The sequence below is a fragment of the Scomber scombrus genome, chromosome 20 (assembly GCF_963691925.1).
Source record: "Scomber scombrus chromosome 20, fScoSco1.1, whole genome shotgun sequence".
NCBI lineage: Eukaryota > Metazoa > Chordata > Actinopteri > Scombriformes > Scombridae > Scomber > Scomber scombrus.
Genome location: NC_084989.1, coordinates 14,876,591 through 14,948,111, shown reverse-complemented (window position 1 = coordinate 14,948,111; position 71,521 = coordinate 14,876,591). Strand labels below are relative to the sequence as shown.

At 40.3% G+C, this 71,521-nt stretch overlaps 5 protein-coding genes across 10 annotated transcripts; 4 read left to right on the top strand and 1 right to left on the bottom strand.

Annotated features, from left to right (window-relative positions):
• The first annotated feature begins 12,960 nt into the window (after window positions 1-12,960).
• agtr1b (angiotensin II receptor, type 1b) lies at window positions 12,961-14,055 on the top strand. The gene has a single exon (XM_062441772.1). The coding sequence runs from the start codon at window positions 12,961-12,963 to the stop codon at window positions 14,053-14,055; it is 1,095 nt and encodes a 364-aa protein (XP_062297756.1).
• A 1,349-nt stretch (window positions 14,056-15,404) lies between these two features.
• Window positions 15,405-20,480, top strand: cpb1 (carboxypeptidase B1 (tissue)). Its single transcript, XM_062441524.1, has 11 exons — window positions 15,405-15,469; window positions 16,141-16,216; window positions 16,423-16,547; window positions 16,783-16,882; window positions 16,971-17,069; window positions 17,198-17,302; window positions 17,392-17,502; window positions 17,615-17,705; window positions 18,170-18,372; window positions 19,906-19,990; window positions 20,293-20,480. Exons 1-11 carry the CDS (start codon window positions 15,405-15,407, stop codon window positions 20,478-20,480), a joined length of 1,248 nt encoding a protein of 415 aa, XP_062297508.1.
• Window positions 20,481-22,282: 1,802 nt separating this feature from the next.
• gyg1b (glycogenin 1b) lies at window positions 22,283-36,306 on the top strand. Of its 2 annotated transcripts, XM_062441102.1 has the most exons (8): window positions 22,283-22,412; window positions 24,375-24,510; window positions 24,606-24,780; window positions 24,881-25,043; window positions 32,479-32,605; window positions 34,095-34,311; window positions 34,969-35,043; window positions 35,344-36,306. In XM_062441102.1, the coding sequence occupies exons 1-8, from the start codon at window positions 22,406-22,408 to the stop codon at window positions 35,503-35,505; spliced, it is 1,062 nt and encodes a 353-aa protein (XP_062297086.1). In that variant the 5' UTR covers window positions 22,283-22,405; the 3' UTR covers window positions 35,506-36,306. The 2 variants fall into 2 exon arrangements, with proteins under 2 accessions (XP_062297086.1, XP_062297087.1); XM_062441103.1 differs by lacking the exon at window positions 34,969-35,043.
• Window positions 36,307-37,016: 710 nt separating this feature from the next.
• On the top strand, window positions 37,017-52,285 carry bdh1 (3-hydroxybutyrate dehydrogenase, type 1). Of its 4 annotated transcripts, none has more exons than XR_009927566.1 (6): window positions 37,017-37,229; window positions 38,498-38,608; window positions 38,885-39,026; window positions 39,122-39,274; window positions 40,194-41,175; window positions 50,243-52,285. XR_009927566.1 is itself a non-coding variant. In XM_062441100.1 (5 exons), the coding sequence occupies exons 1-5, from the start codon at window positions 37,017-37,019 to the stop codon at window positions 40,658-40,660; spliced, it is 1,086 nt and encodes a 361-aa protein (XP_062297084.1). In that variant the 3' UTR covers window positions 40,661-43,669. The 4 variants fall into 4 exon arrangements, 1 of the variants encoding a protein (XP_062297084.1); XR_009927564.1 differs by lacking the exon at window positions 50,243-52,285 and adding an exon at window positions 43,977-45,606; XR_009927565.1 differs by lacking the exon at window positions 50,243-52,285 and adding an exon at window positions 43,977-45,606 and having other exon boundaries at window positions 40,194-41,196.
• nck1b (NCK adaptor protein 1b) lies at window positions 41,772-70,211 on the bottom strand. Of its 2 annotated transcripts, XM_062441098.1 has the most exons (5): window positions 69,964-70,211; window positions 57,536-57,588; window positions 56,901-57,141; window positions 45,976-46,739; window positions 41,772-45,882 (listed from the first exon to the last, which is right to left on the bottom strand). In XM_062441098.1, exons 3-5 carry the CDS (start codon window positions 57,124-57,126, stop codon window positions 45,682-45,684), a joined length of 1,191 nt encoding a protein of 396 aa, XP_062297082.1. In that variant the 5' UTR covers window positions 57,127-57,141; window positions 57,536-57,588; window positions 69,964-70,211; the 3' UTR covers window positions 41,772-45,681. The 2 variants fall into 2 exon arrangements, with proteins under 2 accessions (XP_062297082.1, XP_062297083.1); XM_062441099.1 differs by lacking the exons at window positions 56,901-57,141; window positions 57,536-57,588; window positions 69,964-70,211 and adding an exon at window positions 53,740-53,902.
• Between the last annotated feature and the right edge of the window lie 1,310 nt (window positions 70,212-71,521).

Below are 71,521 nucleotides of genomic sequence, written 5' to 3'. Positions count from 1 at the left end.
TTAATTGTTTTAACATTTATTTATCTTATGGTTGTGTCCTGGATTATTTTTAAAACTGTTTGTACAAAACCTCTTTTAAAAAAAAAACCTGGGCTGGATCCTACCCTCCCTCAGAGACGACCCTTCACAGGCTGACTTATGAGCTTTTAATGACTACCGATGACAGGATGTGTTCAGTCCTTGTTCTTCTGGACCTTAGTGCTGCCTTTGACACATTTGATTATAGTGTTCTGTTAGTCAGGCTGAGGTACTTGGTAGAAATCACTGGTACATCTTTAAAATGGTTCTGTCAAACAGGGGGTTCTGTGTCTCTATAACCATGTCATCTTTTGCTCCTGTCAAGTGTGATGTCCCTCAGGGATCAGCTGTTGGACAAGTTTTATTTTCCCTGTACATGCTTCCCCTGGGACATATTATCCATAGACATGATGTTTCCTTTCATTGTTATGCCAATCACACACAGATGAAGGCTTAAGCCCAATTTCCACTGGGACCGTCAGCGGCACGTTACAGCTGCGCCGCGGTCACCGGAGCTGATAGGTAACACTATAATCAATGAGAGTATTTCCACAGGGAGCGTGTCAGCAACGTCTCAGCAACGTCCCAGTAGCGGCTCTCCGCGCCGCAGCGCTATCAATCCGCAGCATTTCTATTTTTCACGGACACGTTTCTAACTCGCGACAAGCTCAACAGAGCAGATTGCACCAGACAGGAAGTCAGACACAGAATCGGCATAATAAAACTTCCGTCCCCTTTCAAAATAAAACACAATGCGCAGATCACAACCTCACATCCACATTACGTCATAACCGGTGGCCCCAGGTGAGCAGTCAATCGATCAGAGGGTCTCGTTTCACGTCCGAGAAGCAAAGAAACCAGTTGTTTCTTGTTGTTGACTTTATACACCCAGTTCGCGGGATCTCGCGGTCTCGCGATTATCGCGTGATCTCGCAGGAATACTGCTGGCTCGCAAGGCACCGCTCCGCTGCTGTAACGCTCCCGGTGTGAGTTGACGCTAGGCAGAGGACGGAGCTAAACTGTGGCGCAGCTGTAAGGTGCCGCTGACGGACCCGGTGGAAATCCCGGGTTACCGTCCGTTAGAAGCACTAATCCTGGCATGTTGAGTTCACTACAAGACTCCCTACGTGATGTTTTTGACATCACATAGGGAGTCACTGCAACAGGCCAACTTAACTCAAGCAAAACAGATTGTCACAATTGGCCCCCAGCACACAGCAAAAAAAAAACTTCCATCTACTGACTCCCTGTTGGCGTTCTGTCTGATAGTGACTTAAGCTTTGAGCAGCACACAACAAAACTTGTCCAGTCTTGTTTTCATCATCTTAGAAATATGTCGAAATTGCGATCTATTTTAACTTTCAATGACGCAGAGACCATTTTACACGCCTCCATCTCCTCATGCTTCAACCATTGCAACAGCCTCTTCACCTACCTCAACTAAAAATCTATGTCGTCTCCAGATTGTACAGAAACTCGGCTGCCATGCTTTTAACAAGATCCAAGAGAAGTTACCATATCATGTCTGCCCTAAGCCCCCTGCACTGGCTTGCAGTATGTTTTAGAAATAATTTCAAGATCTTACTGTTGACTTTTAAATTTGAGTTCCTTAGGGACAAAAATGTCCACGTAAAAGGACTGCAATAAAAATATTATAAATTAATATTATTTTCGACTTTCAATGAATTAGTCCTGATAATAAATATCAAATATTCAATCATTTTCAGGATTTTAACCCTTTAAATGCCAGTTTGTTTACATATAACACCAGTTTGTTTAAATGAAAAAAATTATTTTGTATATACTAAATGCAAATTGTATTATTTTGGGGGGGATTCACACAGTCTGGGATATGTCAATGATTAGCGACAACATTGATTTTGATGAATCATTATTTTTTGTGCAGTGTCAGACTTAAAAAAAAAAAAAACATAATTTAATGCTATAAATGCAGACCTGTAAGACAATACAAATTCTCTATTTGTATCTGGACATATACACAATTATGCACACACACTCACATTCATTTTTCAATACACACATACACACCCATACCAACACATCCAGGTCATTTTGGATGCAACCACATTTTTCATTAGTCTGCTGTGCTTTATAATACAGGAAGAGCAGGATTTGGGAACACTGCATTGTATTCTCCCATAGGCAAAATACAGTTAAATGATGTTATCTGGTGAAAAACAAAAATAACTAAAATTTTGAAGCCCTGGCTCTAAAATGACAGCCCAGAACACAGGCATGTATGAAAGAGTCATTTTTAGGAAGGGGTTCAAAAAATGTAGTTATAATGTGTTTCAATGGGGACATTTTTGTCCCTAAGGAGCCCATAGGAACAATTTTGTTTATACAGTGTATTATAGACCTATATTATAAGTGATTGATTGACATTTAAAGAGAATGTCCTTGGAGAAATTGATGCCATAAGCATGAACACAGCACAAATGATCAAGAAAATAAAAAAATGAAAAGCCAAAAATGTCCCTTAGTGAGGCACAAGGGCTCTTCATGGCCTCTCTCCATGCTATATATCTGACCTCTTGGTCACATACCAGCCAATACATAGCCTGAGATACTCAGGCAGATGTCCTTTATCTGATCCCAAAACGCAGCTCAAAACTTTGCATTTGACGTCAGCGAAGCTATGGAACAAGCTGTCTGAGGTTTTTCTGATGTTACTTGATTTTTATTCACTGCCCTTTTTCATGGCAACACTGCAATTGGTTTTGTTTTATTAGCTTATTTTCTTATGATCTGCTTTATGTTTTTATGATTTATTTCTGTTTTTGTGACCTGACTTGTTTTTTGTGAGCTGCTTGTTTTGAAGTTGTTGCCTTGTGTGAAGCAGTTTGTAATGTGGTATTGAAATGTGCTCTGTAAGATTATAATTATTATCATGTCATTAGAGATCCAAGCTTGCAGTGACACATGGGAAACCTTCCCAAAAACAACAACCACCACCATATTAAAAGAAACATGCTGCAACACCAGTTCAGCAGATAACTCATTATACTCAAACATGAGTATTCATATTCATCAGTGTGTACATCAGCTGCTTGAAAACATCCAAAATCACATGAAAAACAAGCTCTGCAAAAGCAATTAATGCCAAGTCAAACACTGCATGTAGGTGGAGAGGGCAGCAGCAACAAAAGCCAAGACATAGGCCACAAACATCAGCCAAGCACACAAACACCATCTGAACAGAGCTAAGATATCACTTTGCAATAGCAGAGGCAGCTAGTTCTTACCTTGGTGAAGTGAAGCAGCAGCACCTTAGCAGAATTTTGGATCAACAACTGCATCAAACACGGTTCTTTTTCTGAATAAATCCCTCCTGAAGAAGCGTAATGAGAATGACGACAGGTGAGTTAGATTGTAAAATGCTATATATATCAGCAACAGAAACAGCAGCAACACGTTTGTAGCAAGGTTAGCAGTGCTGTATATTATTGTTATTATTGTTGTTGTTGTTGTTGTTGTTGTTGTTACTATTATTACTATTATTACCATTACAAGAGTGAGTGCGCTCTGACATTTTAAATACACCGCCATATTCTCCACAGGTGTGTTGGCTACATGCTGGAGATAAAGTGTGTCACGTGCCACTGTTGCAACTCCAGTTTGCTTAAGCTATCTGACATTTAACAAGATAAAAAGATTTTTCTTTTAAACTTATTGATAGATTTTAAACAAATATTACTTGTGCATTTTGATCTAGCTCCACTGAGACTGCTGTTCACTCGTTTTGGTACACTGCCAGGCCAGCTGCAAATGTATTTCCTTCTGCGCATACACTTGCGTTATTATGGTATTGAGGTTTTTCCACTTGACAGGAAGTGAAATGAAAAATACCCCTGTTTTATCGCTCGAATTTCACTGGATAACCAAGAAGATTTTGACTTGGCAGAAGTGATGTCTCAACATGGTATCATATTCAGTATTAGCCTTTGTAGAGAAACTGACCACCCCAGGTAGCTGCACAAAAACATACGCTGTGTTTTATAAATAGCTTGTTTTTATCTGCAGAATGCATCTGAAATGAAGTGCAAAAGGCTTACTAAAGAGTCCTTTTCTACATCATCCCCTCCTATGTAATTTGTTTGATTTGCTTTGAGTATCTGATTTCACTTAGCTACTGTTTTAGTTCATTCTGTTTTATTTGTACATTTCAATAGGCCCAATTACACAAATAAATCAATCTTTAACCTTTAAATGGATCTTTAAACTTCCACACAGCTTTCCAGTGTTATCAGTAATGTTACTGAGTTCCTGGACTCAACCCAATAGGCTACATGACATTTTGGTTGTTTGAACATCCCAGTAGACGACTGCAGCTGGAATATCACAGGCCACATTTTATTATGCTCTGCTGTCCAAGGTTAATGTTCTGTTAGAGGACACTAACAGATCGGGCATATGACCCTGGACAGTTTGGACAGTTGGAGTTTAACACATTGTGTGTATGATTTTTTATATAGGCCTATATATTTTTTATATTATTTAATTCTGCAGTGGATAGTCTTAAAATTGTTTGAGCACTTACCTGATATGCTTTAGAATATAGCTGGAGTTACATTTCTGATTGGAAATAGTCTAAAAATAAAATAAACAATAAATACGATTTTAAAAATAGGATAAAATTAATTTTTAAAATGTGTCAGAGTAATAAGTAATTGGAAAGAGACAGTTTGTATGAGTAGAACATCTATTTTTTGTGTATTATATATTTTAAAGTGTGTATCAAGCAGGTAGCTCCATGTCTGAAAAGTGAAGACAGTGCAGATGTGACTTAAACCTGCATTCTCTCAAGTCCGATTGAAAGTTGAAAAAACGACCCCTCTTCTCACTTAATGTATTACCTCAGTACACAGTTACCTAATGACTTTATGACGCTGACACTGTCTTCTTCAGTCCATCATGATGTTCATTTTGTATATGATTGTCCTATATTGAGCAAATAGAGATAAAGCAGGGTATGCTTTAAGGCGTGGCTACGTTGTGATCGAAAGGTTGCAGCAACAACATAACAATAGACCTAAAAAATAATGGATTTAGCCTCCATGACGTCACCCATTTCTTTGTGAACTCCCATTTTAAGTTAAGTATTAAAAGTAAAGTACATGCTTTGCAGATAATTGGCCGCAAAAAATGTTGATACATTTTTCAGACTATTCTCTAAAATATCACACTTTTGTGAAACACTGGATAATTGTATACAATTATAACTGTTCCCATGATATACCAGTTTGGGATCGAACAGTTAGTTATTTGGTGGAACTACTAACAACTGTGTAACAAAGCAAGAAGCCTCAGCTATACATATACGGTTATCTGAAAAGTAGCTACAACTGTCAGATAAATGTTGCAGAGTAGATGTACAAAGTAGCATAAATACTCAAGTTAAGTAAAATTGTACTAAAGCACAGTTGCATTCCATCACTGCCTGTGGATGTTTCTATTACCGGGACAATACCTTAAAAGGTAAAGTTTAACAGACCTTTTTCACTGCAGACATTTTGACAAACACAGGTGTAACCAATAATATGAACTGCATTCCATTGCCGTGATTGCTGGATCAGAGCCATCGTTAATGTTATTAGTTCCACCTGTGCTTTTCCTGCTATAGCAAGTCAAAATGTATGCTGTGTCCTCTGTGTGTTAAAAGTCTGTCAGTTCGGGTAAACTTGCATTTTAATAACAAAAACTAATGAGGAACATGTGTGCAAAGGTTCATTGTTACTAATTTACACATCATTCAATGCAAGTTTGTTTGGGTTTTTTGATGGAAGCCATGCAGCACCTGTCAAAACTCAAACTGTATGAAATATGTCTTACATTTAGAAAGGTACAACAGAGATGAGCTCAGCTTCTTCTCGCTCAATACCTATCAGCGGTTAACAGTAAGAGCTCAGTCTTCAGACCTCACAGAGTATTGTCTTTCTTCAGCAGGTGGCTGCGTGATGGTTTGGCATTTGAGTGCATGTGTTGTTTTGTGTAGAGCGTCCATCCTTCCCTGCAGTGCTCTGTGCTGCCAGTAATTAGTCATCAATTCATTCTACTACAGCTTAAGTGCTAACACAGCTAATCTTGTTAGAGTGATCTGATTAGCAAGAACATCGCCCACTATCACACCTCCAGGGTATGAACACTTGAAATGAAGCCCTGTCCTCTTTCTGGCCTGACTCACACAACAATCACGTCTTACCAGATGATAAATGACCGTTTTGAGCGTAACAGACCGTATTCCATATTCCTTCCTGAATGTTGCACAACATGAATTTAGAAATAATCTTGGGATGACCATTTATGTGTGTTTTTTAGAGTGAATTATGGAGTTCATTTTCAGGGCCTGATGTTTTCACTTTGCAAACACATTAACCACAACCTGAAATAAACACCACTCATTTATTCTAAATTCGTCTCCCACCGAATCTTCTCTCGCTAGATCTCCATTTTTAAGCCATCGACATCTGTTTCTGCTTGTACTGGAGGAGTGTAAATCAATGTTGTAGTGCGGGGTGTTGCAACAACATCCTGTCTCTGCTGAGAATTTTTTGTTTTATGGAAAATACACTTGGAGATTCAGAGCTTGATACCTAACTCTCTCCTCACTTCCTGAAAGGTCTCGTGAGTCAGATATAGATTGTTGATAATTCTCGTGGCAGCGAGACCGAGAACTTGCAGACAATTTGATACCATACGGATGCTCACTTCTGTGACAGGATATGCGATAAGATGACATTCGCCTAATGGATGACTCTTATCGTTCGCAGTAATTGAAGACATAATGGAGTCTGATCATAATACCCTAGAGGTGTAAATGGCTCTGTTGCTGTGTTTCAGACGTAAAGTGAGATAATCGCCTCCTCTCTGCAACCTGGCCTTCCTGAAAAATGACAGGTATAAAGACTTGAATAGGACTCTGGTACATTTATATGTTTTCGAAAAAGTTTAACAACTCCAGATCGTTGTACTTGTTGCCTTTTGACCTACTGTGACCTCAAGGAGTTTGTCATCCATAGAGAGCTAAATGTGATCATTCTCAAATGACTAGGTCACACCTGAGTGAGCAAAAGCTACCAAACAGGACCTCCACTTAGCCCGAAGTGTTTGTTTTTCCTTTCTTTCTTCGTTTGTCTTTAACCTAGGTGACGGCTTTCTTCACAGTCAACACTGCAGACACTGAAACTGAGGGGATTTAAGGGATGACAGCCATGCAGCCTCATCCATCACTATCAATCTCTTCGGTGGTTGCGATAGCAGCTTTGGAGCGCAGCAGAGAGGTGAGGATGTAACCCACTTCTCAACACCTGTCAAGACCTAGAGAAAGAAAAGAATAGTGAGAGACAAATGTCTTTATCATCAAGCTGTGTCTGATGGATGTTTGCGGTTGCTAAACATAGAAATCCTTTCTCATCACAAAGTCTTCAAACTCCTTCCTTTTGTGGCAAATTCTTTCATTGCACGTGAACTTATTCTTTTTAGTACACTTTTACTTGTCACACTCACCAGCAAGTGACTCAATTGCATTTAAATAGCCTCTGCTAAGCCAGCTTGACCACGGGGAGTCGACTGCTCCGTTACCTTGGCACACAATACACATACAGTCACACATTCCAACTATACACATCCCTCTTTAGAAGGAAAAAGTGTGACAAATGAGTGACAGCTGAATTGCACAGGAAAAGTGAAATGTTCCTAGAGAAGTATGGATGGAAAGAAAAGCAGCAACCCAACTCTGGCTCCACCCCACTAATTTCACCCCTCTCTTAGCCCTTGATACACCCTGATCCGAGCCAAGGGCAAGCTTGTGGCAGCTATTAATACAGTGTGTCGACAGGCCTAATCACAATCAGAGTCTGGCCATTCCTTTCATGCTGTGCAGAGGACAAGGGACAGGACTGTCATGGGATGAAAGATGATTGCTGGTTCGATAAAGAGAGGTTTTTGAGATATTAAAGTAAGATTAAACAAAGTGTTGCCTGTGATAATGCGCATGTCTGTCTGCTTAATTAAACTGTAATGCTGAATTGAACACCCTTAAAAGATTGTGCAACAAGCCCAGATCTGGCTCTCTAATCAAATGTACCTGTCAGAGCAAGCAATAAATGTCATATGAAAGAGAAAGTGAGTGATTAAAAGCAGACATTAAAAGAGAGGGAAGAGGGATGGGGCTTGGGGGAGTAGGGGGCGAAAGAGGGGAGGAGGAGAGAGGGGAGGGAGGGAGGCGGAGGAGAGGTGCTATTGTGTAAGATTGTGTGTTTGTTTGTGTGTGTGCGCAGACTGTTGGAGATGGGCTAGGACAATACTTAGCTGACTGACTCCAATATAATTCATTCATCATTGCAGTGTGTGTGTGTGTGTGAGAGAGAGAGAGAGTAGGGGGTGGTTGAGAGTGCATTTGTGTGTCAGACGGTATTCCTGCTCGTCTCGCTCCACCAGTTAAGTAAAATCAGAGGCAGTCACTGGCGAACGGCGGTGGTCTCTATCTCTCTGTCTGTCCAGCTCTGAAAGCATCAACAGCCTCCTGGTCCAGCACCACAGGTAAGAGCCCGCATTACCTCATTCGCAGGAAGATGTTTTACCAACTTTAAAAAAATTATTTTGGCAGTTGTAGTCTATCAATTCTTTAAATATTACTTTCTGCAATAGCCTCTTTCATTTAATCATCTAATTTGACTTCATTACTCCTGCTTTTAGACATTTCTAGTATTCCAACACAAAAAGGTTTCCGTAAATATTTATCTCATAAACCACTTTGTTGAAAATATCCTTTGGAGCCCGCACATGTAGTGAATGAACACAAAGACCAAAACGGCATGTTACATGCATTCACTGACTTGATCAGTGCCACCTGTTGTTGCTGTTTGTTTAAGTTCTTCATGTGAAAGTCCTGTGTGTGCCAAGCCTCTAAAACTGCATCTAGTGTAGCTTACTGTGTGAGGATGGATGGGGAAAAATCCAAGACTGCAGTATTTGAACCATGCCTACAGAAGACTGGATGGAGTTTATAGTAAAAGTTAACATGGCAGAGTTCATATTACTGCAGATAATTGGATCCACTTCCTGATAAAAAGTAGCACTTATGAAGAATTTAATCCCAAGACTGACATGAAAGAGGGAGATGATGAAGAAAACAGAGTGGCTGCGGAATAGCAGGAAATTGTAACTGAAGAGAAGAAATGAAAAACAGGTGACATTTAATTTTCAATCTTGTTAGTCAGAGAGACAGGTTTAACTGATGCAGGAAAGAGAAATAGTGTAATAGAGCAATACTTATGAGCTACCTAACAATACAATGGACATGTAAAGGAAGAGAGAAAAAGGTAGTTCAGAGAGAATGCTGCTTAAACTAAGAGCTTTGTATTTGATTCACTTTTATAGAGGCCTATTTCCCCTTGTAACATTTCTATTTTGGAGACAAGAGCTGCTCAGAGGACCATCAAATGTGTCATTTAATATAATCTCTAGTTCTAGAGCGAAACAATCTTCCAAAAAACTATCCTGATTATTTAAAATAAGTAGGGGGAAAATGATTAATAATCTGTTTTGTTGTTGTGGTGAAGTGCCGCTGGCGTATTTTACAAAATACTGTCGAGGAAATGAAGGGAAGCTTCCCAGACTGAAGTTTGTGCTGTTTAATTGTGCAAGCCGTATGAAAGTGCAGTTTTGTAAACAGAAAAATGCAGACGTGGTCTCTGAAGCCAATACTTCCATTAGCTCCCCTGCGGCAACCAGAAGTCAAGTCATTTAGTTCATGGACACTGTCACGCTCTCTCTCTCTCTCTCGCTCTCTCTCTCTCTCTCGCACGCACACACACACACACACACACACACACAAAATCATTTGCTCTTTCTCTTTCTGAACATGTATGTATTTGATTTCTTTTTTTTTCTTTTTTTTTTAAAAATTGCAACTGACTTCATTGCATGGCACTACCATAGTTGGCATTTCGAGTTACTATAATAGTCAGTGAATTTGCTCTCGGTCAAGTTTCCTACTTAAAAAACTCTTGAGCTGAAGTGACACCCTGTAAGCTGTGACAAAGGAGGAAGTAAGTGTCTGAATTAAACTTGCAAGGACTTTACACCTTAACTTCACAAAATTTGGTTTGCGTCAAGGGGAAGTAGTTATTTTCTTACGGAACACTCAGTTGAGCGTACAAAGTTGAAACAAGCCTAAACATGCGGATGATCATTAGATGGGAGGCTGAGTTGGTGTGTTCCCAGTAAGATGAACCTCATTTCATGATGGGCTGGTATAAATCATTAACTCCATCAAGCAGACATTATAGTGGCTCTCTGTATGGGCAGCCAGATGGTGGTGCTCATGTCAGAGCAGCCGAGTGCTCAGGCCGAGGGCAGCCTCAGATACTTCTGTTGATGGGAACAATTTTTTCTATCCAACCAAAGTCAGTCCAACTATGTTAATTCTGGCTTTGGTTTTAACTTTCGAAGAAATTCCCAATAAGGAGACTGCTTTAAAATACCCCGAAATAGGATTGTAAATGGATTGTTGTTACTGCAATGGCATTCAGCATTCAGCCACTGTGCCGCACAGAAAAAAATGTCCCCAAACTTCCTCCTAATCCTGATTTTATCATTCATTGTAGCAGTTCTGTGTTTGCAAACAGTGCTGGCCCTTCTGGTCCATTGTCTTGTCCAAAAGGATGTTGCTTGCTTATGGACCTTGTGAAGTAGGTGTTTACCTTCCTGTCTGTGGTCACCCGGGGTTTATGGCTGTCATTCAGTAATGTGCCATCTCACTCTGGGGCTATAGCTTACTGGACACAGCAACACTAAATCACCTGCTTCCTAGTCACCTTATGTCTGTTCCACCTAACCCTTAATTATCGTGCTCAATTACATATATAGGCGGCAATAACTTTCAACCTTGTTTATATTATCTCCCCACACATGTCCCCTCGCCTTGTGTATCTCCCTCATGGAAAATTACTGGTGGTGAAAATGCCAAGCTTTCTAATAACACTAAAAGGCATGTGGTGTGGGGTTTCACCCATATTTCCACTTGTGGTCATCAGAAATCTTCTAAGCATCTAGGGATTTTCTTTAACTGTTTTAAATCCTTAAATTGTGAAACTGATATGTTGCTTTCTTCTGTACAGTTTAAATTCACAGCCACCCACTGTTATAATCATTAGCAAAACATAGTATAGTAAATCCAAGCAATGACGTCTGTGTTGGTGCTTTACGCTACCTACTACACTGGGTCTTTGCAGGAAACTCTCAGAGATATTTCATTATTCTGTTGCCCTTGGCACCCACACATCTTCCACACTCAACAATCCCCACATCTCCAACCGATACGGTTGTTGCTTTAGCGCACACAGGGTTTTTTGTTTTTTTTCAAAGAATTCATCTCCTGGAACCTGGTGGAAAATGAGGAGATCTTTTGACTTGGAGATAAAATAGTTCTACTTGAGAGGCTCAGACAGTCTTAATGCCAACCAGAGGGCGGTAGGAATGCAGTCAGTGAAGCATTCCTCGGAAGTGTGTTCAATAAGTAGTCCAGAGTAGCTGCCACAGAAATAGCAGAAACCCTGTTTTATTTCTTATTTAGATAAAAAAAAAAAATGATTACTACTAGGTAAGATCAAACTAAATTTATAATTTGCCTTCATGATATCACTGTCCTGTGTCAGCTGGAAAATGCAAAGGGAATAAATGTTGAAGCTAGAATGCCATCTTGTGGCAGGACACAGGCTTTTTTTAGTCAAACTGGAATCAGAAAATGTGGTGCTTCCATTTCTATTCTGGCAGATTATTCAGTTGTGCGAGTATTATCTGTATCATGTAAAATAGTCAATTTTATATTCCAAAAAAAATGCTCAAACATTTTTCATTTTCTCTTTAGGCTATTTGTCTGAAAAGTATGCTTTTTTTGGCATCTGTTTGATTTTAATGAAACAGCAATCATGTTGTAATTTTTATGTAATTAGAAACAAAAAATGTCATTGCTATTTAGTAATAGTAACATGAGGCTTATGTTAATATGGTTACATCAGCTCCATTAATGATATTCACTATTAAACATAAAGACTCTCAACTATAGGGAGAATTTGTTTTTTATCCCCATTTCACATTCTGCCTGTACAAATGAAGCAACAAACTAGCCTGAGGCAAATTTTCCACAGTAAGCAGGTTTGATTTTCTCACAGAGGAAAGTTTCCACAGAGCCGAATCCCCGCTGTCCTGTTTGTTTAGGTGTGTGCTGATTAGAAGTTCTCATGCTGGGTACAATGTGTCTCTGCACACCAAGGGTTTGAAACGTGACATGTCTTTTACAGTGACTGGAGCCTCAACCCTCTCTTTCTCTCTCCTCCCTGCTCCCTGCTACCTCCGTGTTTAATGGTGTTGTTATCCAAGCTCTCACTTTGCCATGCAGCCTTCATTAACACAGGTCGTAACACACGGCATAAATGCTCTCCTTCCGGGTACTGACAGTCAACCCAGATGGACGGGCCATTTGATAAACACTGTACAGTTTTACTGTTGCCATTCATTAGCCAAGAGCCGATTTAAAGGAGAAGGCAGAATGCAGACTGTCTGAATAATGATGTTTCAAAGCGCATTTTTTCGAATATAGAATAACATACATCTGTTTTTCATGGCAGCTTATTTTACAGAAATAACACAAAGCATCAGGATGGCTTTAATGTGCAGGTCTTTAATGAGCTGGTGTAGGGTGAGCACTTTCATGGGTGCTCGTGTGGATTAGCGTTTATGGGCCATGCCAGTGGTAATGATGGCTTTTCCCGTAGACTGTCTGTGACATTTTTGTTGTGTTTCTTTTATAGGACTCGCTGAGGCCCTCGCCCAAGGCCTGTATCAATCACCACAGACGCACCCTGCCGACAGGGCCCCCTGTTTAAAAGTCCCAGGATCTGGCACTAAAAAGGGAAAATGCAGAATATAACGGCAGGAGCAACAGAAGGGATAGCTCTGACATGCGGCATGTCTGGAAGCCATGAATTCATCTTCACCCTGGTACCCATCGTCTACGGCTGTATATTTGTCATCGGCATTGTCGGAAACAGTATGGTGGTTGCTGTCATCTACAGCTACATGAAGCTCAAGACGGTGGCCAACATTTTTGTGCTGAATCTTGCTGTTTCTGACCTCACCTTCCTCATCACTCTGCCCATGTGGGCTACCTTCACCGCCACAGGCTATCACTGGCCCTTTGGAGGATTCCTCTGCAAGGCCAGTGCAGGGCTGGTCATTTTTAACCTCTACACCAGCATCTTCTTCCTCACAGCACTCAGCATTGACCGTTACCTGGCCATTGCCCATGCAGTGCGATCACGCAGGTTCCGCACTGTGGTGTATGCACGAATCACCTGTGTATTGATTTGGCTTTTTGCTTTCCTGCTTAGTGTGCCCACAGCATTAACCAGAGATGTCCACAACATCACAAATTTGAATACTACAGTGTGTGCCATTCTGCACCCAAAAATTAAAAGCTCAGCCATCAGGCTGAAAGAGCTCCTGTTGGCCATCAGCTTGATGAAAAGCCTGCTTGGCTTCCTGGTGCCTTTCATCATCATCATCACGTGTTACTGCCTCATCGGACGGGCCTTGGTGGGGGCGAGACATATTCAGAAAAGCTCCCGTTCAAGGGATGATGAGGTGCTACGCATGCTTGCAGCGGCTGTCCTGGCCTTCTTCCTGTGCTGGATGCCCCATCAGGTGTTCCACTTAATGCAGGTGCTCACCCAGCTGACTCTGGTGGAGAACTGTGCCATCTTGGAAATAATTGACACTGCCATACCCTTCACCATCTGCATTGCCTACTTCAACAGCTGTGTTAACCCTATTGTGTATGGCTTTGTGGGCAACAACTTTCGCAAAAACTTACTGCGCTTGTTGCGTTGCTCACCAGGTGGAGCCCCCAGGCCTCACCCAAGTATCAGCTCCAAAATGAGCTCCTTTTCCTTCCGTGCCTCTGAGGCACTGAGCCTTACAGCCAAAAGTAAGGCCTCCTCTGACATTAAGTGAAAAAAAAGAAAGAGGGTACAAGTTCACACTTCCCACTTTTTGGTTAGTGGTTAAGGGGCCAAGGAAGGAGACATTCCATGCTTTTAAAACCCCAACTGTATTACCAAGCACTGAACCATGCAGATTGGCTGTAATGTTGTATTCATGTCCCTCTATAAGTGAGTCCAAGAGATATTTACTACCTTGTAAAATGCTTATCTGCAGAATAATTATTCATAAATCATCACATCATGCTTGTCACATTCATGCTGGCAAATGTTTGTCTCCAAGCCCATGAAATGAATGTCAGTGTCACTATATAAAAAATACAAAAATCCAGTAATATTATAGTTCTGGCCTGCTAGAAGAGACTATAGATAATTACAGATCACTTATCCCATTATTTATATATGATATGCTTGCACTGCAGGATTTTGTTGCCATTGTGCCTTAAGGATACAGTGCAGTAATATATTGTCCAGTGATAACCATTTTGTGTGCTCAGCAGGTCGTTCACCATTTGGAACAGTGATCAAGTGCTCAGTAAAGATGCCAAAGCCAAAGCCAAAGCCAAAGCCAAAGCCAAAGCCAAAAAAAAAAACCATTCATGCTCTGCCAGCAGCTATACATGAAACAATTAGAAATGTGTAGCAAAAATGTGATGTTAACTTATAGCAGCTAATAACTTAATTGTCTATGATAACTAGTACCAATATGCTGTGTATGATATTGTCAACTTATGTGCTCCTTGTGAAAATGTATAATAAGTGTTTGAATAATGAGATGGAAAATCTGAGATGTTTTAAAGTCTGGGAGGCACAGGTTGTATAAATAAGCGTGCAACACAAACACTCCAGGTAGGGTGAGTATCGTCAATATCTGTGGTGGTTGTCTTTGTGGTATTTAAACATGTTGATAGATTTTTTTTTTACTCTCTATGTGTACAGTTTGTGAATATATGAAAATATGAATAAAATGGAAACAAATGTACACTCATCAGTTGTGTGCCTTTTTAATTACCTTTGTATTTCATATCATCCTGATTTATCATGACATGTGTTATTGGTCAACAGAAACATTCAGAAATAGCAATTCATCAGAGATTAAGTAACTAATCTCTCTATGAGGAATCAAAATCAAGTGACCTTGACTCAACATGTTCCAAGAGCAGATATGACCTCTAGCATGTATTAATCATTGATTATCTATCATGTTCCTCCACGTAACAGCTAAAATTAACAGGTGCACAGTACAGGATGTTTTAGGCAGGATGTATGACATGTTGCTGCATCATAGATTGGGATTGGTGGATGGCCGGTGGGTCGGGGGTTATAAGTGCTGTCCACAGGGAAATCAGCCCCACTGCTAACATGAAGGTCCTCCTGCTTTTCGGATTGGTGGCTTTTGCCCTGGCTGACAGCACTCGCTTCGAGGGGTAAATTTCTAATCCTTATAAAGGGAAAATATCAAATTATTATCACTTAAAAACTTTATGATTATAAATACTGTGACTTATAACCTGCTTGTATTGTATTATAGTGCTGTGTTTAGCCAATGTTAACCAGTGAGCCAAGTGAGTAGTGAATAGGCCAGCATTCTGGTTCAATTTATTTAGGCTAAGGTAAGTACAGTTTGTGTTTATTTATGATCCAGGTCCATTTCAACTTTTGTCCCCATTAGAGATGATAGTCTCAAACACCTTTACTGAGGACTTTACCTTTGGAGAGATACCTAAACAACATTGTAGACTGGAGCTCATACCAGTTATCCATAACTCCTGGGAAGCCTCATTAAAATAACTGACCACAGTAGCTTAATGCTGATGCAGTTTAACTTATAAGAACTGTTGAGTGAAGTTTTTTAAGAGGTGGACTTTAATATGTATAAAACCACCCAATCATTTACATTATCAAGTAAGAATGATACAGCAAGTATAAATATTAAATAATTTGGGTCTAAGATACATATGGCCACTGTTGCCTTTTTCTATTTTCCTGGCCCACAAATAAAGCATTTGTTATTGTTTGCTAAAAAAAAAAAAATACTGCCCATTTGTGACTGGAAAATTTGGGCAATTGTATTATTAACTCTTTTTTCTCTCACCAGAGAGAAAGTCTTCCGTCTGAAGCCTGTGCTTGATGAGCATGTGACCCTTATTAGGGATTTGGCTAAAAGCATCGAGGTACCTTCACGCACCTTCACACTGTGCTATCCTCACTCATGTCAGGTGTTTAATTTGTGTGCTAATGCTGGACCTTAATGTTCCGATCAGACATGGTCTATATACACATAAAAGTAATTTGTCAGTAATGGCTGAAATGCTGTATTTGGACTTCTTTTCCAAATGGCTCGACAATCTTACGTGTTTGTGTTTGGCGCCATCTGCAGGTCGACTTCTGGAAACCCGAGACTGCTGAGCTGGTGACCATCGACATCGATGTTGACATCCGTGTGCCTGCTCTGTACCTGGATATGGTGTACACCCTCCTGCAGCAAAGTGACATTGAGCACGAGTAGGTTACTAGATTAACAATAAACATATGTCTGATTTTCACTTGTTCACTAGACAGGAAATATGAGTGTTTGTTTAATTAATATCTCTTTGAATTTTATGAATCTCAGCCATAATTTCTTAATTACTGGTTAAGTAATCTGTACATTTCTTGTTGATATTACTTGTGTGAAAGATAACACTGTATCTGGGTTTTTCTCTGATCAGACAACAAATGAACACACTCTCATCTTTAGGGTTCTAATCGAGGATCTTCAGGCTGCTGTTGATGGCCAGTCTGACAGCGGGCCTACTCCAAGGGCCCACAGCTACACCAATTATAACAGCTGGGACAAAGTAAGGGGGGAAAAGTAATCTGAGTCAAAAATCTGTACCTCAGTTGGACCATTAGTTCCTGTTCTTATTGTACTTCTTCTGATTTTAGGTCCATTCCTGGATTAACTCCATTGCCACCTCCAACAGTCTGATCAGCAAGCAGGTGATTGGAAGCACCTACGAGGGACGCCCCATGACTGTCCTTAAGGTATCCCACAATACAGCATATCTAAATATTAATATTGGTCTCAGATGTTGAAGGAGGTTGGATGTATTTATAACTCATTTTTTAATATAATTTAACAAACACTGAATCATTCTCTGTAACCACCACAGCTCGGAAAGAAGTCTGACTCAACCAAGCCCGCTATCTTCCTGGATTGTGGTATCCATGCTAGAGAATGGATCTCTCCTGCTTTCTGCCAGTGGTTTGTCAAGGAGGTAAGGAAAACAAACAAATGGGACTAACATGTATTAAGAAAGAGGCTTTTATAGATTACAACACTGATGAATTTCCCAATCTTTCTCAGGCTCTGTCCACCTATGGCAGCGATTCTCAGATGACCAGCCTTCTCAATGAGATGGACGTCTTTGTTCTGCCTGTTTTCAACATCGATGGTTATGACTTCACCCACAAGAGTGTATGCTACAATTTGAAGTCAAGTTTATAGTCTAACTTTGGGGAGGCTGTGCTTAAAATTATTTGTTAAATGCATGTCTGACATGTTTATTTTCTCGACTTGGGGACTTTAGAACAGGATGTGGAGGAAAACTCGCTCCAGGAAGTCTGGATCCAGCTGCATTGGAGCTGATCCCAACAGGAACTTCAACGCTGGCTGGTGCTGTAAGTGTAACATATAGACTGTTCTGTCTTAAAGGGACACTTGATTTAGTATTTCACTTTGGTAAAGTTGGAAGACTTGTGAGAAACAGACTGAACCAAGAACGGTGAAAATGTGTACAGCAGAGGCCCAAATAGCCCGACATTTAGTACATAGTTGGATCCAACTTCAGATCCTACATTTCCCATAATGCAACGTGGTGCCTGGTAACTGCCCATATCTTTCAAACTCCACACCTCGAGTTTGTAACACAGTCTTTCTCTTACATATTTATGGGCTAAAGCCTAAACTATGATAACCCTAATGATATCACTATGACATCAGGGTTATTTCAGGGTTCTTTTCTGTTTTCATGGTATATATTCCTCATAATAAGTAAACTGTAAGTAAACTATGCATTTAAGGAAAATATACGTAATATTTTATATGTATCACTGCTGTTTCCACAATTTGATTGTCATTGCAGCCATGGGAGCTTCCAACAACCCCTGCAGCGACACCTTCTGTGGGTACTCTCCAGAGTCTGAGATTGAGGTGAAGAATGTTGCCGATTTCATCCGCAGGAACAAGTCCGTCATCAAGGCCTACCTCACCATCCACTCCTACTCCCAGCTGCTGCTCTTCCCCTACTCCTACACCTATGAGCTGGCTGCCGACCACAGTGAGCTGGTCAGTCACCATCACCTGCCATCAATGACATATTACACACACAAATGAATCAGGGCAATTGATGTATTATTGCCTAGCCCTGTATGCCTAGCCAGTCACAATAAGTAGATAATTATCCATCATAGCAGTATAGTATGCATTGCTATGGTGTGGCAACTGTATACAGCACTGTAATAATATCATTATGTTGACTGCATCAGACATAGGTCTTTTGAAGTTTAGACCAATTAAACTCTTATCAATTGTAAAACTAATATCAAAAACATTTAAAAATAACTGTCTAATTGGCTGAAATGGCTTTAAAATATATTATATCTTAATGGAAATCATATTCATTAGTTGAATGCTGTACTTCATTTGACAATAGAGGAACAGTGTACTTTTTAATGGGGAGCATTTCCAGTGAAATGTGCCTCTCTTCTCAAACAATATCAACAAATCAAGATCTTAGAAGATATGGTAGAAGCTGATTTTACTTTCTCCTAACGTGTTTCCAAAGCTTAAGCAAGAACTCAACCTAGTCCCATTATGACTCTTATCTAAAAGCCACGCTTAGCTGCTGCAGACCATTTACTCCCTGCTCATATGCCTCATTCTCATGGCTCTTTTACCTCTCACTGGGGTGTCCGAGGGTTGTGCAGTTAACACTCACACCCCTGCTCCAGCTCTCACACTAACCGAGGCAGATCACACGTCCCTGCCTCTCTATTACTCACTTGTAATTTAAGCTCTCTTCTGACACTCTGCAGAACAAAAGAACTCCAGGGATCTGTCATAACTCCTCTGTCCATTCAGAAATATAATTTCCTGTTTGTGCATTTCTCTAGGGGTTTTCATATCCTGTTGGAATTAACTGAACCTTTTACTGTTTGCTGCAATATCAGTAAAAATGTTTTGTTTTAACAAGTGCATGGATGGTGGATGGCGCAGGGCTGAAAACATATATTTACTATTCGTATGATCATCTTTATTTCATCATTTTTTGGTGTAGTATTGTACCTTGCAGTTTTCAGACTTTCACTTTCAAGAAAGACTATAACTTTTGAAAAAATTAATAACAGTCTTTTCACTTGAAGTCTGGTGAAATTTTTATCGACAAAACAATGAACCAATGAATTGACATGAAATGAATTGATTGACAAATTAATGGATGAAATTAATTAATTGAGAAAATAATCTGCACATCAATCTATAATGTAAATAATTGTCACTTGCAGTCATAATACTAACATTACTAAGACAGTTCAGTGATATTATGATTCCTCTATACTTGCTATACTTATGCTGCTGTTACACAAAGCTTTAGTATCTACCAATATCCTTATTGTCATTTGTGGCTACATTTGTGGTAGCTAATTTAATATGCGGATTATAGAAAATGAAATTAACTTATGAATGTTGTCTGGGAACACAGGCGCAGATAATATCCAAGTAATCAGTTATGTGAATGTAGCTGTACATGTTGTGCCTGTCAAAAAACGTACTGATTGGTCCTTTAACACAGCTTACTGTTGTTTCTTTTCTGTATTGTAGATGAAGGTTGCTGTGGGAGCTTCTAATGCTCTGCGTAGTCTGTATGGAACCCAGTACACCAGCGGACCCGGTGCTACTACCATCTGTAAGTACAGCACATATTACAGCTGCATTCCTTCCTTTGGGGAAATAGAAGCCTGATAGTCTATTTTACTCTTCTAATATTTTGCATTATGATTTTTCCTCACAATGCATAAACCTCTATTGAAGATGTGACCTTTATAGACTAAAAAAGGATATGAGTTTCAGAGGCGGCAGCTATTTCGGGCAAACAAAGGATTTTGTTTTGGCCCTGAACCCAGTATTTGTCTGAAAATGCACCCAGAGTGTCCCAGGTCTTCAGCATATCTCACTCAGAATAATCCCCGTCTCCTTATCTGCCCCCAGACCCTGCTGCTGGAGGCTCTGATGACTGGGCCTACGACCTGGGAGTGAAATATTCCTACACCTTCGAGTTGCGTGACACTGGTCGTTATGGCTTCCTGCTGCCCGCGTCTCAGATCAAGCCCACATGCGAGGAGACCATGCTGGCCGTCAAGTACATTGCCGCCTACGTGCAGAAGAACCTCTATTAAAGAGCGGAACTGCCAGGACCCCTGCCAACTGAGCTCCTCTGTATCAGCCCCCAGCCCCACCAACCTCTCAGCCATCTTCAGCCCGTATCCATGGATACGGGCACCACCCGCCATGTTTCCTCGCTGTGCTTGACAGAATGTCAAGATGAGTGCAAACAATAAAATCAATGATCCATCCCCACATGCTGAATCAATGTTTTATGTGTATATGATAGTATACCTTTATCATTTGTATGGAAAACCTATACAACAAAAGAATGATGTATTGTGAATAAAATAATGCAGACACTTTACAGCTCATTGCCAATAGGCCAGAAAACTTGTCTACTGCATTTCATGCAAATTATAAGAATTTATTGCCAAGAAAGAAAGAAAGAATGCAACTGAATTACACAAACCATCCAGTGAATTCACTTGAAACTAGAGAATGCTTCCAATCATAAAAAGTACAAAAGACAAAAGGATCCACTAATCTACTGTATCTGCCCCATGAACCCCAGTGATCCCTCTTACTCAGCTGGCACTGCTCCAACAGTGAAGGCTGGGCGGGTGGGAGTTTCAGTCTTTAAGGATTTTAGTCCAGCAGCACACTACGTGACAGCCACAGCATACTCCTTGGCAGTGTCACTACTCCGTCAGGCATCTGCCTGAGGGTAGAAAATAATGCAGCCAAAGAAGCAGCAGGGAATTTCACCACACTGGCAAACATCTCTAAATCAGTGAGGTAAATGTCAGTGATTGCTTTTATAACATTATGATAAAATAAATGTGGTGTTTGAAAATTAATGGTTTCATCTCATTTAACTTTTTTATTTTTGTTACTAATGTTAAGTCACAGCTTTTCAGTTTTCATATTTTCTAAAAAATATTATCATAGTCAAATAACTATGAAATATTTACCTATCCTTAATTATACTTAAAAATGAAACTGAGTCACATCAAGTGGATACCTTTAAAAAATTAGTCTTTTTAGAGCCAAATTCCCTGTTTATGTTATATCCTTTGACTGCAGCTCAAGATGGAAACACTGTCCAGGGTTACTTAGAAATAAATTATTTTGGAACATACACCTAGTTTAACTAACTCAGACTGTTGAAGCATTATAGATTATTTTTAAGTACATTTTTGAACAGAATGAAGATTGTGTTCCCCATCACTTATGCACATTTGAAAGGGATCTTTTCATGGCCATTATTAGCAGGAGTAATCACAGTGAACATGTTTCAGTGTTTGTATGGGAACCTGACCATTCTTTTTAAGACATTCTTGAAAAACTGTGAACCTACGTACTGTATATGTGAATCTTTATCATTGATTTATTGAGAGAAAGCCTTCCATTGTCTTGCTGTGCAGCCTTTATTCCACAAGATGGCAACAAAACGCCAAATGCACACCAAGGAACATCTTGTTCCTATCGGAGCGCCTCATTATAACAGTACCATCATCTATACATTGTCATCATAAGTAAAAATGACACCAGTCAGGGGAGGTTCATGACAGTTGTTTGAAAGGTCATGCCTGTTAGGGACATGCTAAATCATTTCGGACTCCAGTTAAGTTTTGGATGTGTTTCCTTGAGACTAGTTACAAAAAAAAAGCGACCACCGAAAACAAAGAATAAATCTAAAGAAACATGAACTTTACCTCCACATTTACACTGAATCCTTGAAAATGTACTTGAATGTAGCTGAACTCTCTGAACCACTGGGGGTGTGTGTCTCTGTGTGTGTGCGTGTGTGTGTGCATGGGGAGGCTCATGTAGGGAGCAGGTGGGTGCGTGAAGACCGTCACATGACGCTGCGCCTCACTACTGTCATACTGGTATAAATCCACCTCTGTATATTTAGTCAGCCCTTTCCTCCACGCAAAGCAGCCGTGTCTTCGAGTCCAGGCTACAAAGTAGCTTCGACTTCTGTTCTTCAGTCATGGCTGGTATGTAACCTTTTAACATTTCAAGTACCCCGATTCTGCGCAGCCGCTATCACTGAGACGCTACATGCATGCTAGAAACGTGTTTTGTAAAGTTTTAAATGTTGACTTTAGGAAAAATTACTGAAGCAGAAAGTCAAAGAACTAATGTAGCGTTAAATATCATTGCGTCATGATGTTTGTCGGTGGCAGGTTTCCTTGAATCTCGGAATGTTTCTGACTTTGGTTTTGTAATGATTGATTGGCCGAAGCCTTTAGTGAGCAGAGACTTTTTCCAAGGCATATAGTGTGTCAGAAATATGATTACCATATATGACAGATATAACACAATGTCCTTTTCATTTGACCACCAGTGGTCCACTGCTACAGCACTTGTCATTGAGAGGAAAACAAGGGAAAAAAACAGATAAATGCTGCAGAAGGGGATTAAAAACTTAGTTTTAAACAGTTTTCACAGTCTTGAGTGTGACAAATTCTAATAGCAAGGTTTATCATTTTTAACCTCTTTTATTGGCTTACCCTGGTCCCAGGACCTTAGTTTAGGCACCACTCTACATGTATGTTATTTTCCATAAAATACCTCCACTTGAGGTAAAAATCTTACTGCAACTCCAACCCAGTGGAAGAGGTGCCTGCAATGTGAATTCACAGATCATGAGCTGTGGTTGGACTAATTCCTTTCTTTATTAAGCTTTTTTTATCATGTGTTTCTTGTTAACTTCATGTATAAATACTACAGCTCTGGTGTACCAATTGAAAAGGGGGCGTGAGGGGAAGGAGGTGTGGCACTAGCTGTAGGCAGGCCAGGCACTGACACAGAACAGCTTTTCCTGGCTACAGTGGCTGGCCCAAAATTAGAGAAACTTAAAGCTTGTTAACATTTTATACATTCTGCTGTTGTGCTGTCTTTGCTCATTATCAGTAGCACTGCAACAAGGGGGTACAGTATACGATCCAGTAGGGATTCATGTTGGCCTTCATGCCACAGTCACACAACCTCCCCAGCTGCCAAGGCTGACTTCGTCATTTCATTTTATATGTTCACTCACAGGCAAGTCATTGTTCGGAGATGTGACTTGCCAGGTAGCTGACAGATTTTCCTCCCTGCTGTTAGAGGTGGTGGCAATAAAATTCCCCCTAACGAGACATTTTAATCGGGTAGTGGGTATTTAATGGGGTATTTTTCTTGAAACGAGTGTGAAATGTGCCACAGAGGCCAGAGCCTATCACTTGTGAAAATTCAGCTCATAATGAAGTATTTGAAGTCTTTAGATTTACAGAGTGTTCAGTCTTTAAAAAAAGTTTAATATTTTTATTGGTAGTATGTTTCCTATAGGTTACCTGCAGAAAAAAACAGTTGACAAAGACGTGACAGATTGTTAAGCATTTGCAGCACAGATAGAGTGGAGTTTAATGTCAGTAAGAAATGATCAAGCATCTAAAACAACAATGGTAAAATTCATGCTTCAGTGTCAAAGCAGTCAAATAACAAAGGCTTCTTTCAGACTCAGAAAATCAAATTTCTTGGTGGAGCTCACTGTTTGGCACTCGCTGTGCTACTGGTGCTGTTCCACTTATTGTACATGTTGTACTTATGTCCTGAAATGCAGCAAGTTCAAAGGATGTTGCCAAAGTATTTATTTCTGTGAAGTCAAGAAGTGTATAGCAGCCAAAGTCAGACAATCTTTGAACCACATAGACATAGACATACTTGTCTAATTTAAAAGAAATGTACCACATTGAAGGATTTTTCAATTTAAGTTCAAATGTTTTTTTGTTTACTTGTAATGACTTTCCAGCACCATGGTTAAGAGTTTTAGCAAAATGGACTTACTGTCCACATCAGATTTGTACTTTTAAAGGTACATACAGTCACATTACATCATCAAAAATGCAACTCCTGTAATACATTTAATAGTGTTAGAAGGTCTACTCTAACCCTGAATGTGTTTCTTTCCTATACAGACCAGGCTTTTGTGACGTTGGCTACCAATGACAACTATGCTAAAGGAGCCATGGTTTTGGGCAAGTCCCTGCGCAACCACAACACATCCAAGAAGCTGGTTGCACTCATCGGCCCGCAAGTGTCCGAGCCTTGCCAGTAAGAAACCTTACCTCCAACCAGTGGCACAACATTTCACAATCGCACCCTGTAGCATTACTGTTGCATCACTGCATAGTTTTCTGATCCATTAGGTCCGTGCTGAAGAGCATCTTTGATGAGGTGAGAGTGGTGGACGTGTTGGACAGTGGCGACACGGCACACCTGTCTATGATGAAGAGGCCCGACCTCGGTGTCACCTTCACCAAACTCCACTGCTGGACCCTCACACATTACTCCAAATGTGTTTTCATGGACGCAGACACACTGGTGAGACTTTACTGGAAGACGAAAAGTTCAAGATATTTCTTGTTGTGCTCCAACAAAAGGTGTGTGAACATGTTTGTATTTGTTTGCGTCTGCATCCTAGGTGCTTTCAAATATAGATGAGCTGTTTGACAGAGAAGAATTGTCAGCTGCTCCCGACCCTGGCTGGCCCGACTGCTTCAACTCTGGCGTGTTCGTTTTTCGTCCCTCTGTGGAGACTTATGGCAAACTGCTTCAGTACTGTACAGAACATGGCAGCTTTGACGGTAAGCCAAGAGGGACATGCGTACCTTTTTCATATTAACTACTCTGTTTGATGCTGAGACAGTCAGCCAAAAAAAATGAATCACTCAAGTAATTTATGAAGCTAAATGCTCACCATTCTCTATTTCAAGCTTTTCAAATGTGAGATTCACAGCTTTTCCACAGAATACACTTTTTAACATTTCAATGCTAAATGCAGGGAAGAGGAAGGATTTAAAAGGTCTAGAGCTGCAATGTTTCTGGTTAACCACTTGTTAAGTTTTGATGTCAGCAGTCTTTTTCAGTCAGTACTCAAACATTTAGGGTTTGACCTGCCTTGAGTAACATTGAGTTCTTGGTAACATGATGTTAAACCAGGCTTGTTTATCTTTTCCTGTAAGTAAGGCCTTTATCGAGCCCGGTGCCTGGAGACAAGGCCCTCCTGTCACAGACCGTCTAGCTCTGCTGAGTTATTCTCAGGGGCTCGCTGGGGTGGGGTGGAGGTTAAATTTGAGAGGCCCTGTTATGCACAGAGCACCAGTTGACATTCAAAAACTCCCTTCGGTGAGGCGTACTGTAACTGAATTGTGGTTGTCATTTTGGCTCCATATCAGGTTTACTGAACAGCTCTTCTCAAATCATCGGCTGAAAAGATCACTGGTCAAGACCTATGGGGTTCTGTGGTTCTCATATACTGCAGATTTTACCAACTTTGCTTTCCAGAAAAAGTTACAGCTGGCCGAGTCATCCTAACACCTATTGCCATTTTTTTAAAGAATCATTCTAAAAGTATCCTGTAAATATTTCATCATGACAGAAAGATTCATTCATAGTCAGCTTTATGTCCTTTTTAAACACTTGTTTAAGGATACAACTAGGTCACCTGAGATGAGTTTCATATAATTTTTGATGTACACTTACTAGCAAATGTAACCTGAACCTGGGACTTAAACTTTTTACACAAACACAAACAATTATGTAATATAATTATATATAATATGTTGATATATCACAAATATATATATATATTAAAAGGTTACCACTTGTTCTCATCTCTGACAGTGTCCTACTCCTATCAACCTTGATTTTAACTGCAGTTAAAAAAAAAGGGAAACAAATTACAAAGTGTTTTCTAATTTGAGATTATAAACTTGTGAGATTACATTTTTCAAATGGAAATCAATAAACACTTAACATAAAGAAATATGTTTTTAAAAGTAGTCAAACATTAGTTGTTGTGACCAAGATAGGTACAGCAAGTGACATTTTAGGGTTGAAAAATAAACTTGTCAGTTCTCTTTGGTGGAAGTGTGCAATTCAGACACTGTTTATTTGTCTCCAAAATGACCTCAAACATATCTTGACTTAAATGTTATTTCTTTACTGCAATGTGTAGCTACCAGCATAAATTATGACATATCTGTATTTTGACAAAATAATCATAATTTAAGATCCCAACTTTTTGCCGTGCTATCAACTGCATCTCATGGTCTTGACCAGATCTGATCTGTTATCACAGGATGACAAATGAGCCAACTCCATTCACAGATGAAGCTGTTTATAGATTCTCCAAAAGCTGCTAAGGGCACCTTAAATTTAAATTATTTTATCAAATAATTATTCCTAAGATCAGGAATAAATATTCACATTCATGTCTATGTTATGCCAAAATCAGTGATGAAAATATACCATTCAAACTCCAATTAAAATCCTAGTTTTCTCTGGGTGGTGTGACCTCAAAGAATGACAGTAAACAAAGCAAACAGTTGTGGAATAAACAAAACAGGAAGTATGTTACAGTAGGGCTTTGGCTTGTCCTTGTTAGTAGATATTAACTGATACTTTGAAAGAAACTTCGCCAGAGAGTTCAATGGAAAAACCAATTAGTGTGCTTCATAGTGGCCAATGCTTTTTAAATGCTGACTCATTCTGGCAGTCATAAGTGGTTGTTGGCAGACATTTTGCCTGTCTGCCATCACAATTACAACCACAGACAAAAGATGGTATTGTCTTAATTTTTGCAGGAAAGGATCCTCATTGTAAGTTCAAATGATTGGTCATATGATTTATATTTTTACACTTAATATTTAAATGTAATGCCTGAGTCTGTCTGCCTGACGGCATGCTAATGGGTAAAGCTGTCTTATTTATAGCCATGGAGGGTCTTTTCATGTTCACTGGGGTATGAGTTGAAGTTGCTTTGACCTTTAGCATTTCTGTTCCACTCTAGTATGGAGAATACATCATGTACACATGCAGCCCTTTGCCTCTCTGTACATGATTGATCATATTTTTTATTTTTTTAAACTATTTAGGAAAAGACAACAAGTGGTGGTTGAACCCAGAAGGCTGTATTTCTGAATCTGTGGTTCCAGTACCATTTGCTGCCAAGTCAAACTGGCAGAGTTCGATGCACATTCTTGCTGAGCTCTGTTCATCCCTTCAAAATGAAGATACCCGGCCCCATATTAAGTTTTGAAAGTCTGAACCCCAGGTTGTGGGTTCAGACAAACAGCAGCTATGTGTGTTATTTTAAACTGCAGCAGTCTGTGGTTTCACAGACTGTACAGTTCTGTGCTACATGTTAAAGTTGAAGACCAACAATGTCTCATTTTGTGTCAGTCCAGTGACTTAATAAATGGTTAGTAGGTGAGGCAATTCCAAATGAATAGTCAATTAGCTTGTGTCAGAATTAAGTGTTCTGGTGGTTTTGAATCAGCTGGTCAGTTGCAAAGTTTCGGATTGTTACAGAGATGGCCCAATTCGGATCTAGTTAAACACTTAAAGTGTAACTGGTGACCTAGTTCACATCAAATGTATCCCTGCACCCCAAACTGTCTGCTAAGTTCTGTGTTTATGTAAGCCACCGCCATGACAAGGGCTGCCCCAGTTCTAAATTAGCCAAAATGAGCAAGGATGAGTGGCTGCCCAGCCCTCCAGTTGGGCCTCTGGATCCTGAACTCATGTGCAAGTTTAAAAACGAATGCTAACCCAGAGGCCAATGCTATTTCAAGTAACCAGCTCAGAGAAAAGATTTTAAATACTTGTCTAGTTGTATTATTTAAAGTTGAGTAGTCTAACATGACTCTGCTTATTCATTACCAGAGTTTCAGTGCCAATACCCAGATAATGTAATCTTTTGATACCTTACTTTGAAAATATAATTTATTATAGCGAAACTAACCATGCAATAAATGCAGCTACAAGTAGGGGTCCTTAAAAAAATGTTGGTACTTGATACTATGATACATTTTGTCAATAACCAAAAGAAGGTATTTGATGTCAAGCCTTTGTCATGAACATATAATACAGTGCATTGTAGTTCAAGAAATAACAAGCCACAAATGCAAAAATGTGGGATTATGCATGAGATAGATATATATACATATATATTCTTATTCATTGTCAAATCATCTTAAACCCACAGTATGACCAAATTTAAAGTAAAACAGTTTAAAAAATGTAAGGAATTGTAGAAGATGATCCAAAATCAGAAGGAGCTCTAACAGTAACTGTCTTGGATGCACCCACACAGGTGTTTTCACTTAAGGCTGATTAGCCTGTGTGGGTGTGTGCAGAATGGAATCTGCCTGAGGAACATTTTGTTTAATATATAAAAGTGCTTTATGAAGTCAGGTCAGACTTTTTGAATTTGAGTGATGAGCATTAATGCTGCACTTATTAGTTTTTCTGATGGATCAAATGTGTGATAGGAAAGACGAACCCAACTCTACAGGGCATTTTAGCTTTCATCAAATTGTTTTTGTTTTCCCGCCTGCAATTTTTCTGTTCTGAGTCACTCTCAGCACTGTCATCAGTGTGATTTCAAGATGCATTAGGCAGCTGTTTTCAGCAAAAAACATGTCTGATAAAGCCTCTTTATGCTACTTGCCTAGCACCAAACAGCAGATGGACACGGTTTGTAACTTCCTTGTGTGTTGGATAAGACCAAAAACATGTTTATAAAAACATTTGCCATATCAACATTAAAGGGTGATGATATGACATTGTTTTTCGTTTTAGAAGGTGGACCTATCCAGTCGCCTTTCTGTTAACCCTACTAAATGTATGTTCTTTATGTTTATTTTTACAATATTGGCTAAATTTATTGTGAATAATATTGTACAACAATAACATATTGTAGTGTCCACACTACAAGTTACTCATCAGGAAAGGGAAACTCACCACTTTAACTCTTCTCCTGCCGACTCGACTGCTACCTGGCCAGTCAAAGTTTTTAAATGTAAAAGGTGGAGGGGATAAAACACCAACTAAGATCACAACCACACAGACAAGCTAGACCATTTCTGCATCCATCTCAACATTGGAGGTAACGCCGAGGTAAACATGCAGGGAATAAATACCGGCTACAATCCAAGCCCAAGGGATCTTATCTGCCAAGCATCCTGCTAGCTAATCTACAGGCTTTGTATAAGAAACTGGACGACCTTTATGCCTGCATCAGTTTCCAGTGGGATATGAGTAACTGAAATATCTTTTTGTTTCACTGAAACTTGGCTGAATCCTGGAATACAGGACAGCATAATTCAACCAGGCGATTCTTTTTCTGTATACCCATCTAACAGAACTGAGGACTCTGGCAAGAAAAAAGGAGGAGGCATGTGGTTTATGTTGAATAAGGACTGGTATGACAGTGGCAATATTATAATGCTATCCCGTTCCTGCTCACCTGATTGGGACTTATTGTCAATCAAATACAAACCACAATTTCTACCAACGGAATTGTCAAGTGGTGATGCATCTCTAGCAAGAGAGCTAAATGATTTTCATGCTTGGTTTCAGGCACCTTTCACACCCATCACCCTTTCTGATTATGACATCAGGAGGCCTTTCAAGCGTGTGATCACCAAGAATGCAACAGAACCACATGGTATCAGTAGGTGGGCCCTCAAACTTTATGCTGGTGTTCACAATGATATTCAGCCTGTCCCTGGCTCAGCCTGTCATACTAACATGCTTCTACAAGTTCACCATCAGTCCTGTGCCCAAGGAAATGAGACCAGCCTGCCTGAATGACATACCGCCCACTGGCAGTCACTTCTGTAGTAATGAAGTGCTTTGAATGGCTGGTCAAGGATTGCATCTGCTCCTCACTACCCAGCGCACTGGACCCAGTACACCTTCTAACTGATCAATGGAAGATGCCATAGCACACAATCTCCACACCACCCTTTCTCACTGGGACAAAGGGTAATATGTGAGATTGTTTTTAGTTGACCACAGATCAGTGTTCATTATAGTTCCTTCTAGATTTGTCATAAAGCTCAAGGACCTGGGATTAAACACTTTACAATGCATTGGGATCCTTAACATGCTGATGGGCAGACCCCCAGGTGGTGAGGGTAGGCAGGGCTGCGCTTTAAGCCCACTGCTGTAGTCCTTGTACATACATGAATGTGTAGCCACTGTCGACTCCAACACCGTCATCAAGTTTGCTGATGGCACCACTTTGGTGCTACTCCTGCACCGTTAACAGCGTTCTGACGGATAAAATCATTGCCTTGTACGAAAAAGGGCACCGAATAGGACCACAAGGTCCTGCAACCCTGTAACAAGGCCTTGCACCCGTTTTTAATGAACAACTTAAAGGAACTGGCTGGATTATATTTCACTGTGATTGTACCTTTTTATATGATCACATGTGACAAATAAACTTGATTGATTGTTCAGCTTGTTCTGTTGGCCCCAAGTGGCCAAAAAACATAAAATAATGCTACTTTCACTGACTCTGGGTAAATTAATGACATGAAGGATGCCAGTAGTTGCCATAAAACACTCACTGACAACACCCCTGGCTGTTGACACCTCCTGGGCATTGGATGAGTGTAGACATTGCTATTGTTAGCTGTGTTGCCAATATCTCATTTAGCATCACAAGCACTGTGATAACATTAACAATTACAAGTTCATTCAAAATTTTAATTCACTCTGGGGGGGTTTAATTTAAAAAAAATAAATGTAAAATGTTTGTGTGTATATGTATGTATGTATATATATATATATATAAACAAGAAATTATTTTATCTTTGTATGCTTACTCACTTTCCTGCAGTACTTCACCAACATCTGCCAACATTTAATTGAATTAGTGGTTTTCACTAGGAGTTTATATTTCAACATTGTATTGTAGAAGTTAAAAGACAGCATGATGTGTGGTCTTGCATTCAATATGCGTTTCTTGGCCCTAGACCAGAATTGAATATTATAACTTAATTGATTACATATTGCAATATGAAGGAGGTAATGCACAATAGAGCACTCACACTAGCACAACAATCTATTAACGGGCTATAGGTACTGCAGCCTCCTGTTTGAATTTGAGTATTAGTGTGGTCAGCGGGCAATCAGTCATTGTGAAATATCAGTCAAATAAATCCTCAACATTGTGGAGATTAGCCAAGCCTTCCTATAGGTCTATATATATATATATACCCCTGGGCGTTGCCGCAAGACACAGATCTTTGATATTTTGTGGCGAGTAGGGTGTCAGTAGTAATGTATATGACACACATAGTCTGTACATCATGTGCACAGGATAGATTTATTGTGATAACCGTAGCTGCACAGAAGGTTAAAGGGACTTGTACTGTATCACTTAATATGGTATGATTTTAGCAGTTGAGGCAAACCACCAATGCTTTCTAAGACATCAGATGATTTTATTTAAAATAAACTTAAGAACGTATCAAAAGAAGGAAATCTATCTCTATCTCTAATGTCTTGTCTTTTCAGGGGATTGCTGACTAATGTAGACCAATGTAAGGGGAAAGACTTATGAATCTGGCTGCCAGGTGTGCAGATCATTTGACTTCACTCTCACTTAGCTTCACTGAAAGAGGAAAAGCTATCTAGTTATACACTAAACCTGTCCAAGTATTCCACAAGCTGCATTGCGTAAACTAAGTTGGCTGTGAGGCCACCATAACAGTGGAGTGTCCACACAACCAATCCATGTGCAATTGAGGAAATGTTCTTTTTCTTCTTGATGATTACCGCCCATTAACAAAAGTTTTTTTTTTTTAAGGGGGGTTGGATGTATTTATGAAGTGGCGGTTTTGAAATGCTGCTTATGGGGTTTTTTTTAGAGAGGTTTAAGAATCATCTTAGGCACCATATCTGATTTAGCCAAACAAATTAAAACAGGTGGTGTAATTTGCAATATGGATCTACTCTGTAAGTCTACTCTAGCATAACTAAAGAAAACATCTGAGATGAAAAAAGTTGTTTGTAAAAGTATTGAGAGATTATTTGCTGAAAGTGGTTTCACAGAATTTAACTACATCTGATGGACTTTTCTGAAACTGCAGATTTATAGAAAATTACTCTTAAGTGCAGTATGTTTTTATATATTTAATGTATGAATTAGCTACACTAGCTGAGTACTAGATCATTATGAGTATTGATTTGTTTTTTTAAATTTCCTCTTCTGTGTTGCAGGAGGAGACCAAGGTGTTTTGAATGGCTTCTTCGGTGACTGGGCAACAGCTGACATATCAAAACACCTCCCTTTCATCTACAACCTCAGCAGCATAGCCATCTACACTTACCTTCCAGCATTCAAGCAGTAAGTGTTAGTCTACTGATGAGGTCATGTTTCTAAAAGAAAAGAAGCATTTTACACAGTAGTTAGAGGTGTGACTTTGAACATATCTTGATGTGTTTCTACTGTTTAAACTACTATATCCTTCAAAAAACAGTTGTATTGTACTACAGCAGAGAGTTTGTGACTGAAATCTGTAGCCTGTAAAGTCAAGGTGTAAGCAGATACGCTATCACATGAATGTGTAGTCACACGGTGATATGACATCAGGTTACGAGGGAGACGAGCAGGAAGATTCCAGGGGCTCTGCCGTAGCGTCCCCCAGCAGGCCTGAGCTCTGGGTTGGATTTCCACCCTGAGCTCCCAACAGCTGATACCAAATCCCAAAATAGGGCAGTTTATTTAAAGACCTTTTATGTTTGCCACCAGGGCTGGTCATTGTGTACTCTGTCTTAAGCCCCCCTGTCCCCCTCCCACTTTTATTGCATCAGAACCTGTCTCCTGATAGAAAGAAACCTCATCAACAAAGTCTTAGGTTTGGCATTTCTTGGCAACCAAATCAGGATGGCATGGATGATGAACATGCATTTACTTGTTGACAGCTGTCAGCAATAGTACTTGTGGGTCTGACTTAGACAAGAAAACAAATCCCACAGGACCAGATTCAGGTTTATTTGTGCGAGCATGCGGTTTTGCCAGTACTAAAAAGAAATCAATATGGAGTTGGCAGCATTTCTAGTAGAAACACCTTTTTTAAGCAATGCAGAAACACAAAGTACAGCCTCATAGCAACACTTCTATTTAGATCCATTAAGCCAGTGTGTTTGTTTTTATAAAACTGCTGATTTTGATAGATGATAGATCATTTTGAAAATTCATCTTATTTTTTTAATGTTCTTGTGGGCAGCAAAGCTTTTCTAAAACTCTGATTTAAATTACTTGTATAAACATGTACTTCTGCTTGCCACCAACATGTAGGCACCAGCTTTCTGCTCTCTCTGCCCTTGTTATGTCACATTTTGTTTAATACAGCTGATTACACAATACAGGTTTTTCTAACTTTTTTTCCTGGTTTCAAACACAGGGCACTTGCAGGTTCTTAGAAGTATTAAAATAGCCTTGAATCTAAAATGTAATTCTGATTTTGTTTACAAAGGTCAACCTTTTTTCTTGTCCTTTCATAGGATTAAATAAATACTGGAACATCATATATAATTGTTATTTGTGTTTGGTGTGACTTGGATGTTATGACAGTACAGGTATTGTTTATGTTGTTTGAGTGTATTGCTTTATGGCTACGGAGTGTGCACAAGCTCTGAAGCAAATCGGTCTGTTGATGGGTAAAAAAAAACCCAAAATATCTCGCAAGCTTTATGTAATAGATAACATTCATAGTATATTTACTCCAGCAAATTATATAACCTGGAACTACAATTTAAAGGAAACAAATTATTTCAGTTTTTTGTTTAGGTGTCTGAGTTCTTAACTACATTTACTATGTTTCTCATTTCAGATATGGTGGCAATGCAAAGGTGGTCCATTTCCTAGGGAAGACCAAGCCATGGAGTTGCACATTTGACGCCAAATCCAAACAGGTTGTAGGGAGTGTGCATGAGGCCACCACACACCCCAGCTTCCTAAAGGATTGGTGGATTCTGTACTCGAGCACCGTGGTGCCAATGCTGCAGGAGCAATATGGAGACAAGCCTTTCCACTCTGGAGTTGTTGAGGTGAACCATTTACACCACATGCAACTCAGTTTAACAGTCAAATTGTGTCATTTTTTTCTCTCCTGGATTTACCTTTTTATAATATCACTTTCATATGGCTGGCTAGCAAGAAAGTCAACAGAATTATTGATGTGGATTAACATGCTGTCAAACTCAGTTATACAATCTTAAAAAAAAATCACTGGCAATCAGAATGACTGCTTTAAGATTTCTGTTGTCACAATTATTTGAGATCTTTACATTTTTTTTAAATAAAAAAACATATTTGTTGACTATGGTATCCTGGTTATCTCACTCTGTTTAAAAAGAAAACCATTCTCAAAGTTGATTTTAACACTTACATTGTGAATGCAGGAAAGTATGCAATAAGGTAAGGTAAGGTATCTTTATTGATCCCCCTAGGGAGAAATTAAAAATTGACACAACAGTAGCGTCGTAATGGTGAAAGTGATAAAGAATAAATAAAAAATTAAATAAAAGTCAATCTCTGTGTAAAATAATCTGCAATTACATAAATCTGCAATATACATACATTCCTGATACTATATACAAGTGTGTAATGTTCCTGTTACAAAAGTGTTTTCTTTTTTTTTTCTTTAAAAAAAATTATACTTTACATCTTTTTATTTTGATTTCCTCTTGTTCTGGATGATTTAGCGCTTTTCCAACTGTCTTCCTATTGAACCGATAAAGTTCCAGCACAGTGACAAGATCACTTTTGAGAGTGGAAAGGTATGGTAAAAAAGGCTTTGGTTTCCCGCCATAACAGTCAACTGTTTGTTGGCTCTTTGTTTAATGCTAATGCTAATCTCAATCTAAAATTACACCAGAGCTTTTGCGTGTGTCTCCTGCAGCCATTAATTTGGAAAGGCTACGTATGGCAAGTTCAATGCTTTCAAAAACAATTGAGCGCATTCTATGATGTTTGTATCTCTTGTCATTCATTAATTTCATGTTGTCCTGCTCTCTCTCTCTCCTTTTTCTCTCTCTCTCTCGCTCTTTTTTTTGTGCTTTAAAAAAAATGTTTTTTAGCATGAGGAGAGCAGCTCTTCACACTCACATGCAGTCCAATCCCAGCAGTTCCAGGTCTCCTCAGAAGAAAGGAAGCAGAAATGGGAGCAAGGTCAGGCAGACTACATGGGAATGGACTCATTTGACAATATCAAGCGAAAGCTTGACAATTTCCTCAAATGAATAAGGAATGTAGCAGGATATCAGAAGAGCATTTGCAGTTCAACAAACAGTCACCACAGGTCTTTCGAGAAAATACTGTAAAACAGGTTGCATTAATTTCCTTCCTATAAATTTTTCTGAACCAGAAATGAGTTGAATCTCTCCCTACACCAGCACTACCCCCTCCACACTCCAAAGACGGCAATGTTATAATGTGTGACGAAAGGTTAAATACTATATATTATCTATGCAAGTCTGTCATTACTACATTGTGAGGAAGGTCAAGCAAGATTTAAAACATAAATTCATTTGCATTAAACACTTTGTTATTGTTCATGTTCATAATGCTCTTTTTGGAAAGAGGAGATGGCAACAAGTTGAACTGGGTCTTTATATCTGTGTGACTAAGGTTTGCACAGTTCTTACATGTACATTCTTCATTTTTCCTTTAATTTTTTTTTTTACTATGCAGTCATCTAGCATTCTTCTGAGCTTTAATGTTTTAATTTCTCAGAAGTTAATATCTCTTGCTTTTGAATTGAAACAGCCTCTACTTAACATAGATGAAAAACATGTTTACAGCACTTCTGAAGGCCACCTAGTATGGTCATGGAGCCATATGTATACTGAACACTAAATCCTCTGTGCCTTTAGTGTCACTACTGCTCTCTCTACTGCTGTCATCCTATCTGTTCTTGACTAGCGCCTCTTGATATTTTCTGTAGATGATTAGGTTTTTACTTTGCTGGCGTTTTACTTGACCAGGATGTTGGCTGTACAACAAAAAACTTGCATCTGGAAACATTAAAAACACTGAATTGGCTTGGTTGTTCTTTTGTCTTGTTTTTCTGTGATACCACTGGATAATGTCTTTTTAATTTTACATAAATGTGTGTGTGTAATATTTGGTAACAGTAACTTGTTAATGTTAACATTAGTTGTCAGATTCAAGTTTGTGTAGATGAAGTGACATCAAATAGAACACCAATCCCTAGGAGCTACACAGAAATGAGTGTGCCTTTAGTGACACATGTCAGGTGGGATCAAAAACACTACTAGCAGCATATTTTAGTTATAATTTAAAAATCTGATTTTATGCATATACTAAATGCATTGTAAAAGATAACATTGATATTATAAGTGCCTCTGATTAAGCCTCCTATTTAATTTCTAAGCACATTTTTCTATCAGTAAAAATGTCTTCCAGAGAGTAGTTGGCGAAGCAAGAGGTTTCACTGTCACTCTTTCCGGGTTCGAGAATAAATAATAATTAATGAGACATTGAATATACATTTTGAATATACATTTGATCAATGCTGACAATCAAAACACTTTCAAACAAAAATATGTAGGCTAACTGGGTGAACTAGCTGACGTCTATACAACAGCAACATAACTTAATAAGTCTGGTAGGTCACTTTATAATAATAAAACATTTCTGGAGATTTGGTACAGGGAGCGTGACGCGACCAATGCGGTGGGTGATGCAGATCCCTCCGCCAGGAAAGTAAACACACACCATTCCTGTCAAGATGGCCCCGCTGCCCATGTCCCGAGTGGCACTTCTGTTGTCATTTTCCGTTTTTCTGACTGTTGTGTTGGGTTTTGGACTGCCTGCTCTCCTGAATGCAGTGATGAGGATGTTAGGATTACCGGAGACGAGCGTAACCGAGTGCATAGTTGTGCTGTATTTAGTTTTTGTGTTGTATGTTGCGACTCCTCGTATTCCCAGAGGATTGGTGGAGGTAAGTTCACTGTATGGACTGAACTATTTCCAACACGAACAGGAATTATTGACCTTTATCACACGATAGAGGGGTGCAAATATCACAGCATTGTTTTAATATGTTGCGTAACTTGTACAACGTAACATAGGACATCCATTTAGTAACACTACAGGAGATCTGATACTGGAGTACAAGTAGTACTCAGATCCTTAAATAAAAGTACCAATATAGCAACGTATAAGTAATGCATGGGAAAATCCTGCTGAAGTGAAACTAAGGAAATATTATCAGTAGTCGAAGTGCTCATTCCATTCTTCTGGCTGATATATTATAAATTACATCATTGGATGATTGATACTGACGCAGCAGTGTGTTGCCGAGGTATTCAGATCCGTCATTTAAGTAAAAATACCAACACAACAATACAAAAATAATTATTTACAAGCAGGGATGACTCTATGTCTCTATGACTAATATTTTATGATCATTAGATTATTAATACTGAAGCGTCAGTGTGTAAGCAGTGTGTTATTATGGGTGCTGGAGGTGGAGCTAGTTTCATCTACTTTACATAGGCTACAGTTAGCTAGTTTAGTCAAGTGGTTCCCAACCTAGGGGTCGGGCCCCTCTAAAGGGTCACCAGATAATTCCGAGATGATTAATGGGAGAGGAAAGAAGAAAAAACAATGTTCAATATTGGATCATTTGAACATTTATTGAAATGAAACCATGTGAAAAGTTCAGAGGAGAAAATCACTATTTGGTGGAGCTGTTAACAACTCATAGACATCTGAAATTTGACCTGACTACACACTGCTTTTTGTAAGATGTCAAAAGCCAAAAAGGTTGGAAACCACTGGTTTCATCTTCATCAATGTGTTGTATTTTAGAAGCTTGTTATATTATCCATTATGTCAAATCTTCATCTGAAAATTAACTAAAGCTTTCAAATAAATGTAGTGGAGCAGAACATGCAATATTTACCTCTGAAATGTAGTGGAGTGGAAGTATAAAGTAGCATCAAACGGAAATTCTCAAGTACAAATACCTCAAAATTGTACTTAAGTTCAGTGTTTGAGTAAATGTACTTAGTTACTTTCTACCACTGAGTGTTAACAATAAGAATATTACTGTAAATAAATAGTGAAGTGAAGTTAAAGTGTATCTATATTATATTGCTACAGCTATTAGGGTATGTGAGCTTTCTCATGGTTCTCCTTTAAATCTTTTCATGCTTCTCTTGTGGAAAAAATGACAAGCCTAACTGTATCCTGTGTTCTCTGCAGGTGAAGGGGAAAGCTGTGTTTATTTCTGGCTGTGACAGTGGTTTTGGTCATGCACTTGCCAAACATTTGCACAAACTTGGCTTTACGGTCTTTGCTGGATGTCTTCTAAAGGTAGGGATTGCATATGCACCCAATTTTTGCAGTAGGCAAACAACAGTCCTGTGATAAATCCAGATAAATAAAGTAGCTTCAGTTATGTATCTGACCTCTGACTTTAAAGAAGGGGAGAAAACAAAAAGATAAATGTATCTAGGTTTGAATAAAATACAAAAAATTACCATCAGCACGACTTTTAGAACACATTTTTCAAAGCTTTTGGGTTAAATAAGGACAGTTCATGTAAAAGTTATGAGCTGGTGTAACCGAAAAGACTTGTCATCTGTGTAGGATAAAGATGGAGAGGGTGCAAAGGAGCTGGAGGAATTTCATTCAGATCGCATGAAGGTAGTCCAGCTGGATGTCTGCAGTGACGAGCAGGTGAACGAGGCTGTGGAATATATCAAAGACAACCTGGAAGACTCAGAGAGAGGTCAATAACAATACTGCACTAACTCTGACAGACATGTCTTAAGTGAAAATGTGTTAAGTCAAACATTTTACATCCTGTCTCTGTTCATGATTCAGGTCTGTGGGCGGTTGTGAACAACGCTGGTGTGTCAACATTTGGAGAAGTAGAGTTTACTTCCATGGACACCTACAAGCAAGTGTCAGAGGTCAACTTGTGGGGCACCATCAGGGTCACCAAAGCTGTTCTGCCATTAATCCGCAGGGCCAAAGGTCAGCCAGCAACTGGAAAGTCGCACTGTATATTACACACTATCACTCTGACATATAAATAAGCTCAATAATGTCAAAAGCAATAAGGAAACTGAAAAAACCTTAAAGGGGCAGACACCTTTGCATTTTGAATTTTACTTGGTTGATTTTGTTACAAAACTTTTTTCTAAGATTCTTTGTGAGGGATTATAAGCATAGTTAGCATTCCCTATGGAAACAAAGGTTGTAGCTGATCCAATACTTTAGTCTCATGATTTCTGTGGAATCATTGTTACCATTCTCTGGAATGGTAACAATGTAAGCATGCCTGAAATTGAAAGACAAATATAAGGCCTTTCCCAACAATTGTGTTGTGTGATTTCATAACTTTATGTTTCTGTCGCACATTTCTCAATGTAGTTGCAAAGTGCTTTAACAAGAAAAAAGACAATACTTTAGCTGCCATTTAAAAGACAATTCAGAAGTAGTAGCGTAGCACATGTATAAAGTAGTAGATCATTTTAAAAGTGCTGCAAACGCAAACAGAAATTGTGATTAAATGTTTCAGAATATGAAGATGTAAAAAACCTTGTAAAAATGTATCATTAGCCAACTGAAAAACTAGGATTCCTTGTGGTGAACTTCCATTAATAAGCTGCCAATGAGTGACTCGTGAAGACAGTGTTGTAGTTCAATTATTTGCTAAGCCAAGCACAGCTCCAGGCCAACTTCTTGTTAAAAATGTGTCTAAAGCCAGTTGAACTACGGACCTGGAGACTTCGAATTTGAAGCTTCGACCCTTTTGTTTGTTTAACAACTGGTCTGGCTGCATGAAACTGTCACTGTATCATCATATACAATATACATACAGTATGTGTTTGAAATAGAGATATGCTACTATTGGTTGCAGAGAAGTATGAAATCCTTTATATCTTTGCAGGTCGTGTTGTGAACCTGGCCAGTATGTACGGGAGGATGGGAAACATCATGCGATCACCTTACTGTGTATCTAAATATGGCGTGGAAGCTTTTTCTGACTGCCTTCGCTACGAGATGAAGACCTGGGGAGTAAAAGTGTCCATAATCGAACCAGGGAACTTCATCGTGGCCACCGGCATCCTGACCCGTGAAATTGTGGCCACCACGTCCAACAAGCTGTGGAATGAGGCGCCCTCAGATGTGAAGGAGGATTACGGGAAAACCCACTTTGAGCAACATATGTCTCTGATGCGCTCATACTGCAATAGTGGAGAGAAGGAAGTGGCCCCCGTCCTGGATGACATCACAGATGCTATCACCTCCAAGCGCCCTTACACAAGATACAACCCCATGGAGCCACACTGGTGGATCAGAATGCAGCTGATGACCCATCTGCCTGCCGCAATGTCCGACTTCCTCTATTTCTAAAAGAGAAGTTGTTCGTGTTTCTAGCTCCGTCTGTTTCACCCTCAGATCACAGATAGCAGCATATTTTTTAACTATGTAGAGCAGATCTACAGGCTTTCCCCTGAAGAGGGGTCTCTGCTATTATATTCCTCAGCACTTGAAATGATTCACTGATCAAGCCTTAAAACTTAATGGGTTTGTAAACTGTAAGTAAATTATTGCACTTTGCTCTTTGTATGTCTGACAAGAAACTCCAGAAACGTACAGAAATATTCCGTGATAAGTAGTTACTACTTTGTGGTGGATATCAGCAGGCCTAAGACATACCCGTAGCTATAAACACTACATTATTATTGCTTGCTGTGTTATACTCTAAAATAAAGTGCTCGTCTCTTTATATCTTTTATTTCCTGATACGTATAATGTTTTGCCTGATGGGAATCTTCTGGGGACCCGCTGGCATGAGGACCAAAGTTGGTAACGCTCAAGAGACGGTTCCTGCTGCTCTGTTGTGGCTGACGCCGGAACAAACCAAGGTCAGCTACTGTAAAACTGTGGTGAGATTTGGCTGGAATTGCCCGAAAGTTACGCAACAACACAAGCCCACTTTTGTCTCGCATGCTTCATGAGGTCCTGCTTGCTACTTCAACAGTTGAGTTGATTGATGTGATTAATGGGCACGCTTGAACTAAAAGGTTGTCTCATTCTTGTCTATATAATGACGCAAATGACCGGGGCATTGCTATATTTTGTGAAATGTTACAATAACATTACGTTTGGTTTTTTTGGACAATGATTGACGTAAAGTGACCAAAATCTAACTTGAGTTTTGTTGAAGACTTAATTTGAGCCTGCATGCTGGTGGTGCCACTAAATGTAATAATATATATTACCACCAGGTGGCGGAAAAGCACCGTACAAAACTACCACTGCTGCTCCGAAGCATGAATTCTCTGCTTTCCATCACATCATTTAAGCTGCATTATAATCACATTACAGCAAAGCTAATGCACATGTGAAACAGCATCAATGCAGTTTTCACATACTGTCAAATGCTGAAATGAGAGATAATGAAAGTGAAAGTAACAACATTTAACACAATTTGGCTTCCCCACAGATAAAAACAACAGCATCATTTTTTATGTCGTTTATTACGTCTTTTGAACACTCTAATAAACTCTTCTAAATTATTACACCTGAAGACGATCTCCCCTCCGTAAAAACAGTATTAAGAGCATGACATTAAATTTCACAGCACTGCCTTTTATCATTCCACAGCATGGATCTGTTTTCTTCACTCTCTCTCTCTTTCTCTCTCTCTCATACAGAAAAAAAAAGCTTTGTGAGACAAATAACACCATAGAAATGTAAGCAGCACAAAAGCACCAAAGTTAACACGGGTCATTTGATCTGAATATTATCAAGGAATCGTAGATACTAGATTATCTCAGGCTTGTTTTGCAGTCAGGAAACAGAGTTCCAGCCAATCTCTTGATAATATTTACCTCAACTGACTTTAATGTCTTTTTAAGCTGATTTAAAACCATTTCTGTACATCTACAAGGCTCTGCTCATGCGGCCTCCATTGGTGTAAAATGAAAAAAGATCCCAGTTTATAACAATATCTATGCAGGGAGATACTGTAGTTCTGTATTTGAATATCAAGTAAAACATTTAAGTATTGAGATTTTCTTTTTTACATATTTAAGTGGCTAAACTGCAAAAGTGAATGTCTTACACTAGTCTTATATGAAATACATACAGACATTTAAAAAAAACTATTTCCTTGGAAACCATGACAGTTTCTTCACAACCAACAATATGTGATACCGTTACTTTGAGGTGCTCATACATGAGATTCAGGTCATGATTACATCACACCTGTGATTATGTTTCTGAATGAACATCAGCACATATTTTTTATATTGTACATTTAGGCATTCAATGTTCACTTAAGGAGTTATACTTGATGAAATCAGCTATGGTAAGGTCACTTGATACTACACACAATATCAACTAATGGGCATTTTATGCATGACAAAAAAAAAAAAAGTGACATTGACATTTTCAGCCTACATTAACAAAGTGAGAGTTCAATGAGGAAATACCCTTCCCTATAAGGATGTTTTCAGACACCCCCAGCACATTGCTCACTAATCACACTCAACTGACGCACATGCAAAGCTTCAACCAAATAGCACACAGCGGTGACAAGAGAAGTGGGAAGAAGGGGTTGAGGAAAAAAAAGAAAGAAGAGGACTCTAAACCTTTGGTTGACAGAAAGCTGTGAAGGCACATTAAAATCTCCTCTTAAATCCTTCGAACTGGGGCACCTTGCGTTGGCGTTTGTCACTTTAATGCTGCGTAATATTGAAAATGCTGCAGAACTGGAAGTTGGGGGAGGAAATTTTTAAAAAAGGAAAGAAAAAAGTGTGTTGCTGATAGCGGTTGGTTATGACCGTAAGCAAAACACTATCTCGCTTAAAGTGTCTGTGACGTGGCACCAAGACAACAGTCAGGGATCAGGTGCAATAAAATGACATGTAACATAAATCCTATAACCCAAAAATACCTCTTGGATGACAGATACAGAAACCAAAAGTGAAAAGAATACAGGCACAAATATGGTTGAATTATTGGTAAAAATTGAAACTAATCTTTGTATAGATTTGGGACCCAAAATGAACAGAAACCACTTTAAAATAATTATGAACAATACTGTGATTTACACTTTAAAAAGCAGGTGTGTGTGTATGTTGAATCAAAACATTTCCAATCCTGCTGACACCCTGACCTTTTATCCTGGAATGTTATTTCTTTAATATACAAACGGTTGCACTGTTTAACAAGGTGTAATCATAGTTCAATTAAGTTTTTGGACTTAAAGTAGAGCTTGCCATCATAAATCATGTTTTACTGTTTATATTAAATCTTTTTCGGCTCTAAAAAACAAAGAAAATACACTCAGCTCTTTTATGAATAGCTGTCATTCACCTGGGGAATGGAGAGAAGGAAAAAAGAAAAGAAAAAGGTTCACACCCAAGTTTTGCGTTCTTTGTGGCATGACTGATTTTTTCATGCTTGGTTTGACCTCCCAAAAAGCTTTTCTTCTGCGCTGTGATACATCAGCGTTGGCCTCTGTTCATATCCCCACCCAAATATGACTGGGAGCGGTATTCCAGATACTCCAGATCCAGCGGAATAGATTCTCCCCAAGTCTCCTCCCTAGATCCTAATTCATTGCTTTGTTTTTTAGGGTCCATTTTTCCATTCCTCCACTGTGAAATCCCTCTTCTACTCTCTCTCTCTCTCTCACTCGCTCTCTCTGTGTGCTCAGGTCCAACTGGCCACAGCTGGAGAACTCATCATCGCAGGCATCGTAATCATCTCCCTGAGCCCGCTGCTGGAGCGGCTCCCTGCCAACGCCGCTGCAGCTTGATTGCAGGCGCTGCTACTCTTGTTGCTGCCCTTCACGTTCAGATCCAAACAACTACTTGGTCCATTCTCACTCGACAAATAACCCATTCACTAGAGACCTTTACTGTAAATATAAACCATGTGTTGCACTGTATTCTAACTTGACGTCGGCCATAAATATGGAAAACACAAAACTAGGAGACCTAACCAACACTTAAGCTTGCTTTCTGACGAATAAGTCACAGAAATTAATGCACAAATGTCACGAAATAGAAAGAATTTCTTTCACTAGTACTAATCCATTGTGAGGAAGAAGGCGTGCTCCATGCTTGATGTATATGCTATGCAACCGCCCAAACATGACCCCTGGGTGACCCTAGCTTCTCCATTCCCTTCAGCGATCGCTAATTCAAGAGCAGTGACATCATCCTCTTGACTGCCCCTCCATTTCCCCTCTCAGCTCCACAGAACTGGCGGGTGTTTGGAAGCCGCACTGCTGTCAGCTCCACTGCCCTCCTTCCTCAAGAGAAAAGTCCCCTTTGGCAACACTGGGAAGACGCGCCAGCTGTCTGTCTCCAGACTATGAGGGGAAAACACTTTTTGACTCTTCGCACGGCCTTCAAATGCCAGGATAAACTCTCCATGGACTGTCAATTTCTCTCTTGGGAGAAAAGAGTGAAGGTGTGAGGACGCTGAACACTATTCTGTTTCGTTTGCATGCATGCGTGCAAAGTCATGGCATTTTGAGCCCCCCACAGTGTGTGGTGCCCCGGCTTTGTAACATTCACATGATATGGATACAGCAATATGTGAGACAAGCAGTTCTTTTGAACAAAAACAAATGTCTGGTTTGACCAAGTATCCTCAAACAAACAGATACACAGTGTGATATCCAATCTCTACAACCATGATCCTAACAGAATTGTATCAATAAATATATTTTGGTCACTTAATTTTTTATTCATGATTAGCAGTTAGCAGGAGTTTGTGGATTAGCGCGTCCACACAACCATAAAGAAAGAGTTAAGACAGACAACACAAAAATGAGTTGAAATGTAGAACTCTAGCTTCTAGAATCTGAGAAATGCCTCATATGGGTGGTTGTTGTGTATTGGATACAGTTAAAAATCATCACATTTTAAAAAGAAACTGTTAAAAAGATTATATATTATCAACAACAGAAAAAAAAGGAAAACTAAATGCAAATCTAATAGTATCAAGGTGGAAATACATGGCATTGCCTATGAGCTAACACATCTGGATAATTTTAAATAGGTGACCAAGAGGTCTGTAGTCAACTCTCAGGAGTCCATAGTCTATTTGTCTCCCCCCTCTGTTCCTCCATGTCTCTCCCGTGCTTTTTCCACACCTCCTCTTGGAATGCTCACAAACTGGGCATTTAAGTCCTGATGATGTGTTAAGTCCTCAGGCTTTGAGTTTAAATGTTAGTGTGTGTTCTGATGTAAGTATCTGTATGTATATATTGTATATGGATGCAGTTTAGAATGTATGGGTGAGTGTGTGTGTGTGTGTGTGTGTGTGTGTGTGTGTGTGTGTGTGTGTGTGTGTGTGTGTGTGTGTGTGTGTGTGTGTGTGTGTGTGTGTGAAAGTGTGCAACAGGGGGATCAGGAGGCGGACAGGGCCTTGATCAGGTACAGTTTGTCTCCCTGCTCACTGGTGAAGATGGGGGCCTTTTTGTAGTGTTCAACAAGCTCTTCCATAGAGTTGAACTTGCGCTGTCCAATGCAGTAAAGGCTTTCCTTCAGCTGCACTTTGAAATGCTTGTTCTTGCTCTGCGCCTTCAGGGAGATGGAGAAGTCGTTTGGCTGCAAAAACAAAAAGGGATATTATCAGAATATGAGTCAAATACAGACAACAGCTATGAAAATTGGCGCTTTGTTAAGTAGGTGGCTACTAACCGATGACTCGCTGTCTCTGATGAGGAAGTCTCCTTCTATGCCTCTCTGGTTGAGGGCTACCTCTGCCTGGTGGCGCGTCACCTTCCCATAGTACCACTCCTTCCCCGCAAAGCGCCCGCTGCCTGAAGGTGAGATGTAATCACAGTCAGGTGTGGGCGGCCCAGCAGGCCCCGCTGTGGGTTTATGGGAGGTGGAGTCCAGCACAGTGACGTAGTTCTTAGGCACCAAGCCCAGCTGTCCATCCGCTTTGCGGCACTTCCACCACTCCGGGTCGTTCTCTGGCTTCTCTACAACCTCCATCACCTCGCCTTTCTCAAAGTTCAGCTCCTCGTCGTTGCCTGAGCTGAAGGGGTAAAGCGCCTGGACTGTGTGCAGCACTCTGTTCCCGTTTGTGGTGCTGTTCATCACAGCCGCCAGCTTCTCTGTTAGCGATCCAGGTGGTTCCCCTCCCCCTCCCCCGCCCGTTCCCCCTCCCCCTGCCGTCCCATCCACGTCTTCTGTCACGTAGTTGGACGGAAACCAGCCAGAGCGTCCATTGTAGCTGCCGCGCCACCATCCGTCGCTGCATTTCTCCATCACCACCACCCGTGTGCCTTTAACCAGCGACAGCTCATCTTCGCGCTCTGCTGCGTAGCTGAACTTGACGAGGGCGGGCAGGTTGAGGTCGTACAGCCGCTCGCCATTGTCTGCATACATGTCTGAGTCGGCGTTGGAGGCCGTGTCTCTCATCCCACCCCCCTTTCTGCTCTTCACCTTCCCAATTCCTGGACAAAATAATCAAGGAAAGTTGTTAAAACTTTGCAGAGAGAACATCATCATCATCATCATCATCATATCAGAATTAAAGTTCAGAAACTTAATTACAAGCCGGCTGACATCTTGAATCAGCAGACACGCAGGCCTTTAGTCTTCTTTTAAAACTTTAATTTCATTAAAACACAAGTCCCTGGAATTCCAGTTTTCACAGCCTTCCATTGATGTAAAACAAGTCTGAACAGAAAAACAAAAAACACATACATACATACACCATTAAAAAAAAAAACACCTCTGAAAATTTAAGGGAGGAAGAAAAAGCCCCAGACAAATACCAGGCAGCGATAATAAGCATTAGGGGTTGTGCTGAAATACAGGGAGGGTGGGTAAGCAGGGCTAAATATCATTCCTTGTCCACATTACAGTGCCATAACCCCCCCACCCCACCCCCCACCCCCACCCCCCCCCCACTCCAAATCCAAGTACATTCTTGGGGATTAGGCCTAGGTGCTGAGGAAACAAAAAAGCAATGCTGGTGTGGTTGAAGAAAAAAAAAATGAGTGGGATGAAAACATGTTTTGGCATGGTCCACTAAATCCAGTGGAAACTTAAAAATGTACATGAAATGAGCGACTGGTACTAGGTTAAAAAACAAAAGACCCAATTGTTAGCTTTGCCTGTGCTGACCGCTCATTTCATTGTTGCTAATCACATTGTACTAATCACCTCAGCTGCCCCGACACCTGCAGCCTTGCTTGCACTGCAGCTGGATACCAAACTCCCATCTGATTTCTGCCAACACTCTCCCTCGCTCTTGTTCCTCCCCTCTGCTCTCCCGGATCCCCCGCGACCCCTTCGCTTTCCAAGCACCCCACTGAGCTAACCTTCAGTGCAGTGCAGGGATGATTAAGAGTGCATTCATCAAGACTTTATCAACTAGTCTTTCTGTTTTACAGGCTGAATGTCAGTCGGTGACTCAGATGAATGACCACATGCATAAAGGGTGTATTTTATCACACATTCACTCAAACTCTTGGCATTAATCTTAAATGCCTGAACTCACTTGCACCACCTTTAAAACAACCCAGAAGGGGGGATTACCGGACCCTTTAGCCTTTTCCTGGGTTATGGAGCCCTGAGGCCGAGCTTTGGCAGCCCCTGTGGTCATCGTCTTACTGGACAAGAATTTCCACTTGGCAGCCTGGCATGCTAACAGTTGCATGAAACACATGCACAGCTAGCAGAGGACACAGTGCTGAGATCACGCCTCGCTCTCACTTTCCAAGAGACCAGAAAGCAGCTCCTATGCTACAATACATGACATTTTTCTAGATCTCACACTAACATGACACTACTGTGATTATCACAGGTCTGACTGATGATATGAGCAAACCAGATTACAGCTGGGACCAGGCAAACACTGATAGCAGTTTAAGTAATGACTCTTTCTGATTACGTTTGCAAAGGCTATTGCTAAAGTCAGCTGGGTGAAATTACACAGGAAGGCAGGGTGTAGTCTCCGTTTACCGCACGGGGAACGTGACTAATGTGTCACAACACAATGCTCAACCTGCTTTACCACAGATAAACTGTTACTGAAAGGTGGCCGTGACTCGAGGAGTGGAGACAAATTTCATGGTAGCACCAAGGGTCCGGCGTCAAATTGCTTCCAGGTAGACCCTGTTATTAGACACACCACTGTACATAACTACAGACTCCAGACAGGGTGTTAAGAGCTGATGTCTGTACGTGAAGGTGAGGTCTACCTGTGCCTCGCTGCAAACTCTTCTATGTTAGAAACAGGAAAAGAAAAGAACAGTGACATAAATATTGAAAATGTGACATACACATAATCCCTTTCTTGTCTTAGGTGTTGAAATGATGAAAAGAAATTACTGAATCTAGATCCTCAACAGATAAAATATCACATGTGCAGTCTGGGGAAAAACAGCCAAAAAAGAAACATGTTCATGCAGGTGCAAGCCCCAGGATGTGTCTTCTGCACAGTTTGAAATGACCTAGTTAGCTCCAAACAAAAGGTTAGAGGTCAACCCTGCATAAATAAAGTACTTTTTGGCTCTGGTTGAGATATCCGACAATTGAGAGCTTTATATTTTATCTCTCTGGCCAGGTAACACAGCTGTTATCACTGTCCTTGTCTGGAATATTATTTGCCACTTCCTTCTACAGCCATACAAAGGCTTTGCATTAAAAAAACATGGAGCCAGAGGTCACGCATTTGACTAGATGCTCAATCTAAGCAAAGGTAGTAAAAGGAAGTTGGGATTTGCCTGTATAGCTACAGTATAGGTAGACAATACAAGGAGAAGATAAGGGGCATTGTTATTGAGAGCATCAGAGCATCCGTCATGCTGCTGTGGGTTTACCGCTGAGAATTCACTTGTGTGGCAACGAAGAAGAAAATTGAGTTTGTGCTTCCTCTTGCAATTTATCAGCAGCTCTTATCTTACTGGGCTTTCACACCAAACACACAGCATGGCACTGATTAGAGAAAGGGCACTGGACTCAGTTGCATTCTGCTCAAGGGACAGTAACTGACTGTGGTGAGTGATACTTTAATACTAGGTGAACTTTGGGCACAATCTTTGTACAATTTCAATACGCTGAGTGTTTGTAAGCAACATATCTGATGGCAAACAAGAAAAAAGGAGTGTGCAGACAACTCTGGGTTATAAACATACAGTGGCAACTTAAGCAATCTTTCAAAAAAATGTCTGGAGGAAGTAAGTTTGTCCCCACACACACACACACACACACACACACACACACACACACACACACACACACACACAATATAGGAATTATATTCTTTCTTTCTTTTTGCTCCCCCTTGTCCGGCTGCATGATATAAGAACCCAGTTACACTGACTGAGCAGTCTGAGGTTGAGCGCTTCAGACAGGACTCATAGCTGTTGTGACAGACTCATCACTGGTTGTTATGAGGACTGAAGCTGTGAATCTTTAATTATGGGACAGTAAGTTGCCGTACCAGCCAGACCTGCTACCTTCACCACAACATGACACATGAGGAAGAGCAGAATTTAATTAAAATGAGAAATACTGATTTTTAGACAGCAGATATATTTTATGTATTTAGATTCATGTGCAAGAGAAGTATTTCATTCCATCTTTAGCTGATATATTTGATCACTCTATCTGAAGGCAAGTCTAAATTTCTGCCCACTGCACAAGTTTTACGTGTGTATATGCACATGTGGTAGCCGAGTGCTTCCACTGAAACCCACAAACCATGCCACTACTGCTGCCTGTGAAAGGCCTACCAAAAGGGGAGAAAGTTAAAAACCAGTGTGCACTCTGGAAACTTTACTCTCTTTCTACGTCAGATGCTTTTTCCTGTGCATTTCCTGAGAGAAGGATGCAGAGGAAGGAAGCCATGTTGCGTCAAATGGCAGTAAATCACAGCAAACAATGACAGAGGTACTTTGTCACGCATATGTTAAATCCCTCCAACAACTTCACTTTTTGTTTACAGATGAGGTGCAGCAACGGGAGGAGAAGAAAGTGCCGGGGAGTTTGTTCAGCGACCAGTGACAGACAGGAACTAGATTTGTTTTTTAACTCTGGCCTCCCTGCGCTGGCTGGCTGTCCATTGTCTGCCAGGGCCCTTTCGACCCCTCGGCTTCCCTCCATTCCAGGGCTCTTCCTCTATGGACGACAACACCCCGCGTCAGGCTGTCTGACAGTGCTTGAACATCCCCTTACTTGAACAGAACATGATCATTTGGACGAGTTCAGCAGCAGAGAAAAGCCTTGCTTGCTCATCAAGAGAAATCGTTATATCTTTAGAGCCAAATGTGTGTTATGAATTTGCTAGTCCTCAGCTAAGTGCCAAATGGCCTGAGCACTAGTCTGTGATGAGTCACCATCATGTCGTAATTGTAATTTTAGCTACTTTGACTAATTATTACTTAGCAGGTCATGCTGTCACTGGTGAGACTGTAGACTCTCAGAAAAGAGCTCTATATGTAGATAGCGTGTGCCACTCGCATTCACCAGACATGAGACAAAACACAGCAGCCCTCAGCCATATGGAATAGTACAAGACTTACACATTAAATATAATGACAAGAGTGTGTTGGCGAATTCTTCAATGGGGATGGCGGGTGCAGCCTTTTAAGAGTAAAGCTTCAATCAAACAGCTAACATGGCCGACTGATAGCTGTGCAGGAAACGTGCAAAGCTCTTTTAACTTCAGCCGTCTAAGACATCAAAAGCAGGCAGCCATCAGTCTCTGTGATGGAGCAGAGCAGAGGGAGGGAGAGGCAGCTTTTTACTGCTCTGTACAGTGCAGCATCACAGTCAGGAACTGAACACCAGCTGTAGCATTTCTACCCAACAAAAATGTCCTTTTGAACTTACTAACTAACTGACTCAATCATTTTTTAATACCACAGTATTCATATACAGATGTCCGGACACTGATGTGTTCATAAAGAATCAAAAAGGTAACATTAAAAAAAAAAAAGATTAAGGTCATCTTTAGCAGTTGTGGCCCAATTAAAAATCTCTCATGAGTCAGCCTGGGTGTGAAATTTTTCAATACTACTGTCAAAACAAAAAAACGCTACCAAAATGAGAAGTCCTCAGATGATAAATGTTGCCATACATGAAGTTTGCCTAATAAAATACAGTCAAAAAACTGAAACTGAAAAAAAATAAGTAAACAAGATTACAATTGTGAGCAGACATTTGACGCCTTCTGTCTGTACTCAACAGTTTTAACTACTCAGTGCTGTGGACACATTTTGGTCAGTGCCGAAAACAGTATTAAGATTTAATACCCCGAGCTACTCATGACACGGACAACAATGTTTTCAGGCACTTAAAACGAACTATTTCGGAGAGCCACCAAAAACCATTCAAAAACTGGAAATGAGACCATAAGAAGAATGACTCAATTAAGTTGAATGTTAATCAGCAACCACTTTGATAATCCATTCATCGTTTACATAATATCTTTAGCAAAAATTCACTGGTTCCATCTTGTCAAATGAGATAATTTCTGGTTTTATTTGATGATAATGAACTGAATATAATGAACTAAAACTCGAACATGGACTCTAGGAACAAGATGGCATTTCTTTTCTATTTGTCAACATTCTACAGACCGAGCAAAATGTAGATTAATGTTTAAGGGGATTAAATCAATAATGAAACTAATTGTTATTTGTAGCCTGAGCGACCATTACATTCAATAGACGAGGAGAGCTGTGCTGTAGACCTTTGCATTGATCTCTTCTTCTAACATGTTTAAAGCAATCGCTCTGCCACTGCTCACTTCCTCTTAATGGCAGAAGACTCCAAAAAAAACAAAGCGGACAGCTTCACTGGAGAAAAACATCTTAGACCTAAGTGACAATGACGACTGCTTGTGCCAATCTCTTAATCTTGATTATGTCATTTGCCTCTTAGAAAAAAAAGACTGAGTGGTGTTTCTGGAGAAATGAAGAGGGAGTTGGCTAGAAAGCACCGAGGGACAGAGACCGCCACAAAGTCCAACAGACAGACCCACACAATGATTCAACTTCCTCATAAGTTCTCACTTCCTCTCTGGCCTGCTCTCCTCCAATACTCAGGGAGAAATGTGGCTCAAATTAGAGTTTCCGCTCGCTGGGGAGGCTGAGAAACAGGAAAACAGAGGGAGGGGAGAGAGAAAGAGAGAGAGAGAGAGAGAGAGAGAGAAAGAGAGAGAGAGCGAGAGGGGAGACTAACAGCTCTCAGTTTACACAAGTAAGAAGGTTTGTTAGCTCATCTCTTTTTATTTTGGTATTTTCTCATCCCACACTCCTTAGACTACAATCTGTCTTCAGGCAAGTCAGTGGACACACACACACACACACACACACACACACACACACACACACACACAACACACACACACACACACACACACACACACACACACACACACACACACACACACACACACACACACACACACACACACACACACACACACACACACACACACACACACACACACACACACACACACACACACACACGTAGGGAAGATAGACAGAGACAGGAGATACCACTCAACAGTTACAAGGTGAGATTACAGAGTGGGTGTGTGCCAGGACCTTGTGAAAAAGTGTGTCGGTGTAGCTGTAAAGTATCCATGGCGCACGGAGCTGCCGGGGTAATGACATTTCTCTGATAACCGAGCGAGGTGTAGGAGATGGGAGTCCGGGTCCCATCAATCAGCAGAGACCCCTTCCTCCTCTCTCAGCACAATGACTACAGTGTTCTACATGAGCACCCCACGTCCCTTCAACTGTAGCTCATGACTGGCGGGTGGTTGGGTGGGGGTGTAGGGGGGGACCCTCCCAGAATGAGTGAGCACACCCTGAGGGTAGCATAAAAGAAAACAGACTTTGGCTACGTCTTGAGATATTCCCAAACAGGGTGGAGAAGAGGTCTTCAAGTATGATAATGTAATCCACTGAGTTGCAGCCCACTCACTGGGACAAATACTAGAAAAAAATGGAGTAGGATTACTGTGTGTGTGTATATGTGTGTGTGTGTGTGTGTGTGTGTGTTTAAAAGAAAGAGACAGAGAAGGATTGCTGAGGCAATTACAGGCTTCGGCACAGCAGAAGGCTTTTCAAAAGCATATCCACCCAGTCTTTGCAGCCACTCACACAGACACAGCCTCAAAAGCTGTTAAGACACCCGCTCTCTCACTCTGCCAGCACAACATGTTAGCACAGAAATCACTTTCCACCTAAATATGACACATTCATCTGGCTAACCTGAAACCACCTTATGACCAAAGTGAAAAATCTATCGAGAGATGAAAAAAAAAAAAAAATCTGACAACTGCTTCTGCAAGACCAAAGAGAGAGAGAGAGAGAAAAAAAAACTGCTCAAAGTTCAGACGCAAGATTTCCACACCACTTCTGAAACAACAAACACATCAGAACAACTTTAAGTTGCTACAGAAGACTAAGAAAGTTGAAAACTCACGAAAGAAATGTTTGAATAGGTTAGCCATGTCCATTTTGGGCTCGCCGTCTCTCCCTCTGTCTCTTTCACGGCCCCTGCTCTCTTCCCCACTGCAGCTGTAGAGTTATTCCATGTGAACAACCAGAGAGAGAGAGCTGGGCGGATAGCAGAGCAGGGCGGCCCACTCCTTGACCATGTGGTCAGGCTGAACCAATGAGAGTGTGGGTTAGAGAGGCCTCCAGTTCAGCTCTGGAAGGCACAGCACAGAGGCCTCATGGAGAGGGAAAGAAGCAGGGAGGAGGGGAGGGTTTGAAGCTCAGACTGAGAGAAAGACAGAAAGAAAAGCAGATGAAAGAGCAGAGATGTAGAGAAAGTCAGAGGGCTATTTCATCAACATTTAATGGCGGATTGGTGTTGGTAACAAGGTGCCGGATACACTGTGAGGGGATCTATGGGCACGCTGCAACGGCTGAGTGAGTCAGTGAGTGCTAAGTGTCACATGACTGCAGTTGTTTGTAGAGACGCACTCATAACTTTACAACAAACCCAGGAAACATGAATCCTCAAACACAGAAACAGACGCACACACACACTCACTCACTCAGCCCTCTGCAGACAGATCATACCCTCACGCATTCTTTCAGACGATGAAACCACTCCACACCCAGCAACAAGCTTGTTTAAAAAAAGGAAAGAAAAAAGAAAAGAAAGATTGATTTTTCTTCCACGTTACATATTAAAGTGTGGTCATCAGGCTTATTTTCCTATTGCTCCCACACACCACATACACACACACACCACAAACATAACCACGCACAATCCCCCAAGTTAAAATGTCCTTAATCTACTTTTAGATCATAAATAGTAAACATGGAGGTGAAGTATTTACAAGCTTTCTGTGATTGTATTAGTGTTTTACGGGCCGCTCAGTATACTTTAGCTCATGTTTTGAATTAGCTCATGTTTTATTGGCTGTGTGTGTGTGAGAGGGAGACCTGAGGCCGTGTTTGTGTGTGTTTATGTGTGTCATCTGTGCAGCTGTTCACCTGAGGTTATTTGATCAATGGATGTAGTGACAGGTGGAAAGTTGTTGGGAGGCTCCATTGCTGTGGTGCATGATCAGACACCCTCCCACCCAACCACACACACACATACACACACACACACACACACACACACACACACAACAGACAGACATAAAATAACCCTATACACTTCAGGGCAAAACGGACTGGACAGGCTTCCAGTGCAGCAGTTAAACTACTGAAATGCTTGAGTAAAGCGATAACAAATGGGGAAAGTCTTGTTAATTAAACTCAGTTAACTTAAATTGAAGACATGATTAAAAGTGAAAAAAATGAATGAGCTGGGGTTTTTTTTTTTTTTTTTTTTTTTTTTTTAAAAGAAAAAGCCTCAAGAGGTTTCTTCCGGTTACAGCATTTTTCATCAGGGCATTTCAGAGCTTGAATGTCAACAGTTTCCACTCCCACCAACACTCGCACACACACATTCAGAAAAAGCCCTGTGCAGCTAAAAGGAAGACGAGTCCAACAGATATATGTTTTGCAAATACTGCAGCGCGAGATATGGTTATAGCTTGATGACACACATTTGGTTAGCTACACCTAGAACACCCCGCCCCCCTCCATACTTTCAGTACTTTATGCAAACAAAAGCCACTTCGGGCCCTGGGGTTCCTTGCAGGTCACCCTACGCACCAGTGCATCGTCACCACATCAAAGTTGAGAAAAAGGAGATAAGGCTACCTCTTTTCACAGTCTCATAAGTGTGGTTTGATGTGCATTTGTCAGATAGGTCCATAAACCGCAAGTTGCTGGCATAGGTGTAATAATCTGGCTACATAATACATTGGATAATACTACAATATACTGACAACTGTAATATTTGACAAACTGCTACCTCTCTGATAAGAAATCCGTGCAATACTTCTTTAAAACTAAAAAATAACCTGGGAGAAATGGACTATACTTGTATATTAAAAAGGTCAACACCATTTACTGTCAATATCATGTGTAAGTCTCCTTTTAATACAGTGGTAAATGCTGGTGTGCAACCTTTAACAAGGTGTTATGTAATGAGATCTGTGGGAAAACAAGCATGGCAGAAGCATACCGGCAAACAGGACAAGCCTTTCATGCTCTTATTTGAGAATGATGCCTTGCAGAGCAGAACAGATCAGAGATTAAAGTATGAAACGCATCAGACCCTAAACACAATACCTTCACATTTCATGAAAAAACACATGGATAAAATTATTAAATGGTAAAAATCACCAAATCACCAAATTTAATCCCAGGGCATATGGCTGTGTTCCAAACTGGATGCCAGTGGTCAGAGTTTGCATCCCAAATATCATGAATGTCTGTCATCAAGTAGAATTAAGCTAAGGCAAATGGTAACCTTGGCTTGCATACACAGTTACATTTGGCTTTCAGTGCTCCTGGCAGTACAAGGCCCTTGGCAAATGGCAGTGCCCGTAATATTATTGTTGTGTTGACAGTGCAGACGACACCTGTGCTATATCTATTCCGGTTGTGATAAAGTACAGGAGGAAATCCTCTGTTTGAGATTGGATATTTAGATTTGTTAACACAACATATACTTTTAAATTGAGCCACTACTGTAAAACAAGATCACCTTCATTTGCATCAGTATTTAACATTTAAAAAATTAGATTAGTTTTACCTGAGAAAAATCCTTCAAGTGAAAATGGAAAAACACCTTGTTTCATCAGACGCTACGCTATAGATGCTCCAATCAAACACTAAAGCTTCAGTGCAAGTGCACTGTGAGAAAACAGCAGCTATCAGGGTTTCAACCAATCAGACATCACTCTGGGACAATCTTTCTGTGGTTCCTTGTTATACAGTACAAAAGACACCACAACATTGTGGTCAAAAACGAACTGAGATAGAGCTGGCCTAGATAAAGGATGTTCTCTTAGTTTAGGTTGAACAACAACAACTGTGCATGAAACACAAAGCATCAAAAGATGTTAGGTGTGACTGAAAATATAGAAATGTTTAGAGTGCAAATATGTATGCAGGTTAGCTGGAACCTTGTGAGATCCTAAATGTAAACAAACTAAGTGACCAAAGATTATTAAACCATCAAATATTGAATTCATTAACTGAAATGAAAGTGAAATAACAGATTTTTACCAAGTGTGTCTTTGAGATTCTTAACAATAGAAGCTTTCCTGGCACTGTTTTTCCTCTCCACATAGTTGGACGGCACAAAGCCTGTTTTGTTGGTGGCATTTCGAACCCTCCACCAGGACTTGGAGTCGTCAAGGAGCCAGAGGCGCTCATTTTTCTTGATGTCCAGCTCCTGGTCCTGCTGGGCCATGTAGTCAAACTTGGCGATGACAATCACCTCTTCCGTCATCTTGCACTCGGAGCACTAGTGGAAACAGAGATGGAGAAGATGCAGAGCAGATGTCAGAGTGGACAAAATGTATATTACTACATAGCAGACAATTTAAACTAATAAAACCAAGAATGCCTTTATGGACAGACAGGACAGTTATCTTCTTGTTCTTTTGCAATAAAGACACATTTATAAGCATTTGATTACATAAATATCACTAAGAAGTCAGTTAAAAAAATTATTTGGCACCTCTTCTTCACAGTATGTCTTTCTGAACTGACATATCTGTCCTATTTGTTTCCTCTCTGTCTGACAGGCTTCATACACATTTTATCTTCCACCTGTGTGGTTTGCTCCAGACACCATGATTCAGTAAGAGACACGCCTAAAGTAAATTTAGAAAGTGTTGGGGAATAGGAAGCTGTACCTGTACTGCATCAAAGCTGAGAACTTCAAGGGCTCTGATACTTCACTGTTGACCTAGAAAAAGAAGAGAAACAAAGTGAGAGAATTGCAAATGATGTCTTCTGAAGATTTTCCCAAATATATTTTTCATCATGCTCAGAAGCAGTTTTTTGTTTTTGAGTCACAATTGCTGTGCACATCAGAGCCACTGTTCACATTAGCTACATACATCACTGACATGAACTGAACCCCTTCATCCAAATACACTACAGCTTGGCCAGAAACCTGAATAAATGCCAGCTACCATTTCCACAGTTTAGTCTCTTCAGACACAATTCCCCCCCCATCAATTGTCTTCAAGAAATAACAGATTTAAATGACTATTATTTTCAGGCTTCAACACTTGGAGCAGCCAGAGAGTGTAGAGCTAATCTATCAGTATCCACATTCTTCAGAAATTTACACAGATGATTATTTCCTCTCAGAATCCGTCCAACGATTGTCTATTGTGTTACGCATCAGACATGAACTAGGGAGTCAGGAAGATGACAAAGATTACTGTAACAGGGAAGCAGAGAAGAGGGGCACTCTGCGTCAGCGAGTAGAGAGCTCACTGAACACTGATGATGTAGGGTATTACTTTAAATTTAGCACAGGTCTATTAATATTCCTCAGTGTGCAGCCTATGCAAATGCTGTGCGTTTTTTGATCCATATTAGAAGCTGGGTTTCATCATCTGCGGTGTTGCTCATCACAAGGACTTGGATGTTCCCCAGGCATTTTAAAACTGTGATGCAGAACGACTGTGATCCACTATGAAAACTTGTCCATGTTCAACAATGAGCACATTCACAACAGCTGGTCTTATGACCCATACAGCCATCAGCAGTGCAGAGCTATGCTGAGGTTAATACTGCAGATACTTTGATTAACGCTGAGGGAGGGAGGAACTATTAAAGCGGGTGCTTCACTGCTCTGATGTCATGGGAGTGGATGGAGTTTCACCTTTCCCCCCCCTGACTGACTTAAGGGACCAGACACTGACCTCATTGATTGAGAGCTCTTGGTTTTTATTTGAAGCAATAGTGTCTCAGTTTCAGCTGCAGCTGGCCTTGAGATAGGCCCATAACCTGATCTTAGGCAAACATAATGAGCATAAGGAGCCAAGTTAACTTTCAGTATGACTGTGGTTGGAGTCTAGATAATAAAATGAATCAAAGTGGAACTTTCTTCATCATTTTCTGGTGGAAGTTCAAGATGTTGAGGAGATGTTCATTTCAGAAAACAAAACAGTAGACAATAGTGCCAAATCTCATTTCCCCCTCCTCACTGGAAGCAGGCAGATAAGACCATGACAAGCGTAATATACAGATGTGCAGGTTTAAAGGTTGGTGGGGGGGAGCACCTGTGGTCTGGGCTTTTTTTTCCCCATGTGGGGTGTTGTTGACTTAGTTTACCAAAGAACATTTGGATGTACATGTGGTTTTATCTCATGGCATGTTATTGCCTGTTCCTTCTCCATCTCTAATTAAATTAATGAACACTGGGAGACAAGTTAGGGAGCGGCACAAAAAAACAAAGAGCTGATTTACTTGCCTCTAGTGCCTCCTCTCTGACCAAGACAAAGGCAACAACCTCTCCAGTCCCTGGGCTGGGCTCGATAACTGTCTGCCAAAGAGGCTGACAAGTGTGTGTATATGTGCTCCTTCTCCATTTACAACACCCCTCCCTTACTATATTTTATTCCTCACTTTTCTCCCCAACAGTGCATGACAGAACCATCAATGAATCCATCCATTCCTAGCTATCTCCCATTTTCAGACGGCACACTGCATCTCAATCTCACTTCTTTTATCTGCCATGACCCCCCACGTATAGGGTGGCTGAGCACTAAGTGCACATTAACACCGCAGTGAATTACGATGGTGCAGATGTGAGGGAGGATCAAAAAGTTAGGCGACAGATGCTCAGAGCTAATCGCTCAGCTGCAGACTGAGCCAAGGCCACTCGCCACCACAAAGCCCTAAACATGAGGTCAGACAGGTCAAACTGCTCAAATGGTGTCACATTCACATCCACAGAGGGTCTCCGTTTACCCCGCTGCCTGGCAGAATTTACAGGTACCCCAATCCATCACCTACCATTGCTGCACACACTGAATAAAAGCATAATTTAACATATCTGATCCAGATCTTCCATTTGTCTTATTTCTTTCTGATACATAATCAGAACAGGCTTCACTTTAACTAAACAAGTATTTCCAAGTACTTGAATGACTTTCATACGTTTACTTTAGCTAAACATGCTAGCATCTGATTTTGAGAAGCCTCTTTGCTGCAAGGTTTTTTCTTTAGTTCTGAGATGACAAAAACAGACCTAAGACACAAGTATGGCCATTAACTCACTTTCTGTCCATCTCAACTTGCAATATGATCCCCTTTTGACTATTATGAACTCTTGACATGTGTGAAATATGTGTTAAAGTTGCTGTGTGGAGTTATCACTTGATCTTTCATGCTGCTCTGTTATTATTCAGAAAGGCATGTCGGGGAGGGAGAACTCTTCAGAAATTTGGCAGGTATGAAAGACACAGTTGCTGATTTGGAAAGGCTTCATGAAAGAGGCTGTCACATATCTAATGATGTAATGAAACACTGCTCTCAGTCAAACCACCAATGAACTTTGTAATGAGTAACATATATTTTTAACAAAAAAAACCGGTAGAAATCTTAAAATAACTCTGGTAACAGACATAAAGCAATGACACGATCTGTATGCACAAGCTTTGTGGTTGTCAACAATGGGCGGGCAGACTGCATGGAATGGTAGACAGGTGGTCACATTTGATGGCCAGTGGTAACTGCAGGGTTTTCCCAGCTCACTGTGGCTACCACTCCTCCCCTGCAATATATATATATACACAACACAAGTAATCTGCTGACTGTCAAGCACCAAAAGAAAGTCCATATGTTGATATTTCTGAACAAAAAAAAGCAGCAGCTGAATGCATATTTCTTGTAGCTGCTTCACAATAAGATCAAGTGTCTCACCACTTTACATTAATGCTATTTTAACAGCAGCTAACTTCATTATAGCTCTGATAGCATGTCAAACAGGGAGCCCACCCATCAAACGCTATGAAAGGGGAATACTGAATTAGGCAACTTCAAAACTAGATAACATTTTTGATTGATTGATCAGTTGTTTACTTTTTTAAAAAAAAGTGAAATCATGGAGTGCCCTGGTACCCGGGTGGTTACAGCGCATGCCACTTAACGGTAGCGTCCCTGGTTCAATTCCCCTCTCTCTCCCTTTTTCCTGTTGGCCTGTCTGCCACCTACTAACACACACACACACACACATACATACAAAAAGCCCCCCCAAAAAAGAAGTGAAATCATTAAAAAAATAAAAATTCCCAGAGCACAAGATGATGACTTCATATAACTTGTTGTACCTCACCAACAGCCCCAACACGTAAAAATATTCAGTTAGGCAATAATATAAACAGAGAAAAATAGCAAATCACTGTATTTAAGAATGATTGGCTATGAAAACAAATGGACTGACTAATTATTTCAATCCAGTATTTGACACCTGTAAAAACAGCTCTATGCTACAAAGCCATCAATTGACAGGAAACAAAAAAAGAGTAAATTCTATGTGTTGATACACTTCGCAAAATGAAATAAGTTTGTAAAAGAGACAGGTCTATTTGTGTCATTCGAACATACAGCGCTCTTCACTACTAAATACCAAGCTGATAAAGTTGGTTCAACTTATCTGCTGCCATGACAGCAGTTGCGGGCCAGTGACGGGTCATTCAGTGTTATTATCAGTAATCCACTCATGTTCTCAAGAGTGCCAACACTGCTCACAACTGCTTCCCATCAGCAGGAGACCATTTATTTATGATGAGGACACAGCTAAGGTTTCTACTACTGACTCTTCCATAAAGGTCTTGTTTGTGAAAGCATCGCAGCACAGTGGAACAGTTCATCTCCACTTCAGCGTCCGCTAACCTTTTCTGCAGGTTTTTTGCAGTCAAATGGGAATTTTGATTTACATGTCTGACCTGCATACGAGCTGTTCTTTCTGAGTTTTCTTTCTCTTCAAGATCTCATCTTGACCTCCATAGTTATTCTCTCTTAATTACATTTCACACTGTAGAAACTGCCAGCTGACAACGCTTTGCCATCTTCTTGTACACTTCCCCTGCATTGTGAGAATTATTAACTTTCATTCTCAGAGTCTTACACAGCTGCTTAGAGGAAACCACAGTCGCTGAGTGTTTTCACAACGTTTGAAGAGCCAAAGTTGGCACAAGGTGACATTTCATAATGATAACTCTTGACATGCCTCAGTCATAATGAACTGATTAAGGTCTAAAATGTTGTAAAAAAGTATCTGAGACTTCAGAACTCTTAGGGTGCCCCAACTTTTGCATTTTTGCTCACTTTGACTCAAAAAGTAACTTTGCATTAATGTTTGCTGAAAATAGTGTTTTATGTTCCATATCTTAAAAAGACTGTTTACATCTTTTCAATTAAAACTTGTTTTCATTTGTCAAGAGGTGCCCAAACTTTTGCATACAACTGTAACCCAAATCCAGCATTGTTATTATTGCAATATTTACAGTAAACAGTAAAGAAAAATGATATTCTAGTTCGATTTTAGTGAGTTTAGTTAGATAGTCGATAAAAGTTTAAGTGGCAATGCTAACCACAAACCACAACAACTGTGTTGTAATAGAGACGCAGAGTGCAACTTTGCAAGTTATTTTACTATGAAACAACAGTGATATGAGTTTACCACATCCTGCAAGTCTACAGCTGCAGCCACAAATTCTAAAATCTAGTAAATGGCTGGACTGTGTACGAAATGCTTAACAAGAGCTTTTAAATTGAAACCGATACAGGAAGTGGCCGACCAATAGTGTACCTTCATTGCTTTGTCACACGGCGTTCGGCCGACCAATAGTGTACCTTTATCACTCAGCCAGTGAATCACTGAATCAGGGACAGACATTCGCGTTTATAGGGCTGGCCCTGCGCTTGAGGTCCAGCCAAAAACACAAGTGGACACGCAGTCAAAGAGCACACCCAGAGGCCTGTGTGGTAATGCACTTCATAGAGTTACTGTATAAGAGATATACGTGAGAAGGACTGGAACTGTATTAGTATTCAACAAGGATTTCAGTGAATGGCCCTGACTTTATTTACAGACGTGACACGAGAGGTTCTTTGTATGAATGATGTCACAACAACTGGATACTGTGTAAGCTAAGCAAGCCTAAGAGAACAACTACAGATCCTTGTCTCTCTTCTCAGCGGGAGTGAACAGTGTACCACTGCTGGGCTGGATTGCTGAGGCACTGAGACAGCAACAGCATGAGCTCACAGAGGCAGACAGAGTAACCTAATCCCTGTGACAGCCTGCTAAAATCACAGGGCTCTGTTGCCTTCTGGAATGTGCTCTGTATGCTCGCTGCTCACTCAGACCCTCTGGCACTGCTGCACTTCCTCCGACTTACACCAAAACTTACATTTTAGCCACGGGGCAGGTCTGCTTCACAAAAAAAAAGAAAAAACGGACAGCGCGGGACGGTGACAGACACAATTAATACGCGCTTGACGCTTGTGCTCTTTTCACATCGGACCGCAGCAGCTAAAAACCCATGAGACTGCATCTCATCCCAGCTGTCCCAGATTCTCTCAAAACAAAACAGCAGCATAGCAGCAAAGGGTCATGGGAGACTTGGCAGTCCAGCTGTGAGACAGGAAGTGTGGACACAAGGGTGACCGGATGATGGGAAAGTGATGCAATCTGACAGAGCGCAGACCTGACCCCTAAGTTCAGATGAGTTCAAATAATTTATCTTTTCATTGTGTTGATGCTTGTCAACTCATTTGAAGAGACGAAAGATCAAGTTTGGGACAGATTCAAATGTTTACGCCGGTCCTGCTGGGAGAAAAACAACACTTTACACGTTAGAAAACTGTATTTTTCCACTATCATATTAAAACTTAATTAAGGACAGAGGGGCCTCCAGTGTTATAGGCTACACTCATGACTGTGTGAAAGCAGTTGGTTATCCACCCCTTGGGATCACCCTCGGCAGTTTGGAGCATCCTAAAATAGACCGCGGCTCATGTCCTTTGAGAATTTCCAGAGATTTGCTCTCATAGCAACAACCATAAGTTTTACACCATCTTTTAAACCCACTTCATATCGAAAGGCTCGCTCAAAACAAACACTACTATTTCCAGTGCTGGCTTACTGCACATATTATTTAAAAGATAAAATCGACGTTTATGATGCTCATCCAACCAAATACCTCCTGTGCTGAACTTTAATCTCAGTCCATTCCTTTGTCTTATATTTGGTATCAAACTAGCACTGGCATTGGGCAACCATTCATATCAGGGGATGCTCATTATGTGATAAGAAAATAGTCCAAATATAGCCGAGGCAAATTAACAATGTCTCAGTTTCACACTGATTTTCACTTCCCCATTTTTACTTCCCAGTTTATTATGGCTGCATATTTGCCACTTTGCAAGCGTGAAGCTGGATGTAACTGTCTAGCCCGAAGACTTGAGATGGTGTTAGTGAAGAAGTTCACTTGGTGCACCTACAGCCCGAGCGTGTTCAGCTGTTCGTGTGGCTGGAAAACTGGATGAGATGCCACATGACGAAGAAGAAGCAGCAGCTGATACACATGCAATTTTGGCTAATATCTTAATCTGTGGATTTACAAATGTCTAATGCATAAAACAACAAACAAGAAGGGGGGAAATAACAGAGCAATATTCTGGAGTCGTGACATCAGCTTCATGTATACGTAACACTGAGTGGGGCTTTCTCAGGGGCTCTTATGTGGGTGCTTGCTAAAAAACTTACCAACAAGTTAGTTGCAATAAAGCAAATCAGTGATCAGTATCAGCACTAAAAAGCCTGATCAAAGCACTGCTATCATACACCGCAGGAAATTACACAATCAAAGCGGTGTTGAACTGACTAAATATAGAAATAAAACCACTGTATTACTATTTTCTCATGTAGGTATGACTCACAACTTATAATTACCTTCCAGTCTTTACAGTAATTGAGTTTAATGTGGTCGACAACTGACCCAAAGCAACAACCATACTTGCATCCTCTCTGTAAGCAGACACCAACCAGAACATAATATCTCAAGACAGGATCCATTTCCTCAAACCCCAACTACATTAGCAGAGCCTACACATCCGCATACGCACCCTGCTAGTTGCTGGGGTTGCCAGTAGTAGTAGTAGTTGTTCTGGGTGGCCTATTTGCCCACAGCTACCAGGACCAATGGTGGTAGCCACATCAAGAAATCTGGGATCAAGGCGGCAACAACAAAATAAACCTTCGGGATACCTCACCAACTCTGAAGGCTCGAGGGGATTTCCCCTATGACTAATCTGAGTTTACAAAGCAGAGGGATTCATAACATCAAGTGTAACAGTACAATAAAGTTGTTGTGGTTTCGCTTTGTGTGCTATCAGACTACTTAAAACTACCAGTAGCATTAAGGAGTCTGTAAAAAGAGACGATACAAATAAAATCTAAATCTGGCCACGCTGCTGTTTGTCCTCATTGCGACTGCAGCCTCCTGGAAAAGGCCATTGTTGCAGTCAAAATAGCAGATCATTTGTAAACCGCAAGATAATAATCCCAGACAGCCTGTGTCAGAGAGCTGAAATGAATACATTGGCTTCCTACATCCTGGCAAATGTGAGCCCTAGGGTGCTGTCACAATAGGACTAAACAAGCCACTTGGGACCATAGTCTGGGAGAGCCACGTGTTGGGACTTGTGTGTCTCGGGAGAAGGAGGCATTCCAGATCGCACGTTGATGCCACAAAAATCTGGGGTCCACACACATCAACAAAGATCAACAAGATGTTTGATAGAAGGGAGAGTTTTCCTCAGAAAGCCTCACCTCTGTGCTGCCCGACTGAGACGGCCTACACACATTTTACACACACACTGGGAGGACTGTTTGGATGAAACTGTGAGCTCTTTTACAATACTGTTTTCAGAGCATAATTTATGTTCTCGTGTCCTTTTACTTAAAGCCACCGTGTGTAGTTAGAAAACTGACAACTTTGACACCCCTGTGTGAGCGTCCAAAAAGACACTTACAGATGGCGATGTGTGCTGTTTACCTTTTAATAAGGACCCGACACTGAGATTAATGGGTAGGATATGATGAGACTACACACATTTTAACTGGGATAGTCACGTGTTTCTGTCTTACTGATATTATTTTAACCCTTACATACTGTTCAGGATCAAATTTAACCAATTTTTACATTTAAGAGCTGTGTTCATTAAAAAAACATTTTAAAAATCATTGTATTATTCATCTTTATGAGCGTATTTTTTCCATAAATAAACAGAATACACTGTTGTTCACTCTCTGACAGCTTCATTAAGGATTGATCAAACATTATTAATGACTCATGGGGAATTTATAAATGTGAAATGGTGTAAATACTAATTATGAGTCAAAATATGAACAGTATGTAAGGGTTAAAGATGCTATAATCATAATACATAAAAGTTCTACACATAAAAAAGCTAAGTAGAGCCACAGGTAACACCTTACAGTTCTGGCCCCCATTTCCCAAAAGTATCTAAACACTGTGAAATTTGTTTTAATATGCAAAGTCTATATTATTTCTCAACACTACAGTTTGTCCAATAAAACAGCTATAAGATGAACCACTTGAAGATTACACACAGGACAGCTGAGCTACTCCTATTCTTCAGAGGTACTCAGATGTTTCCACATATTATGCCATATGTCATACAGTTTCCACACAAAACCACTACAAGAAGAGTGGCAAGGGATCAGAGGCTGACGTGAGTTGGTTAGTTCCATAGAAGTAATCTTGAAGTGTTGTTAAACATAAAGTGAGGCAACAATTTGCTCTGCGTCAATAGCACAGAATTGATTGCTTGACCGTCGTGGGGTATTTACCCTAAACTTCCAGGGTACTAACTTTACATAAATTACCTCTGAAACTCTCCTTACACTGAACACACATTTGGAGGGCAGATGTCATCATTATTACTATTATTATTATTATTATTATTATAAAATGTATTTCAAAGTGCCTTTCAAGACACCCAAGGCCACTTTATGAAATGAATGAAAACAACCATAGAAACAAAACGATGACAAAAAAAACCAAAACAAGTAATAATAAAAGATAGATTAACACACATACACAACAGCACAATATAAGAAAGGATGTATTCTTATATGTACTCACAAAATAAAAGCATATTGATAAAAACAGCCTTAAAACCAACGACAAACCAACGTCATAATCACTGAAGCCAGTGCTAAAAGAATATTTGTTGTCTCGTTTGGTGAGCTCGGTGTTAACACTATAAGTGAAGAAGATCTGGAGGCTAAACATACTGTTGGTTCAACAAATTCACATGAGATATTTATAGGTGGGCAGACTGAGCACAGCTTCAGTGCATCACAGTGAAAAGCTTCCTGTCTTTAAATAGTCCTCATTTAGTTTCTAAGAACACATTTTAACTATATTGATTTTTTTGTCATGGATACACAAAGCTGTCATCACACTAACAGCTGAGGTTTTTCTAGTTCACACATCCTCCTTTTCACTCTGCAAAAAGCAACCAAAAGAAAACCCCCGAACCATTATGAACTAATAAAGAAAAACACCTATGAAAGCTCTAACTTCTTTTCCCAAAAATGAGGAAGTTAAATCACTCCGAATGAGAAATGATAAGAGGATATCTTGACCACATATGGTCTCTACAGTGACATATTGCAGAAGTGGGGAGAAACATGTTTACATCATTAACAGAGCAGTGGTTGGCTTAGTGTGCATAGTGTGTATTAACAATGTTTTTCAGGTGCATTAACTTCTGATAATGTCAAAATAAAATTTTTAAAAAGTGCACCTGTCGTTAATTCTCCCCCTCGATGCTTTAACAAACAGCTAAGTTCCTTTTTTCAGCTGGTGATCTTGGTTTAGAAAGTATCTTTGTTATTGACTTTTCAAACCAGCCGACATGCATGGGCAGTCACAGGAAAACATTTCCGTTTTTTTTTTTTTTTTTAAAGAAATTACAATCATAGAAGAAAATGAGGAAATGGAAGATAGCTTGTGCAATAACTGAGATTAGTGAGATAACAGAGAAGAGACACGATTGAGAAAAAAAAGAAAATCCCCCCGTTTCTTAACTTCAATAGAGCCCTTAAAGCCACTTAAACAGACTAGATTCCAGAGTCTGTCATTTGACCATGGAAATTTTCAGCCACATTAGTTTTTTTGGCTATCATGAAAATGCACAGTTGGTATTTTCCCCCTAGGCTGCGGAGACAGATTTGGCTGCTGGAGGCCACTGGTAGCACATAACCGGGCGGCTCTGGGCAGGAGGCAGGGGCAAGATCTTACAGAGAAAGAGCCCATCACTCCATAGCCATAAGATTATACTGTCATAACAATCAAACAGGGAAAGACTGGTTGGTGTTAGAGGGCATGTGAATCGAAAGGAGGACATAGATGAAGCTATGCATGTATCACTGCAGTGTCTACATGCATAGCTGGAGAGTGAAAGCTTCAGTCCAGTGAGAGTTCTCATCTTAAATTAAGTGAGAGTGAGTTAAATCAGGAACTGGCAGCTGATGAGAGTGGGTCATCTCCACATGGCTCTTAATGGCAATTTTCATAAAACTGGACTTTAATGCTCAGCGGAAGAGACTAAGACTCCAAGAAAATCAAGCTGGTGTGTTGTTCTCCGCCGTCTTTCTCCCAGCGAGCTATCCTCCCTCCAACTCCCACTAAGAACAGAACGACAGCAGACCAAATGTCCCACACCCCCTCTCACCTCCCTGAAAACCTTAATGAGAGACTGTGAAGAGGTCTGTCAGTGTGACAATAATTACAGAAACTACACTATAACAGCAGCTGCAAAAGACCCCCACACCACCAGCCACACACCCACCCCCATCTCTTCCCTTTGGTGTTTGGAAAGACACACAAGCTACTACAGCCCCCTCCTGAAAAATTATTCAGATCCAACTAACCATATATCTTCAAATTAATAACAGTGAGATAAAATAATCTGTTGATTGTTTCAAACAGTACTGCTGAACAAGTTTTTGGCGTGGACCACACAAATAAAAGCCACAAGAGCTTGCCAAAAAATACACAGCCTTATCGCCCATTGTGCTACTGGAGCATGACATTTAGTCTGGCTTTGGTTGTGTACGGTAGAAACAATGTCAAGAGATAAACAGAGGGAGAAATTATCCAAAATCTTGCCCTCAAAAACAAAACTGGTCTCACTTACACAGTACATTAGCTTACTTACTACGGGTCTTCAAGAGGTAGATACGAGTTGCCAGATATTTTCCTCTTGGTATGAAGGTTGTTTGTTTCTCTATTCCAATTAGAGATGAATCAATTAGTCCATAAGCTAATTGACTGACAGAAAGTTACTCCGCAACTAATTTGTTTTGATAAGCAATAGATTGTTTAAGTCATTTATTAGGTAACAACACACCAATCATTATCTGGTTCCAGCATCTCCATCACTGAAAAACTGAATATTTTAGGGGGGATTCAAGCTGTTGATCAGACATCACCTATTATGGACTTTTTGTTACAAATTGGCAAAACCTGATTTCAACGCATCAACAAAAAAAGGCCATGGTGATAGACTGACCACAATAACCATTTATGTCGATTCACTAGTGTTGCTTTAACACAAGTAATGGGACCCCTAAGTTAATGTTAGGGAATTCCTCCACCGTGACCATGACCAGGCTGGGTCACATCAGTGCAACAACTTCAACTTGAGCTTTAGTTACACATAGAAAAAACATGGTTAGGGTTAAATATAATAAAGACAAATTGGGACGCAGTGAATTAGAAGGTGCTGCCCATTTAGCGTTGCAAACCGTGTATTGTCGCTACCGTTTAGGCGTCTTCTCCATTTATACAATCTCAAGACAAAAAGCAATGTTAACATGATGCACTGCAGAAAGAAAAAGAAAATCAGCCACATGATTTAGCTTGTAGAACACAGTTTTAACCGATCTCTTATGATTTTTAACTTAAAGCTTGACAGCGTGTCACGCCACCTAACTTGGCTAACCTGGCTAGGAATATTCACTAATTGCTTTTTAATTTTAACAAACACCACGATACAGATTAAACTAGTCGTTTAGCCAGCAGGGTAACCGTATGTTTGCCATGTTGGCAAAGCGACAGATGTGTTTTTGTTGTGTGTCTGGGTTAACAGTTAGCTATTAGCCGACGTGACTTATAACGTTACACGGTGAATTCAAAGATAGCCGGAGCTAGCCTGTAGCTTTTCCCGTCAGTGGGAGCACAGATTCATACCCTGCTCAGTCATTACCACGTCTTACCTGCTTGCTGATAGCCACCTTTTCTTACCCCCCTTTAAGGATGTATTTCACTTGTGGAAGCGTCACACAAACTGGGAGTTAATACACACAAGTGATATCCAGATTCCTAGCAAGCAGCCAGCTATTTTCCCCCCACTCCAAGGAGCTAGCCTAGCTGATGAGACACTGTGTGCCCCGTTGGAATAGCATTTCTATATCAAAGCATGTCATTGCTCAGCAGCACAGCTAGGCTCGCTAAGCAGCAGCTACACAAGCTGTTCAGACCTGACTCCAGGTCCCGCCCCTCTCACGCGATTGGCTGCCTTGGAATCAGCTCTCTTGTGATTGGACGTGTTGTAAGTCAATCATACACTGCAGTTTGCTGAAGCCTGGGCCAGTGGTTTGACTCAAGGGACACCAGTAGAGTCCTGGGAAGAGGCAATGTCCCAGGTGCATTGTTGCTCTATTAACACTTGTTACAGGTTAATCCAGTACAAGGAAATGTATAGGCTCAAAAACTCAAAAATAAAACTGTTTCCTCTGTGAATATGACAAATGTTGCTCTGCTGAGAGGTCACTTGCACATCTGTTTTTGGTTTTGCCCTACACTAGGCTATACAACTTCTGGACTGCAATTTTTGAATGGCTCTCTCATGTTACTTTACCTTGTTCATAATGGAGTCTGAACAGCTTGTGTGGCTGCTCTTTATTCCTTTTATTTTTTTATTTATTAATATGTACTGTATTTTAATATCTTACCTTCTATTTCTTTTTCATCATCTTTTTGTTTTGTTTTTCTACAGTTTTTATGGATCTGTTGTCTTCTTGATTTAACTTAACTTAACCTTCATTTTGCTTTTGTTTTAGCTTACTGTTTGGCTTTCTGTTGTAATGGACTTACTGTACTGCCTTCTAAATATCTTGCCTTTGCGTTGTCTGTCAAAGCACTTTGTAAACTTTGTTTTCAAAGCTACAATATAAATAACGTTTTTTTTGTTCTGCTTGTGTTCTACTTTGTGTTGTATTTTCTTTGTATTTTTGTGTATGTCCTCTTAATAAATTTTGTCATCGTAAAATTTGCTAATAAGCTAATCCATCCACAACATCACAATCACTTGTCCAAAAGAAGCACTGGATTTGTCTCTTAAACACTGAATGAGACTCCAGCATTGACCTCATACTTATTTAGTTAAACTTATATTTTGTAATTTTGGCAACTTCTTATTTAATGGACAAGGAACAGAAAACACTTAAAACTGTGGATGACTCACATAAAAACTGAAAGGAGAACAGTTTCAAAATTGCACCTCATGCTCCTAACATGTATTCAATGTTGGCTGCAACTTACATAATGAATTAGATAATACATTTGATATAAAAGTCTAGCCTTAGGTGTTTATGGGCATCTCATAAGAAAAAATGCTCAGTCATTCACACGGTTCAGCACACTTACAGACACTCATGCACATACATACAACAACTCATCCTCAAATTCCATTCAGGCTCCTCCTGGGAAATGTTGATATTTTAATAAACATGTCTGTGGTGAAGAGAGTTGCAGAGTAATTTGGAAGGTTGT

Bases quoted from the DNA above. Each gene is read 5' to 3' on its own strand.
- agtr1b (XM_062441772.1), top strand. From the start codon at position 12,961: ATGCAGAATATAACGGCAGGAGCAACAGAAGGGATAGCTCTGACATGC.
- cpb1 (XM_062441524.1), top strand. From the start codon at position 15,405: ATGAAGGTCCTCCTGCTTTTCGGATTGGTGGCTTTTGCCCTGGCTGAC. The intron at 15,470-16,140 runs GTAAATTTCTAA...TTCTCTCACCAG, and splicing joins GACAGCACTCGCTTCGAGGG to AGAGAAAGTCTTCCGTCTGA. The intron at 16,548-16,782 runs GTAGGTTACTAG...TCTCATCTTTAG, and splicing joins CAAAGTGACATTGAGCACGA to GGTTCTAATCGAGGATCTTC.
- gyg1b (XM_062441102.1), top strand. The intron at 25,044-32,478 runs GTAAGCCAAGAG...TCTGTGTTGCAG, and splicing joins AGAACATGGCAGCTTTGACG to GAGGAGACCAAGGTGTTTTG. The intron at 35,044-35,343 runs GTATGGTAAAAA...AATGTTTTTTAG, and splicing joins TCACTTTTGAGAGTGGAAAG to CATGAGGAGAGCAGCTCTTC.
- bdh1 (XM_062441100.1), top strand. From the start codon at position 37,017: ATGGCCCCGCTGCCCATGTCCCGAGTGGCACTTCTGTTGTCATTTTCC. The intron at 38,609-38,884 runs GTAGGGATTGCA...TCATCTGTGTAG, and splicing joins TTGCTGGATGTCTTCTAAAG to GATAAAGATGGAGAGGGTGC. The intron at 39,027-39,121 runs GTCAATAACAAT...TTCATGATTCAG, and splicing joins CCTGGAAGACTCAGAGAGAG to GTCTGTGGGCGGTTGTGAAC.
- nck1b (XM_062441098.1), bottom strand. From the start codon at position 57,126: ATGACGGAAGAGGTGATTGTCATCGCCAAGTTTGACTACATGGCCCAG. The intron at 46,740-56,900 runs GTAAAAATCTGT...TATTTTGTCCAG, and splicing joins GAATCTCAAAGACACACTTG to GAATTGGGAAGGTGAAGAGC. The intron at 45,883-45,975 runs GTTAGTAGCCAC...TTGTTTTTGCAG, and splicing joins TCAGAGACAGCGAGTCATCG to CCAAACGACTTCTCCATCTC.